Here is a 72,089-nt window from a genome sequence, read left to right as displayed (position 1 = left end):
CTTCTAGCACATCTCTCTCTCTCTCTCCCTCGCTCTCTTTTCAGGTATTATAATGAGAAACTCTCCAGTGTCCTTTTCTGTACAAGGCTCTTGAGAGGGTCTTTGAGAGGATTCTATAGCTAGAAAGATCCCCACTGCGAGTGAGAGCCCCCTGCTAGGTTTTACAAAGTCAAATGTAACAAATAACTACATATCTCTCCAAAACTCTTGAGCGTGCCGTCTTTAGCCAACTCTCTTGCTATCTCTCTCAGAATGACCTTCTTGATCCAAACCAGTCAGGTTTCAAGACTGGTCATTCAACTGAGACTGCTCTTCTCTGTGTCACGGAGGCCCTCCGCACTGCTAAAGCTAACTCTCTCTCCTCTGCTCTTGTCCTTCTAGACCTGTCTGCTGCCTTTGATACTGTGAACCATCAGATCCTCCTCTCCACCCTCTCCGAGTTGGGCATCTCCGGCGCGGCTCACTCCTGGATTGCGTCCTACCTGACAGGTCGCTCCTACCAAGTGGCGTGGTGAGAATCTGTCTCCGCACCACGTGCTCTCACCACTGGTGTCCCCCAGGGCTCAGTTCTAGGCCCTCTCCTATTCTCGCTATACACCAAGTCACTTGGCTCTGTCATATCCTCACATGGCCTCTCCTATCATTGCTACGCAGACGACACACAATTAATCTTCTCCTTTCCCCCTTCTGATAACCAGGTGGCGAATCGCATCTCTGCATGTCTGGCAGACATATCAGTGTGGATGACGGATCACCACCTCAAGCTGAACCTCGGCAAGACGGAGCTGCTCTTCCTCCCGGGGAAGGACTGCCCATTCCATGATCTCGCCATCATGGTTGACAACTCTGTTGTGTCCTCCTCCCAGAGTGCAAAGAGCCTTGGCGTGACCCTGGACAACACCCTGTCGTTCTCCGCTAACATCAAGGCGGTGACCCGATCCTGTAGGTTCATGCTCTACAACATTCGGAGAGTACGACCCTGCCTTACACAGGAAGCGGCACAGGTCCTAATCCAGGCACTTGTCATCTACCGTCTGGCTCCCTGCCTGTGCCATTAAACCCCTACAACTCATCCAGAATGCCGCAGCCTGTCTGGTGTTCAACCTTCCCAAGTTCTCTCACGTCACCCCGCTCCTCTGCACACTCCACTGGCTTCCAGTTGAAGCTCGCATCTGCTACAAGACCATGGTGCTTGCCTACGGAGCTGTGAGGGGAACGGCACCTCTGTACCTTCAGGCTCTGATTAGTCCCTACACCCAAACGAGGGCATTGCGTTCATCCACCTCTGGCCTGCTGGCCCCCCTACCTCTGCGGAAGCACAGTTCCCGCTCAGCCCAGTCAAAACTGTTCGCTGCTCTGGCACCCCAATGGTGGAACAAGCTCCCTCACGACGCCAGGACAGCGGAGTCACTCACCACCTTCTGGAGACACTTGAAACCCCACCTCTTTAAGGAATACCTGGGATAGGATAAAGTAATCATTCTACCCCCCCTTACACCCCCCCCCCCCCCCCCCCCCCCAAAAAATTAATAAAAAAATAAAATATTGTAAAGTGGTTATCCCACTGGCTATAAGGTGAATGCACCAATTTGTAAGTCGCTCTGGATAAGAGCGTCTGCTAAATGACGTAAATGTAAATGTAAATGTAAAAAGTTGTACAAATGTTGCATTTGTGATGTCAATATAAACTATATATGAATTAAAACTGAGAACAGTAATATTTTACACACACAAAGGTACTCATAAGCAATCATTTCTGATAAAACATTCGTGTATATAGTGTTTTGTAAATAAACTTCACACACACTCATGACAACTAATTTGAATAATTTAATCTTGGGCCTCATGTTGTTTTTCTGGTTCCTTCAATAGATCATTGCCATGGCTCTCACCTCTAACATAATATTTCATAATATAATATTTGATGTTGTGAGGGGCTGTCATAATTGTCAGCCATCCCCTCTGTTCTCCAGGTTTACTATCCAAAATAAAGCACAGGCCCAGCCTTAAATCAATTGGAGGATATTAAATCTGTCTCATCAGAAAACATCAAAGACATAATTGAGGAAATTCTTCAGGCACTGTCAGCAACCAAGATGTTTTTCTCCCTTTGCACCTGGGTCGTTCCACGAAATGAGTGCCTTAAGTAGAAATTATGCACCAATATTGAATTTTAAAAGCCTGTTATATTAAAGTGCCCTTTAACGTAGACCACATGGATATTGGAATTCAGTCAGTCAGATTTTTCATATGAATAAAGACTTGCTAAAGTGCCAAAATTCTGCATTTTGACATGCCCCTCTGTGCACCCTTTGACTTCTTGGAAGATTTTAACCCACTTAACCCCAACATTTCTCCATGTTTTCACCATCATTGTAAAGCCCTAGTTATTTTGTTTCTTTGATAAATAATAAACGTCTGTCCCTCATTTTGAGTTCAACCCTGTTACGTGAACGGAACTCTGGATTTAATACAGTGAAACTATTCCTTTGTAAAATATTTTTTTCAAAAGAAACATTGAACATCTAATACTCATATCATAGTGAAAAAGCAGTAGAGCTGGTTCTACTCTTTTTCTGGTGTTTTGTGGTGGAAAACCGAGCAGGTCAAGCATAACACATCAACCCTGTTTGTGAAGCTTGCTTTCAATTGCCAATCCCCGTTGCGCACCACAAGCTTTCTGTCACAAGGGGATTTATGGCTGATTTAAAGATGAACTCATCAACCCTGTTATTTTATTCAAAATCAATCAAATCGTATTTTGCAGATGTTATTGCAGGTGTAGCGAAATGCTTATGTTTCTAGCTCCAACAATACCTAGCAATATATACAAATCCCTTTACTTAAATAAGTATTTGACCACTCTGCAAAACATTACTTAGTACTTGGTGGCAAAACCCTTGTTGGCAATCACAGAGGTCAGACGTTTCTTGTAGTTGGCCATCAGGTTTGCACACATCTCAGGAGGGATTTTGTCCCACTCCTCTTTGCAGATCTTCTCCAAGTCATTAAGGTTTCGAGGCTGACGTTTGGCAACTCGAACCTTCAGCTCCCTCCACAGATTTTCTATGGGATTAAGGTCTGGAGACTGGCTAGGCCACTCCAGGACCTTAATGTGCTTCTTCTTGAGCCACTCCTTTGTTGCCTTGGCTGTGTGTTTTGGGTCATTGCCAGGCTGGAATACCCATCCACGACCCATTTTCAATGCCCTGGCTGAGGGAAGGAAGTTCTCACCCAAGATTTGATGGTACATGGCCCCGTCCATCGTCCCTTTGATGCGGTAAAGTTGTCCTGTCCCCTTAGCAGAAAAACACCCCCAAAGCATAATGTTTCCACCTCCATGTTTGACGGTGGGGATGGTGTTCTTGGGGTCATAGGCAGCATTCCTCCTCCTCCAAACACGGCAAGTTGAGTTGATGCCAAAGAGCTCGATTTTGGTCTCATCTGACCACAACACTTTCACCCAGTTATCCTCTGAATCATTCAGATGTTCATTGGCAAACTTCAGACGGCCCTGTATATGTGCTTTCTTGAGCAGGGGGACCTTGCGAGTGCTGCAGGATTACAGTCCTTCACGGCGTAATGTGTTACCAATTGTTTTCTTGGTGACTATGGTCCCAGCTGCCTTGAGATCATTGACAAGATCCTCCCGTGTAGTTCTGGGCTGATTCCTCACCGTTCTTATGATCATTGCAACTCCACGATGTGAGATCTTGCATGGAGCCCCAGGCTGAGGGAGATTGACAGTTATTTTGTGTTTCTTCCATTTGCGAATAATCGCACCAACTGTTGTCACCTTCTCACCAAGCTGCTTGGCGATGGTCTTGTAGCCCATTCCTTTGTTGTTATTCTGTCTCTCACTGCTCAAATAAACCTACCATTAAAATTATAGATGGATCATTTCTTTGTCAGTGGGCAAATGTACAAAATCAGCAGGGGATCAAATACTTTTTTCCCTCACTGTAAATAGAATCACTGTAAATAGAAAAGGTGTGTACAGCAGTTGTTTATTTGGCACTTAATAGGCACTTACTGTAGCATTTTTTTATTTAACCTCTTGAGATAGGAAAACATGTTTTTTTATGAAGCTGAACATGTGCTCTTTATGACAGAATGTTAAATGTATTTGACCAAGTTACACTTCTCAAAAGGCACTGAAATTGGTGGAAAGACCCACCTATGGTAGTCGAAGAGAAATGCAGTGCTTCATTTCAAAGAGAGAAACAGCCGTATGAAACATCTAATTATATGGTATTCTGCCACTTATTTAATATACACAGAGTGCTTTTTCCATGACACAGACTGACCAGGGGGGTGGGGGGTGCAACTCAATATTAGGAAGGTGTTTTGTACACAATGTATAGCCAACATTGACTGACTAGGGAAGGTGTTGGTAAGTGTGCTATTCAGTAGCTATTTAATAACACAGATTGTCCTCTGCTTATGAATGACCCTAGCCATGTCAATTTGATTGACACTGCACAGGAAAATGGTACATAATGTCAGAAAACATCTGTATAATTCATTGGATGCGCTCCTGACTGGGGTAGGATGTATAGAAACCAATAACAATTCATGTACACTTTCTCATACTAAAAGACAACCTAGGGCTGTTGTCTGTCAAACCTGTCGTAACAATGTTTATTGTCTTTATTTGCACAACTACCAGCGATGCCTCTCCATGTCTTGAAGATCTACAGTGCCTTGCAAAAGTATTCAGACCCCTTGGATTTCTTCACATTTTATTGTGTTACAAAGTGGGATTAAAATATATTTAATTTTCTATTTTATGTCAACAATGTACAGAAATACTCTTATGTCAAAGTGGAAGACAAATTAGATTTTAGGTTTAAAGATTCATAAAAAATGTAATAACTAAAATAGTCGTTAAGTATTCACCCCCTCCTGAACTAAGCCTAAATTAGTTGAGTAAAAACACTTTTTAAATGATTAACCCTTCTTCTGTCTCACACACACACAAAAAACACACACACACACACACTGTCAAAAGTTTTAGAACACATACTCATTAAAGCATTTTTCTTAATTTTTACTATTTACTACATTGTAGAATAATAGTGAAGACATCAAAACTATGAAATAACACATATGGAATCATGTAGTAACCAAAATAGTGATTCTTCAAATAGCCACCCTTTTCCTTGATGACAGCTTTGCACACTCTTGGCAAAGGGTGGCTATTTGAAGAATCTCAAATATATTTTGATTTGTTTAACACTGTTTTGGTTACTACATGATTCCATATGTGTTATTTCATAGTTTTGATGTCGTCACTATTATTCTACAGAAAATAGTACAGATAAAGACACACCCTGGAATGAGTAGGTGTTCTAAAACTTACAACACCTGAAAGGTCCCTCAATCAAGCAACTACAAAGACCAGGGAGATTTTTGAAAGCCTCATAAAATAAGTGCATTGATTGGTAGATGGGTAACAATAACAAATAAGACATTGAATAGATCTTTAAGCATGGTCAAGTAAATAATTATGCTGTGCATTAGGTATTAAACCACCAACACACCTCAAAGACAGGAATGAAACTGCTCAGGGATGTTACCATGAGGACATGGGTGATTTTAAAACAGAGTTCAATGGCTGTGATGGGAGAGAATGGACCAACAACATTGTAGTGACTCCACAATAATGACCTAAATGAAAACATGAATATTGTATGCAACAAGGCACTAAAGTAATACTGAATGCAAGGCCCAATGTTGGGGAAAATTCAACACAACACTGAGTAACTGCCTCCTTATTTTAAAGCATGGAAAGGGGGATACCTTGTCAGTTGAACAACTGAAATGTGTCTTCCGCATTTAAACCAATGCCTCTGAATCTGAGATGTGCAGAGAGCTGCCTTATATCGACATCCACGGAACAGCGGGTTAACTGCCTTGCTCAGGGGCAGAACGACACATTTTTACCTAGTCAGCTCGGGGATTTGATCCAGCAATCTTTCGGTTACTGGCCCAACGCTCCTACCCACCAGGCTACCTGCCGCCCATGGTGGTGGCTGCATCATGGTATGGGTATGCTTGACGTCGGCATATTCTTGGGAGTTTTTCAGGATAAAAAATAAAACGGGATAGGGCTAAGCACAGGCAAAATCCTACACTCTTAGAAAAAAAGGGTTCCAAAAGGGTTCTTCGGCTGTCCCCATAGGATAACCCTTTTCAGTTCCAGGTATAACCCTTTTGGGGTCCATGTAGAACCCTCTGTGGAAAGGGTTCTACCTGGAACGAAAAATGGTTCTACAAAAGGGTTATCCAACGGGGACAGCCAAATAACCCTTTTGGGTTCTAGATAGCACCTTTTTTTCTAAGAGTGTAGAGCAAAACCTGCTTTAGTCTGCTTTCCACCAGACACTGGGAGATGAATTCACCTTTCAGCGGGACAGTAACCTATAACACAAGGCCATATCTACACTGTTCTTAAGTGGCTAATTTACAGTTTTGACTTAAATCAGCTTGAAATACTATGGCAAGACTTGAGAATTGCTGTCTAGCCATAATCCCCAACATCTTGACAGAGCTTGAGGAATTTTGAAAAGAATAATAGGCAAATATTGCACAATCCAGGTGTGGAAAGCTCTTAGAGACTTACCCAAGAAGACTCACAGCTGTAATTGCTGCCAAAGGTGTTTCTAACATGTATGGACTCAGGGAGCTGAATACTTATACAACGACTAGATTTTATTTGTATAGAAAAATACAAAAAATTACATGTTAGAATTTTTCTTCCACTTTGACAGAGTATTTTGTACAGATTGTTGATAAAAAATTACAGTTGAATCCATTTTAATCCAACTTTGTAACATGATAAAATGTGAAGAAATCCAAGGGGTCTGAATACTTTTGTAAGGCACTGTTTGTACCTGTCCGAGGGGTTTGTCTGCTATTACAGTACCCAAAAACATTCTATGGTTTTATTTGAATACAGGTAAAAGGGTATGTATTGCGACGTAAATACAGCACTGTGGAGTGAATTGAGTTCCTGGATTTCAGGAAGGGATCTCTTTTCAGTCCTCATCTTCACCCATTCCCTTGTGATAATCTCTCTTGCATAAATGCCACGGAGGTCCTGTGTCAATATTGATGTTTAATAAGAATGTGTCAAGAGATGATAATACTTGGAGAAGAGGTGACGAGGAGGCTGTCAGTGTGTCGTTATCGCCCTTTTAGGGAGGTCGTGTTGCTGACTTCAACCCTGACACTTATATACAGGTACAGAATAAATTACAGTTCATTTATAAAATGTCACAGAGGGAGAACGTGGAAGAGGTCACCAAAATAACTGCCAGTAAGGGTTCGCTCTCTAATGTTCTGTCCTTTCAAATGTTGTCGATATTTCTGGTGAATCTGGCGAATTAAACAGAACGGCAGGTAGCTTAGTGGTTAAGAGCGTTGTGCCAGTAACCGAAAGGTCGCTGGTTCTAATCCCCAATCCAACTAGGTAAAAAATCTGTCGATGTGCCCTTGAGCAAGGCACTTAACCCTAATTGCTCCTGTAAGTCGCTCTGGATAAGAGTGTCTGCTAAATGACTAAAATGTAAATGTAAATATATTACATTAACTAGATGGGGGTATATTATTAAGGATTGTCTGTAAGCAGAGGCACATTACATTTTATAGTGAACCTTGATTTTGCAAATCCCCTTCAAGAAGATGAGCAGAAATCGAAAGGTGGATTTTGTGATGTTATTTGTTGTGTTTAATGAAGCAATGACCCTTTCACCTTTGAGTTGCACAGATATTCATGAGCATGCAAACGGAATGTAGAAGCGATTGATAAATGAAAATGCAGGATACATGTTTAAATCTACCTTACACAAAACACACTAGATAATGAAGAGAGACTCAGCCCGAACAGTACTCCATGTCAACATACAACAATGGCCTTTTGGACGCTATTTCATCATTACAAATTAGACAATTATTCAGGGGAAATTAAGGTTGTATGAAAATAAGATCAACAGACAAATTGGAATGACAATGGTTGGCTGGAAGGTAACGCTGTACTGTAATACCTATTCATTAGTCATTAGCAGATTGTTAAATATCATCACCAATCACTGACAGTTTATTTCATGTATTTGTGTGTCATCGGAGCTGTACTACAGTGTATTTAACATCTTCTTACCAGCTAGTTTTCATGTAGGTTTTTGCAAACTTTTCCAATTTGTTGTTGCCAGCTGTTCATTCAAAAAATTTATTTCCCACGGAAAGACTCAGGATTGATGCATTTTAATTTCCCACGGTAAAAACTTAGAGATGATGAGATGAATGATATGATCTTAGATGTGTGATCATCCTTGTTTTTGCCTGTATCTCAATGTAATGAACCAACTGAGTAATATCAGAGACACACTCCTGGTTAGACTGAGGCATCTCCTGCTGAGACTGAGGCTGTCCTAAATTGGACACAGTACACCAGAAATACTGATGGCTGCGGTGTACTTGGCACCTCTACTAGAATGTTGTCAGTCCATCTTTTTTTGTGTTCACATAGCGTAACACATAGGCCATCAGCCGAGTTAAAATACTCTAGACCAGGAGGTAGAAGTAGTGTTGCATTCTTAAAAGGCCCAATCCAGCTGTTTTTATCTCAATATCAAATCATTTCTGGGTAACAATTAAGTACCTTACTGTAATAGTTTTCCATTAAAATGGCCAAAAACTAAAAAATAATATTTCTCAAGCAAGAGTTATGCAAGGACTGTCTGAGTGGGAAGGGAAAGGACACCAAAGCGGTGGAGGGGCCTAATGGGAGGGGAATGGAATCTGAAAACTAGCTCTTATTGTTATTGGTCTATTAACTTGTACCACCTGGTGATGTCACCAGGCAAGCCAAAACTCCACCCATGCAAAACCTGCTGATTAGAAGGTCCTGTGGAGATTGTATTTTCAACCAGAAACTATCCGGAAATAACACTGATCTAATGTTTTCACACTTTTACAGTGTTTGTTTAATCCAGGGTTGTACAATATGATTTAAAACACAGGAAAAACTATTGACTGCACTGGGCCTTTAAGCTTTGTTTCCATTGGCATTCCCAGGGCCACGTTGCTATAGCCAACGCGTGCATCTAGTGAATTCATTGTGATTTAGACAACTAATTCATTGTGATTAATAATAGTGTTACTACAGTGGCTAGATAGCTTATAGAGGAAGCATTAGTGTTGAGTATTGTGTCCAATGGCATCCCATATTATTAGCAATGGCATTCCATTTGTTTCATATGAAGTGTGACTGGTTCAGCTAGCAAACTTCTCTCAATGTCTCCTTAGGCCAATGCTACAAGTGTTAGGCCTACTGCTGCTAGGTAGCTCTCTCTCTGCTCTCCCCCTCCCCTCTGTCTGTTCTTGATTGCAGGAGTGAAGTCTGGTGTGCGGGAGTCAGGGTTCCAGCTGCAGCTCATTCACCATAATCACCTCAGCCTTAAAGACCCGGTCAAACTTGCCACTCATCGTCAGATCATAGTCAAGACGACCATGTTAGTCTCGCTGCTGATTCAACCTGCTTGTTTTCGCTCCTTGTGTTTTTGGCCTGTTCTATTTACATTTCTCCTGTGCCACAGATTATTGGAACCTGACTCCTGCCTCCGCTTCACTCCTGCCACCACCATCCCGTTTACCACTACTGGACTTCCCTTTTGGACTCACCCCGGACACTAGGACGTTACGGTACCACTCCTGCTCAGAACCTGGATCTGTTACCCTCCCTGTAGACCTGGACTTGCTCTTCCCCCCTATTTTTGGAAACCTGGACAATTTTACTTTGTAATAAACCTGTTAAACCTTCTCTGGCTCGGTGTAGTTGTCTGCATTTGGGTTCATATCCAGTTAAATCATGACAACAAGTTGAAATGGCGAGAGAAGCAGCCATTCGACGGCATCCAGCAGGTGTACCGTGGTACCTATTGTTTTAGCAAGCCAGCTGAGAGTCTGCTGGTGTGTTCAAGTGATATTAAAATCTTTCAATAAAAGTAGCATTTGCTTACATTACATTGGCTTTATATACACAGAACACAGACCTTATTGAGTGAGGCATTCTGAAAAGAGCCTTTTACTGCGGTCACATTCACCTTTCCGTCCAGCATTGCACATTATCAAGTAAAACCATAGTGAATAAATTATCCAGTAAAACCAGTCTATATGTGTTTATCAACTTTGGCAAAGACAATGTTTCTCCATGGATTTGCATCGCTTGGAAGGAGTGAAAAATAAGTGTGTCACTGAATATTGAAGCGTACAGAAAAAGGGGATGCAGTGTTGGTTCCGGCAAGCCCTGGATTTATTTGGCTCATAGAGCATGGATAGAGAATATGCCTGCCTCATAAAAAGTGAAATTGATCACATTCACTGTGGGGAACCACAAAGTCCCCTCTGACTTCAAAGAAACGCAAACTCTCAAACACAGTAAAAAAATGAAATAAAAATGGTGTTCTCTCTTACAAGGGTACACAAACCACACCACCCACACACAGGTTGTGGAAGAAAGGATTGAGGAGAAATTCATGGGCCAAGGATTCCATTGAAGAAAGAATGGAAGAGCAAGCTCATTTCAGTACATCATAGGCAAGTCAACTACAGCCTGGGAAGAAAAGCCACTATCCATATTCTCTGAAAAAGAAAAACAAAGCCAACACAATATCCCACAGATGTATCATTGGCAAAGACAACAACCCTATCTTGAAAGCATGCACCAATAGCTATTCGCAGTGCAACCTCACATAAGTTATTCCCATTGAGAATTATTACACTGTAGATTGGCCTGGGATATTCTTCCATTATGACCAGACCAGGGTTGCTGACATCTCATTGGTTCCCTAAAACAGTAGACATAAGAGTATATAGTCTTGTCAGAGGGTCTGGTGCCAAGTTTCTGAGCTCCTTAGCTAATATACTTATTTCTCATTTTCATCCAATTGGTGCTTCAAAACATTTCCCACCTATTTCCAGCAAAGTCTCCAAAATCTTAAAGCTGTATCTTTCTGTGATGTCTCATTCCTCTCTAGTTTGAAATTTCAATTTACTGCCTGCCTGCATTTACAAAAAAGACATTGAGCATTGAACGTTGAGCATTGAAAATAAAGGACGAGGACCGCTCTGGACTACGCGCTGGAGTTCCGGACGCTGGCAGCGGGGTCCGGGTGGAACGAGTGGGCCCTGATAGACCATTTCCGGTGCCACCTAAGGGAGGATGTCCGACGGGAGCTAGCCTGCCGGGATGCCATGCTATCGTTCTCCCAACTGGTGGACATGGCCATCCGGCTGGACAATCTGCTAGCAGCCAGAGGACGTCCTGGTAGGGGTCTGCCCGTTCCCAATCCGGACGACTCTGACCCCAAGCAGATGGAACTGGGGGGAGCCGCCGGTCGAGAGAGCGCAGGAGGACAGCAACAGTGCCACTGGTGGCACGAAGGGACAATCTACCTCACATCGCAGTCAACGTTCTTTTGGGTCTGGAGGCGGTAGGCAGGGTACTCACGCCAGGTAACGAACACCCAAACGTGTTCAGAGCCCTTTGCGGCGCACTGTACTTTATCTATCTTCTTTCCCGATCACTTGGTAGGTTCCCAGTGTAAGGTGCTAGTCGATTCAGGCGCAGCTGCAAATTTTATGGACAGGGCATTTTAAAACTGACAAGGCATTTCATTGGTTCCCCTAACCATTCCACTCCCCATCAGAACACTTCATAGTCGACCATTAGGGTCCGGGTTGGTTAAGGAAGTTACGGTACCAGTCACCATGATTACGCAGGAGACAAATGTTGAGCAGATCACCTTTATGATTATTGAGTCTCCTGCTTACCCTGTAGTCTTGGGTATCCTGTGGTTAGCCCTTCACAACCCCAATTTCTCATTGCCGCAGAGGGTTCTTACGGGGTGGTCGCGTGTGTGTCCGGGTATGTGTCTAGGTGTTTCTGTGGTGTGACCACGGTGGAAAGTCCAGACGGTGCCCCCACCGTGCGCATTCCCCCCGAATACCATGATCTGGCGCTCGCGTTTTCCAAGACGCAAGCAACTAAATTACCACCTCATCTGGAGGGGGATAGCGCGATAAACCTTTGGGTAGACGCTGTACCTCCCAGGAGTCATGTGTATCCCCTGTCGCAGGCTGAAACGAAGGCTATGGAAATATACGTCACCGAGTCCCTGCGCCAGGGTTATATACGTTCCTCCACTTCACCTGCCTCCTCGAGTTTCTTCTTTGTGAAGAAGAAAGATGGCGGTTTACACCCGTGCATTGATTATCGACCACTGAATAATGTGACGGTACGATTTAGTTATCCTCTTCCCCTCATTCCTTCAGTGATTGAGTCAATGCATGAGGCCTGTTTTTTCACTAAATTAGACTTCAGAAGTGCCGACAACCTGGTGCGTATTCGGGAAGGGGATGAGTGGAAAACAGCATTCAGCACAACCTCGGGGCATTATGAATACCTGGTGATGCCCTACGGTTTGATGAATGCTCCATCCGTTTAACAGTCCTTTGTGAACGAGGTGTTTCGGGACATGCTTGGTCACGGTGTGGTGGTTTACATCGATGACATCCTGGTGTATTCCGCTACGCGCGCCGAGCATGTGTCCCTGGTTCGCAAAGTACTGGACCGACTGCTGGAAAATGATCTTCATGCCAAGGCAGAGAAGTGTGAGTTTTACCAGCAGTCAATCTCCTTCCTCGGATATCGCATTACCACCACAGGTGTGGAGATGGAGGGAGACCGCATTGCAGCCGTGCGTAATTGGCCGACTCCAACCACAGTAAAGGAGATGTAGCGCTTCCTTGGCTTTGCCAACTACTATCGAAGGTTTATTCGGGGCTTTGGCAAGGTCGCAGCTCCCATTACCTTCTTGTTGAAGGGTGGCCCGTCCCGGCTCCACTGGTCTGCTGAGGCTGATTTGGCATTCAGTAGATTGCGTCCAGGCTGTGTAAGGGCTATTTTACCAAGAAGGAGAGTGATGTAGTGCTGCATCAGATGACCTGGCCTCCACAATCCCCCGACCTCAACCAAATTGAGATGCTTTGGGATGGGTCAAGCCGCAGAGTGAAGGAAAAGCAGCCAACAAGTGCTCAGCATATGTGGGAACTCCTTCAAGACGGTTGGACAATTATTCCAGGTGATGCTGGTTGAGAGAATGCCAAGAGTGTGCAAAGCTGTCATCAAGGCAAAGGGTGGCTATTTGAAGAATCCCAAATATAAAATATATTTGGATTTGTTAACACTTTTTGGGGTTTCTACATGATTCCACATGTGTTCTTTTATAGTTTTGATGTCTTCACTATTATTCTACAATGTAGAAAATAGTAAAAATCAAGAAAAACTCTTGATTGAGTAGGTGTTCTAAAACTTTTGACTGGTATTGTATGAGTAGATAGTCTTGTCAGAGGGTCTGGGGCCAAGTTTCTGAGCTCCTTAGCTAATATACTTTTTTCTCATTTTCATCCAATTGGTGCTTCAAAACATTTCCCACCTCCTATTTCCAGGAAAGCTTCAAAAACTATAAACCCTTCATTTTAGAGAGAATATTAAAGCTGTATATTTCTGTGAAATGCCTTTCTAGTTTGTTTGAAATTTCAATTTACTGCCTGCCTGCATTTACAACTTTGCGCATTGAACGTTGAGCATTGAAGATAAAGGACGAGATTAGATCAGACCTCATATTGCTACACCTCTGGGTTGTTTAAAACACTGGTCCTTCAGAACAGTGATGGGTCGTTGGCGAACGAACTGTTTTTTTTACACAGATCTTTTTGGTTAACCGAATCGTATCTGCGAAAACTACGTTCATTTGGCTCCCAGATTTGCATAATCTTACTACTTATTTTTGAGCTGCCAACAATGATTATCTTCAGATAAGTTATAAAAACATTCTCTGAAGATGGTAATTCCTCACTGCAGGAACAATTAATAGTGAGGAGAGAGTCTCATTCTGGTCCACACTCATTTTTGCAGTTAGTTCAATTTTGTTCTTCATTTCTTTTGCAGGCCGTCTAATAACTTGTTCAGGTAAAAATGTATTTTAACTCGCATGTCACAATCTGACATCATGGCAGGTAATCTTGTTTAAACTCCACGGGATCAGTGTCCCATATACGGGATGGTTGAGCTAACGTGCGCTAATGTGATTAGCATGACGTTGTAAGTAACAGCAAACTTTCCAGGACATAAACATGTCTTATATGGGCAGAAAGCTTAAATTCTTGTTAATCTAACTGCATTGTCCAATTTACAGTAGCTATTACAGTGAAAAAATATCATGCTATTGTTTGAGGAGAGTGCACAACAACAAAAAACGTATCACGGCAACTGGTTTTATACGTTCACCTCTGAAGGTAAATAATGTACTTACATTCAGTAATTTTGCTCTGATTTGTCATCCTAAGGGTCACATAGATAATAATATAATAATAATATGCCATTTAGCAGACGCTTTTATCCAAAGCGACTTACAGTCATGCGTACATACATTTTTGTGTATGGGTGGTCCCGGGGATCGAACCCACTACCTTGGCGTTAAAATGTACCATAGTTTTGTTTGATAAAATCCATTTTTATATTCAAAATGTAGGAACTGGGTTCTACAGTTTGAACCCCTGCTGTCTCTGGCTCCACACCCACCCTGCCCGGCCATCTAGATGTGTGAAAGTTAGTGTATAAGCCAAAGATCCATCATGTATGACATTACTGGGAGTGTGTAAACTTCAAATCAAATCAAATCAAATCAAATTTTATTGGTCACATGCGCCGAATACAACAGGTGCAGACATTACAGTGAAATGCTTACTTACAGCCCTTAACCAACAGTGCATTTATTTTAAACAAAAAAGTAAGAATAAAACAACAACAAAAAAGTGTTGAGAAAAAAAGAGCAGAAGTAAAATAAAGTGACAGTAGGGAGGCTATATATACAGTAAAATAAAGTGACAGTAGGGAGGCTATATATACAGGGGGGTACCGTTGCATAGTCAATGTGCGGGGGCACCGGCTAGTTGAGGTAGTTGAGGTAATATGTACATGTGGGTAGAGTTAAAGTGACTATGCATAAATACTTAACAGAGTAGCAGCAGCGTAAAAAGGATGGGGTGGGGGGGCAGTGCAAATAGTCCGGGTAGCCATGATTAGCTGTTCAGGAGTCTTATGGCTTGGGGGTAGAAGCTGTTGAGAAGTCTTTTGGACCTAGACTTGGCACTCCGGTACCGCTTGCCGTGCGGTAGCAGAGAGAACAGTCTATGACTAGGGTGGCTGGAGTCTTTGACAATTTTGAGGGCCTTCCTCTGACACCGCCTGGTATAGAGGTCCTGGATGGCAGGGAGCTTTGCCCCAGTGATGTACTGGGCCGTACGCACTACCCTCTGTAGTGCCTTGCGGTCAGAGGCCAAGCAGTTGCCATACCAGGCGGTGATGCAACCAGTCAGGATGCTCTCGATGGTGCAGCTGTAGAATTTTTTGAGGATCTGAGGACCCATGCCAAATCTTTTTAGTCTCCTGAGGGGGAATAGGCTTTGTCGTGCCCTCTTCACGACTGTCTTGGTGTGTTTGGACCATGATACTTACATTTTGTATTATCATATCATTTTTGTATGTTCTCTATGGTTATGTACTTGAAAATGTATCAATTGACCAATTCGGCACATTCGGCACATTTGGGCAGACTTGATACAGAATAGTATTGCAACGCTTCACTGGATCAATCTGAAACTTTGCACACACACTGCTGCCATCTAGTGGCCAAATTCTAAATTGCGCCTAAACTGCAATATCATATTGTGGCCTTTCTCTTGCATTTCAAAGACGATAAAAAAAAAACTTTTTTTTGTTTGTATTATCTTTTACCAGATCTAATGTGTTACATTCTCCTACATTAATTTCACATTTCCACAAACTTCAAAGTGTTTCTTTTCAAATGGTATCAATAATATGCATATCCTTGCTTCAGGTCCTGAGCTACAGGGAGTTAGATTTGGTTATGTCATTTTAGGCCATAAATTGAAAAAAAGGGTCTGGTCCTTAAGAGGTTAACCCAGAACTAAAATATTGCATAATTTGCTCAGATGATCGATTAATTCCTGGGGGAGATGTGTTTGAAATTGAGAAGTCTCCACCCTCACAAATGGAAACTCTCAGCCATACCCCCCCCCCCACCCCCCAACATGGAAGCATGTGAGGATGTTCAACACTCCTATTTCAAATCCCTTTGTTTAAGCCACTGCAACAGTTGTGCTTAATAATGTTGACTGGCAAAAGAGATGTTTTTGCATGCTTGCCAACTGGCAAAGGCAAAAGTCTGATATATCAAGGGTGGCCAGGTTCGTGCAATCTGCTTTTGCAGGAATAGCTTTGCAGCGTATACCCTCCCCCAGTTTATGCACCACCCTCATGCGTCCAATAACCAATTACAAAAAACGCAAGCACCGGAACTACTGCTGCTCGTTATGTAACGCGTCCCATAGTCGCTTGATAGAATCTACAGCACCATTTATGTTTCCATAGTCTGTCCATGAGAGATTAAATGGGAGGCAACTTTTTTGGATTTACATTAAAGATATTTGGTTTTAGGTACATTTTAAAGCACTATTGAACGAAGAGCTGTTTGGGAGCCAAAGGAACGTCTCTATTAGCTGAACGGAGCCAAATAATCCAGCTCACCATAAATACTCTGAATGCCCTACACTACTTCAGAAATTATCCACCCTCAACTGTCACCACTTTAAAGACAATCTCTACTAACCTGTCAGCCCAATGAGAAGCTTAAAGATTTTCTATTCTCCACAGTTGAGCTTAGATCTACTGGCAGGGTTTTACACCTGAGTCCTAGTGTCAGAGCCGCTCAGTCAAACAGCAGGTAACTGCTTCACAGTCACACCTCTGTCAAATGATAGAATGTCTACATCATGGCCAAGCTGCAGGCGTCTGCCAGTGTTTCACATCCCTTTTCTGTTGAGGCCTGCAACACTGCTAGTGTAGAATGTACCAACCTGCTTTTGGGATTGGATGACATCTTCTCCGTATTATCGGAGCACTGGCATTGAAGATGTAAAGTCCCCTACTTAGCGGACTTTGAGTGGTTCTGGACCGGTTCAGGCCACCACTTTTGTGTACAGAGCGCTCTGTAAACGGCGTGACATCAATTGCTGTACACTGACGTCGTCCCCACATACATACCCCAACCAGAAGCCATGAATTACAGGCAACATCCGCACGGAGCTAAAGGGTAGAGCTGCCGTTTTCAAGGAGCAGGACTCTAACCCGGAAGCTTATAAGAAATCCCGCTATGCCCTCCGACGAACCATCAAAGAGGCAAAGCAACAATACAGGATTAATATCAACTCATACTACACCGGATCCGACGCTCGTTGGATGTGGCAGGGCTTGCAAACTATTACAGACTTCAAAAGGGAAGCACAGCCGCGAGCTGCCCAGTGACATGAGCCTACCAGACGAGTTAAATTACTTCTATGCTCGCTTCGAGGCAAGTAACACTGAAACGTGCATGAGAGCATCAGCTGTTCCGGACGACTGTGTGATCACGCTCTCCGTAGTCGATGTGAGATAGACCTTTAAACAAGTCAACATTCACAAGGCCGCAGGGCCAGACGGATTACCAGGATGTGTACTCCGAGCAAGCGCTGACCAACTGGCAAGTGTCTTCACTAACATTTTCAATCTCTCCCTGTCTGAGTCTGTAATACCTACATGTTTCAAGCAGACCACCATAGTCCCTGTGCCCAAGAACACTAAGGTAACCTGCCTAAATGACTACCGACCCGTAGCACTCACGTCTGTAGCCATGAAGTGCTTTGAAAGGCTGGTCATGGCTCACATCAACACCATTATCCCAGAAACACTAGACCCACTCCAATTCACATACCGTCCCAACAGATCCACAGATTATACAATCTCTATTGCGCTCTACACTGCCCTTTCACAAAAGGAACACCTACAGTGCCTTGCAAAAGTATTCATCCCCCTTGGCGTTTTTCCTATTTTGTTGCATTACAACCTGTAATTTAAACATATTTTAATTTGGATTTCATGTAATTGACATACACAAAATAGTCCAAATTGGTGAAGTGAAATGACAAAAATAAATGTTTTCATAAAATTCTAAAAAATAAATAACAGAAAAGTGGTGCGTGCATATGTATTCAAACCCTTTGCTACGAAGCCCCTAAATAAGATCTGGTGCAACCAATTACCTTCAGAAGTCACAGAATTAGTTAAATAAAGTCCACCTGTGTGCAATCTAAGTGTCACATGATCTCAGTATTTATACACCTGTTCTGAAAGGCCCCAGAGTCTGCAACACCACTAAGCAAGGGGCACCACCAAGCAAGCGGCACCATGAAGACCAAGGAGCTCTCCAAACAGGTCAGGGACAAAGTTGTGGAGAAGTACAGATCAGGGTTGGGTTATAAAACAATTTCCAAAACTTTGAACATCACACGGAGCACCATTAAATCCATTATTTTAAAAATGTAAAGAATATGACACCACAACAAACCTGCCAAGAGAGGGCCACCCACCAAAATTCAAGGACCAGGCAAGGAGGGCATTAATCAGAGAGGCAACAAAGAGACCAAAGATAACCCTGAAGGAGCTGCAAAGCTCGACAGCGGAGATTGGAGTATCTGTCCATAGGACCACTATAACCCGTATACTCCACAGAGCTGGGCTTTACGGAAGAGTGGCCAGAAAAATGCCATTGCTTAAAGAAAAAAATAAGCAAATACGTTTGGTGTTCGCCAAAAGGCATGTGGGAGACTCCCCAAACATATGGAAGAAGATCAGATGAGACTAAAATTGATTTTTGGCCATCAAGGAAAATGCTATGTCTGGTGCAAACCCAACACCTCTCATCACCCTGAGAACACCATCTCCACAGTGAAGCATGGTGGGGGCAGCATCATGCTGTGAGGATGTTTTTCATCGGCAGAGACTGGGAAACTGACCATTCCTTCCAGTTCTCTGCTGCCAATGACTGGAACGAACTGCAAAAATCTCTGAAGCTGGAGACTCTTATCTCCCTCACTAACTTTAAGCGTCAGTTGTCAGAGCAGCTTACCGATCACTGCACCTGTACACAGCCATTCTGAAATTAGCCCACCCAACTACCTCATATTGTTATTTATTTTGCTAATTTGCACCCCAGTATCTCTATTTGCACATCATCTTTTGCACATCTATTATTCCAGTGTTAGTGCAAAATAGTTACAATTTCGTATTATGGCCTTTTATTGCCTTACCTCCATAACTTACTACATTCACACACACTGTATAGATATATTTTCTGTTTGTATTTTTGACTTTATGTTTTGTTTACCCCATATCTAACTCTGTGTTGTTGTTTTTATCGCACTGCTTTGCTTTATCTTGGCCAGGTCACAGTTGTAATTGAGAACTTGTTCTCAACTGGCTTACCTGGTTAAATAAAGGTTAAATAAAATAAAAAATAAAGAATTGAAGGATTGATGGATACAGGGAAATTCTTGAGGGAAATCTGTTTCAGTCTTCCATAGATTTGAGACTGGGACGGAGGTTCACCTTCCAGCAGGACAATGACCCTAAGCATACTACTAAAGCAACACTCGAGTGGTTTAAGGGGAAACATTTAAATGTTTTGGAAAGGCCTAGTCAAAGCCCAGACCTCAATCCAATTGAGAATCTGTAGTATGACTTAAAAATTGTTGTACACCAGCAGAACCCATCCAACTTGAGATGTAGCTCAGTTGGTAGAGCATGGCGTTTGCAACACCAGGGTTGTGGGTTCGATTCCCACGGGGGGCAAGTATGAAAAAATAAATAAAGGATAATGTATGCACTCACTAACTGTAAGTCTCTCTGGATAAGAGCGTCTGCTAAATGAAGTAAATGTAAATGTAACTTGAAGGAGCTGGAGCAGTTTTGCCTTGAAGAATGGGCAGAAATCCCAATGGCTAGATGTGCCAAGCTTATAGAGACATACCCCAAGAGACTTGCAGCTGTAATTGCTGCAAAAGGTGGCTCTACAAAGTATTGACTTTGGGGGAGGTGAATGATTACGCAAGCTCAAGTTCTGTTTTTTTGTCTTATTTCTTGTTAGTTTCACCCCAAAAAATATTTTGCATCTTCAAAGTGGTAGGCATGTTGTGTAAATCAAATGATACAAGCCCCAAAAAAATCTATTTTAATTCCAGGTTGTATGGTAACAACGTGATCAAGACAAAGTAGATGATTATGGACTACAGGGAAAAAGAAGAGGACCGAGCACGCCCCCATTGTTATCGACGGGGCTGTAGTGGAGCAGGTTGAGAGCTTCAGGTTCCTTGGTGTCCACATTACCAATAAACTAACATGGTCCAAGCACACCAAGACAGTCATGAAGAGGGCAAGACAAAACCTATTCCCCCTAAGGAGACTGAAAAGATTTGGCATGGGTCTTCAAATCCTCTAAAGGTTCTACAGCTGCACCATCGAGAGCATCCTGACTTGTTTCATCACTGCCTGGTATGGCAGCTGCTCAGCCTCCGACCGCAAGGCACTACAAAGGGTTGTGCGTACGGCACAGTACATCACTGGGGTCAAGCTTCCTGCCATCCAGGACCTCTATTCCAGGCGGTGTCAGAGGAAGGCCCTACAAATTGTCAAAAACTCCAGCCACCCTACTCATAGACTGTTCTCTCTGCTACCGCACTGCAAGCAGTACCGGAGCGCCAAGTCTAGGTCCAAGAGGCTTCTAAATAGCTTCTACCCCCAAGCCATAAGACTCCTGAACATCTAATCAAATGGCTACCCAGACTATTAAGCATTTCACTGTAAGGTCTACACCTGTTGTATTCGGCGCATGTGACAAATCAAATTTGATTTGACGCCGTGAAAGCGCTGTTTTCCTGCTTCAGATGCCACTTCCTGCTCCCAGTTGATATGGTCAGTGCTGTCTGGATCCTTGGAACGTCGCTACGCTAAACTCTAACCTTACCCTTACCATAACCCTTACCTAACCATAACCATTTAAAAATGTAAACTTTAAAAATGGGATAGGGACATCAAGGAACCCAGATAGCATGGGCCCAACTGAGATGCAGCCTGTAAAGTCTGACAACTCATTTGCATAGGGAGTGCCCATCACATTTTCTGACCTATCCAAACAAAGGATCGATTTTCTCTGGCTGCGAGAGTCACAGCTCCACCTGGTTTATATTTATTCAAAGGGCAGACTGGCTTGAGTCTCTTGATGTGTGTGATCTCACTGATGTTCTCAGACGGATTTAGAGCTCTCAACATGAACAAATACTAAAGAATTTCATAGAATTTAAGCAAGACCACTTTCTTTGTGCTTAAAGCTGAAGTTGTAACGAGTCAGCAGGCATTTGAATGGCATCTCTTCGTTGCTCAGAGGATGCTGGGCAGAATTATTCTCTGTCGTCAGTTATATGAAATGTTGCAAATTTTAAGTATGATCATATTTCTTTGGTGAAATCTTATAGTAAGTCAGTTATAATTTGATTGTTACTATATTTAGAAAGCATTTCAATCATTACAAGCCCTATTCCTCTACTTTAGTTAAATGGGAAAAATATGATTTTTTATATTTTCATCAAATTTCTACAGTGTACTTCAACTTACGTCCTCAAAAGTGACTACACCTCAGCAATTTATAATTATTTTTTACCAGAAAAGGTGAGATTTTAATCTTTCTGGCAGTAGAAGTATTGTTTATGGCCCTCTCACCCTATAAAGCACTGCAACATCTCATACAATACATCCTGTCTGCTCTGAGACACAAATTAATTTAAGCTCATCAGTGCTGCACAGGAGTCAGAGCAGATGACTACCCTGTCTGGCCACACCTCCTCCACCCACTCTGCAGCCAATAGTATGGCCAACAACTTCATTGTGTAAATAGATAAATGATCCATTGCTCTTTTTGTCACTGCCACCTTAAACTCAGGAACACTAAAAGATGCACCTGTCCTCCCTGTTTTAGGGTCCTTAGATCCATCTGTGAATATATTCAAGAAAGCATAGTATTGTGTTCTTAAATGTTCACTTACAACTGAATCTACTCCTTCCTCAACATCTCTTACCCTCTCAAGCAACCCTAGATCTATCACTGGCTGAGGGAGAAACCAAGGTGGGATAGCAGGATGAACCACAGAGGGGCTAAACTCTCACCATGCCATTACCTATCCATCCAAAGCTTGTATTCAGATTTCGTTCATGTTCCCAGCACTCTAGGAGGATGTGTAACCTTATGTCCTTGTAGATTTACCCAATATGTCATGGCTAGCTGTTCTCTTCTTAACTTTAACGGATTCGCTCCCAACTCTACCTGCATCGCTGCCACCGGGGAGGTCCTGAGTGCTCCACAACATTCTTAGGGCTTGGGCCTGGATAACATCTAGCTTTTTTAAAGATGTCTGAGCTGTTGATCCATATGCTATACTTCCATAATCCAGTGATGACCTTAACAGCACTATACAGTGGGGAAAAAATGTATTTAGTCAGCCACCAATTATGCAAGTTCTCCCACTTAAAATGATGAGAGAGGCCTGTAATTTTCATCATAGGTACACGTCAACTGTGACAGACAAAATGAGAAAGAAAATCCAGAAAATCACATTGTAGGATTTTTTATGAATTTATTTGCAAATTATGGTGGAAAATAAGTATTTGGTCACCTACAAACAAGCAAGATTTCTGGCTCTCACAGACCTGTAACTTCGTCTTTAAGAGGCTCCTCTGTCCTCCACTCGTTACCTGTATTAATGGCACCTGTTTGAACTTGTTATCAGTATAAAAGACACCTGTCCACAACCTCAAACAGTCACACTCCAAACTCCACTATGGCCAAGACCAAAGAGCTGTCAAAGGACACCAGAAACAAAATGGTAGACCTGCACCAGGCTGGGAAGACTGAATCTGCAATAGGTAAGCAGCTTGGTTTGAAGAAATCAACTGTGGGAGCAATTATTAGGAAATGGAAGACATACAAGACCACTGATAATCTCCATCGATCTGGGGCTCCACGCAAGATCTCACCCCGTAGGGTCAAAATGATCACAAGAATGGTGAGCAAAAATCCCAGAACCACACAGGGGGACCTAGTGAATGACCTGCAGAGAGCTGGGACCAAAGTAACAAAGCCTACCATCAGTAACACACTACGCCGCCAGGGACTCAAATCCTGCAGTGCCAGACGTGTCCCCCTGCTTAAGCCAGTACATGTCCAGGCCCATCTGAAGTTTGCTAGAGTTCATTTGGATGATCCAGAAGAGGATTGGGAGAATGTCATATGGTCAGATGAAACCAAAATAGAACTTTTTGGTAAAAACTCAACTCGTCGTGTTTGGAGGACAAAGAATGCTGAGTTGCATCCAAAGAACACCATACCTACTGTGAAGCATGGGGGTGGAAACATCATGCTTTGGGGCTGTTTTTCTGCAAAGGGACCAGGACGACTGATCCGTGTAAAGGAAAGAATGAATGGGGCCATGTATCGTGAGATTTTGAGTGAAAACCTCCTTCCATCAGCAAGGGCATTGAAGATGAAACGTGGCTGGGTCTTTCAGCATGACAATGATCCCGAACACACCGCCCGGGCAACGAAGGAGTGGCTTCGTAAGAAGCATTTCAAGGTCCTGGAGTGGCCTAGCCAGTCTCCAGATCTCAACCCCATAGAAAATCTTTGGAGGGAGTTGAAAGTCTGTGTTGCCCAGCGACAGCCCCAAAACATCACTGCTCTAGAGGAGATATGCATGGAGGAATGGGCCAAAATACCAGCAACAGTGTGTGAAAACCTTGTGAAGACTTAGAGAAAACATTTGACCTGTGTCATTGCCAACAAAGGGTATATAACAAAGTATTGAGAAACTTTTGTTATTGACCAAATACTTATTTTCCACCATAATTTGCAAATAAATTCTACAATGTGATTTTCTGGATTTTTTTTCCTCATTTTGTCTGTCATAGTTGACGTGTACCTATGATGAAAATTACAGGCCTCTCTCATCTTTTTCAGTGGGAGAACTTGCACAATTGGTGGCTGAGTAAATACTTTTTTTCCCCACTGTATATATCATTTTCAACACCATTTAATCTGCCCCCCACTCCATTCCTGACAAGCAACACATCACATTCAATATTTTCTTTCCTTTGACAACTACTCTGTTAATATGCTCCGCCCATGTAATTTGAGTGTCAAACCAGACCCCCAGGAACCTAAACCATCCCATCCTCTCCAGATTCCTTCCATACAACTTTAAGTATATTTAGTCCCCAACCTTCCTTCTAGAAAAAAATACAGTCTGTGTTTTCTCAACTGAAAGCATTAAGCCCCACCTGAGGGACCACTGCTCAACTTCACTGATCGCTTCTTGAACTCTTCTGGCTGTATGGGGAATATTTCTCCCTCTCTTCCACAGTTCCCCATCATCCGCAAACAATGACCCCCAATATCACAGTACAGGATCCATCGTTCCGCTACCTTTCCTGAACCCACTTTGATTTGGTGACATTAGTCCTCTACTCTCCAGAAAGTAAGTCAGCCTTTCTGTTATCATCCTTTCCATAAGTTTACATACGTGAGATGTCAACGCTATCGGCCTATAGCTTGAAGGACTAGTAGGGTCTTTCCCTGGTTTCCGTATCGGCACCACTACAGCCTGCTTCCAACTTCCAGGCAGTTTCCCTTCCTGTCACACGTTATTGTAAAGGCCTAATACTTTCCCCATTGCAGTGTCACTGAGATGAGCCATCATGATGTAACATCTCATCCTTCCCAGGAGATGTTACCCCAGCTTTAGCTAATGCACTCTTCATCTCAGCCAACATAAAAGGGGCATTCAATGCATCCCCCACCATCTCTCTCTGATCCAGGACCCCTGGATGTTCTCCTCTGACCCTCTCTCTCCTATGCTGCCCCTCTTCCGTCAGATAATTTGAGCTGTGCACCTTTAAAAATGCCTGGGCTAACATTCCTGCCTTCTCCATATCTCTCACTGCAACAATCTCCCCACTTTTCAGCACAGGGAGATCCCAATCTCTCCCACAGGAGTGGTCCTGCCTATGTTTCCACAGAACTGGCGCTCTTAGTTGTCCTTAATGATCGTCCTTACTACTGCTTGTGCTTGTTTATACTGAATCAGGTGCTGGTAATTATGGGACATTTTCAACATTCTGAAAGCCCTGTTCCTACACTTTACTGCTTCTCTACACTCTTCAGTCCACCAGGGAACTGCGTTACTCTTTCTTCCCCCTGTATCCATAGGAATCACCTGGCTTGCAGTCCCTACTATTGCTTCTCTCTCATCATTCACTGTTTCTATATCTGAATTAAGATCAATCTGAGACAGCTCCTGTTCACGCAACTCCTGAAACTGACCTCACTCTGCTTTCCCAAATATCCATCTCCACAATCCATTTCCTACTGAATCTTCCACCTTCAACCCTACAATACATGTTAGGATAGTGATCACTACCCCCTGTAGATTCTTCCAAAACCTCCCAACAAAATCTGCCTGCCATTGAACTTGAGATCAAAGTAAGATCCAGAGCAGATTCATTTCCAGTTACTGGGTCAATCCTGGTTCCCCGGCCGTCATTAAGACTCACAAGCCCTTTCTCATCCAGTAGTACCTCCAACACTTGTCTGTTCACATCAGTCCATAACCCTCCCTAGAGCGTACTATGATCACTAAAATCGCCACACCACATTACCTGTCTCCTATCTTGACCTTACACATTCCCAAGGGCCATCAACTCTAGCCTCTAACACAGGTTGTAAAAGTACACTATTACCATATTCCCCCTCCCAAACACACCTCTACCACTACATACTCCTGTTCCACTCGCTCTCCCACACACCTATATGGGATCCCCTGCTTTTAAAGGTAGCACACCCTCCTCCCCCTGCCACCCTATCTCTACGGACTGCAACATAACCTTGTAATACAACATCTAGAGTAAGTTTAAGCCATGTCTCCTGGAGACATATCACATCACGTTTGGCTGGTAACTCTTCAAGAAACAGTTTGAACTCTTGTCCATTAGCCATCAAACGAATGGCATTCCATTGAAGGATTAACACCATTATGAAAATTAACCTATTTATTATCTTTATTTAACTAGGCAAGTCAGTTAAGAACAAATTATTATTTACAATGACGGCCTACACCGGCCAAACCCGGGCCAATTGTGCGCCGCCCTATCACGGCCGGTTGTGATACAGCCTGGAATCGAACCAGGGGGTCTGTAGTGACGCCTCAAGCACTGAGATGCAGTGCCTTAGACCGCTGCGCCACTCGGGAGCTGATCTCATTGACACTGCAATGGGGAAAGTATTGGGCCGTTACAATACATGACTCCTGGCTGGACTGATTCTCAATTTTATTGAGGTCATCCTGTACATTTTCTCATGTCAGTCCTGTGATCCCAAGATACCTCACTGCCTGCTCCACTATAATCTTCATCTTCTAATGTAATTTCTGTGCAATTGATTGCTGCTGTCACAAATGTAACAACCTTCATCATGTCTCCTACCAGTCATTGTGTTCTCCCCCATTCTGCTCCCTCCATCACGCCCAACCTGCATCCCGATCTGCCCTGGAATACCTGGTCTTCTAGGTGCCCCGATTGTTTCTGTGTGAACTACCTTCACTGCTTCTGCTTCGTTCACTCCTCACCTGCTGCACTTCCACCAGTCTTTTCATCACTGAACAGCCCCCATACACCACACTATGGGCGCCTCCACTGTTACAGCACTTTAACTGAACCATATCTCCACATTCCCCATATGTATGTTCTCCCCCACACTCCTTTTGCCTTTACACCCCGCCGCCACATGCCCAAACCTTTGACAGTTATAGCAACGCAATGGTTTCTGAACATATCCTCGCACATAGTAACTCATATACCTAATCCTAACTTTTTCTGGCAGTACCAGATCCTCAGAGTTTAGTAGCACTGACAAGCTATCCACCTTCTTCCCATCTAGTGTCATCTGGAGGCACTTTGCCTCAATAAGAGAGCCTCTCTTCAAGTCTTCCTTTATTTATTTAATGTTAACCATTTCTGGAACTCCTGTAATAACTTCCTTCACCCACTGCCGTCCAGTTTGATCCGGCATGCTACTATCAACCACACGTTTACCACAGGACATTGGTGGCAGCTTAATTGGGGAGAATGGGCTCGTGGTAATGACTGGAGCGGAATCAGTGGAATGGTATCAAACACAAACACATTGGTTTCCAGGTGTTTGATGGCATTCCATTTGCGCCGTTCCTTCCATTATTATGAGCTGTTCTCCCCTCAGCAGCCTCCACTGACATTTACATACAGTACCTGCTTGACTTTGAGCACCTTCTTATACTGTTTAGCATTAAAACACACCACCACCAAAGAACTTTAGCAGCAGACAGAACAAAGAACTTTAGCAGCAGACAGAACAAAGAACAAAAAACTTTAGCAGCCGACAGAACAAAGAACAAATAACTTTAGCAGCAGACACAACTTCACCTACTTCACTCTCTAAATCCCTACTCAACATGATCAGACTCACTTCCGTGACTCCACCTTGAACTCCACTTCCTGATGCCATCTTTACCCATAACCCCTTATATGCTGTCCTACAGGTAAACCCAAAAGGTGACCACCAGGTGTCACATAGCAAAGTAAGGGTTTCTAATATACATATTTAACATAATAACAGTTTCCATACAATTCTAAGCATTTCTATTCAATAATAAATCAACCAAATTATCTTCTATACATTTTGTTTTCTTATATACAAAATGGCTCTAACAGCCAGTATTGACATTATTTAAAACAGCTCAGACTTCACAGTTCAGCCTCAAGCAGTTGTCAAAGCTGAACCTTCTTCCACCTATAAAACCTACTGTGTGCACCAGAGGAGGCTGGTGGGACGAACTGTAGGAGGATGGGCTTATTGTAATGGCTGGAATGGAATTAATGGAATGGAGTGTTTGATGTGTTTGGTACCATTCCATTTATTCCATTCCAGCCATTACAATGACCCCTTCCTCCTATAGCTCCTCCCACCAGTCAACACTTGTGTGCACAAATCCCTAGGTTTCTGTCATCATGATAACCTTTGGATTTGCAAACTCATGTTTTTGGATATTGTGGCTTGAAAGCTAGAGTGGTGCAAGTTTAATTAGGCAACACTTTTATTGAATTTCCATCAGTCTGCTAGCATTTAGAAGTTCAAGTGTGACAGAATGGCTAGCTGTAGTGGTTGCTATTCAAAGATCAAATGCAATGCACTTGATCTTGCAATGCAAAACACTTGATCTTGCAATGCAACGCACTTGATCAGTAAAAGCTTTTATTTCTCTTCTCATTACAAGTTTTCCATGGATTCTGCCCTCTCAAAAGAGCCTCAGGTTGTAACTGTTGGTGATCTCCTCAGAACAGTAACGATGGGTCTGTTTATTATTCTGATCAGGCAGACATTGCCCATGAAGAAAAAGGAACGCAGCATAAGGAACAATAGAGGAGGAAGAGGAAAAACGAGACACCTGAAAATGAAGCAACAGTCTCCAGTCTCTTGGGCTCTCCACAGATCACTCAACACTGATCAAAGTTCAAACACAACTCAGCGGCCGTGTCCGAAATCTGGCTTGCATACTCCTTTTCATTTTTTGTATGTTTTATTTGTCTCACTTTAATCCCATTTTTTATTTATTATTTAATTGTCTACATCAATTCCAATCCCCCATATGTTATATATATATATATATATATATATATATATATATATATATATATATATATATATATATATATTGATGGGCACTTCTTACGTACCATACGGTCAAGCAGCTCCCACAACAGCTCAATAGGGTTGAGATCCGGTGACTGTGCTGGCCACTCCATTATAGACAGAATACCGGCTGACTCCTTCTTCCCTAAATAGTTCTTGCATAGTTTGGAGCTGTGCTTTGGGTCATTGTCCTGTTGTAGCAGGAAATTGTCTCCAATCAAGCACCGTCCACAGGGTATGGCATGGAGTTGCAAAATAGAGTGATAGCCTTCCTTCTTCAAGATCCCTTTTACCCTGTACAAATCTCCCACTTTACTACCAAAGCACCCCATCACATTGCCTCCACCATGCTTGACAGATGGCATCAAGCACTCCTCCAGCATCTTTTCATTTGGTCTGCGTCTCACAAATGTTCTTCTTTGTGATCCGAACACCTCAAACTTCGATTCGTCTGTTCATAACACTTTTTTCCAATATTCCTCTGTCCAGTGTCTGTGTTCTTTTGCCCATCATAATCTTTTATTTTTATTGGCCAGTCTGATATTTGGCTTTTTCTTTGCAACTCTGCCTAGAAGGCCAGCATTCCGGAGTCGCCTCTTCACTGTTGACGTTGAGACTGGTGTTTTGCGGGTACTAGTTAATGAAGCTGCCAGTTGAGGACCTGTGAGGCGTCTGTTTCTCAAACTAGACACTCAGTTGTGCACCGGGGCCTCCCACTCCTCTTTCTATTCTGGTTAGAGCCAGTTTGCGCTGTTCTGTGAAGGGAGTAGTACACAGCGTTGTACAAGATCTTCAGTTTGTTCACTTTTTTGTTGTTGTTGTTTTATTTTACTTTTTTATTAAAAAATAAATGCATTGTTGGTTAAGGGCTGGGCTGTAAGTAAGCATTTCACGGTAATGTCTACAACTGTTGTATTCGGCGCATGTGGCAAATAAAAATGGATTTGATTTGATTTGATTTACTCAGCACAACAGTTTTCAGCTGTGCTAACATAATTGCAAAAGGGATTTCAAATGATCAATTAGCCTTTTAAAATGATAAACTTGGATTAGCAAACACAATGTGCCATTGGAACACAGGATTGATGGTTGCTGATAATGGGCCTCTGTACGCCTATGTAGATATTCCATTAAAAATCAGCAGTTTCCAGCTACAATAGCCATTTACAACATTAGCAATGTCTACACTGTATTTCTGATCAATTTTATGTTATTTTAATATACAAAAAAATTGCCTATCTTTCGAAAACAAGGACATTTCTAAGTGACCCCAAACTTTTGAATGGTAGTGTACATATAAATACATATACATACATATATATATATATATATATATATACATATATTTCCCTTTATTACTTTCCAACCCCACCACCCCTCCCCTAATTGGAGTAAACTAGTGAACAACAACGCTTAGGTCTCTACTTCCAGCTTATACATACTATATACATTTTATGGACACAGTCAATTTTACAATAATTCTATTCTGTTTGTTTTTACTCCTGAACTTCCCCTACCCTCAACCTCTCAGATCATTGATGTCCATCCGGTTTGCTTCTATATGCCATATCTTTCCAACTGTGCTCTTTCACGAAAGCTCTCAACCTATAACCTATATACATATTATGGAGACAGTATGCTTTACATTAGTCATCCTGTTGTTATTAGTTGTTGTTAGTTGTTATTAGTCCCATCCTTCAGCTCCATTCAACACCTCCCATCTATCTCCCAACACCATCCATATTGGATTTCTATTTGCCATATAATTTATCTTTCAACTGTACTGTGATGTTTCACAAAAGTTCTGAACCCTTCTATTCTCATTGTTTCTACAGATTGTAAATTGAAAATAAACATTTTTGCTAAAAGTATTATTATATTATTGATCGGTTGACTATGACTTTTCAGATCACCCAGTAGTGCTATCTGCAGGGTTAGCTCCAGGTAAATATTGCAATCCTTCAGCCATTCCTGGACCTGTGACCAAAAACAAGCTACAAATGGACAGTACCAAAACAAATGATCTAATGATTCTCTCTTCGCAGCAAAATCTGCAGAGCTGGGAAGATTGTATCCCCCATATAAATAACATTATATTGGTAGCAAGAATTTGTATAATAATTTAAATTGAAAAATTCTAAGTTTTGAATCCATCGTCATTTTGCGTATCAGTTCATAAACAATTTGCCATGGAATCGTTACGTCAAAAATCTCTTCACAACTATTTTGCAATCTATATGGGACGGCTGTCAATCTTTTGGTCCTTAAATGAAACTGGTATACTTTTTTATTTATCCCAATATTCTTTAACCAATTATGGTCTTTAATGCAGGGCCAACAGACAAGTTCATTACTTTTTCCCCCTTCCACTTTCCTCTTACATATGCAGACATTTCCATATGAATGTGTGACATCACTCCACCAGTCCTACCTATGATATCATTTGTGAAGATTATTCCTTTTAAAAACATTTTTTTAAATCAATTAGTATATTTGAGTTTAACCACAATATTTGTTGCATTATTTGTTCTGTCATTTCTGGAGAATTAAATTGAAATTGCAACCAACATTCCATGACTTGTTTTAGAAATAGTGATATTTGGGAGATTATTTCCTTTTCAAATAACTGAAAGTGAGAGGTTGTAATCTGAATAAAGGGAAAAAGGCCATTCTTGAACATGGGGTGAGACAATCTTATTAATTTGCTAGAGAACCAGTTCGGATTTAAGTATAACTTTTGCATGACTGAAGCTTTTAGTGATAGGTCTAATGCTTTAATATTTAGTAATTTCTGTCCTCCGAATTCATATTAATTATATAAATAGGCCCATTTAATTTTGTCTGGCTTGCCGTTCCAAATAAAATTGAATATTTTTTTCTCATATAATTTAAAAAACTGTTCGCTAGGCGTAGGCAAGACCTTAAGCAAATAGGTAAACTGGGATAATAATAAAGAGTTAATCAGGGTGATTTTTCCACAAATAGACAGGTATTTACCTTTCCATGGTAGCATGATCTTATCTATTTTCACTAACTTTCTATAAAAATGTATTGGAGTGAGATCATTTATTTCATTTCATTTGGGATATGTATTCCGAGTATATCCTTTCAACTCCTCTAATTGTTACCTGAAGCAAGATAGCTCAGATAGCAGTGCATTTTTGAATGTTGAATGTAAAACACACCAACAGTATACAAAGGTTAATTACAAACAAGAAACTATTTAAAATGAGAAAACAGAAATACACTTTAGGTTTAACCCTTTGATGCGTACGATTACATATTTGTGATCATGGTTGAGTGGACCCTGCAGTGTACCATTGCAAATATGTGATTGGAACAGTAACAACAGAACTTATTTTATTTTTTATTTTTATTTCACCTTTATTTAACCAGGTAAGCCAGTTGAGAACAAGTTCTCATTTACAACTGCGACCTGGCCAAGATAAAGCAAAGCAATGCGATAAAAACAACAACACAGAGTTACATATGGGGTAAAACAAAACATAAAGTCAAAAATACAACAGAAAATATATATACATTGTGTGCAAATGTAGCAAGTTATGGAGGTAAGGCAATAAATAGGCCATAGTGCAAAATAATTACAATTAGTGTTAACACTGGAATGATAGATGTGCAAGAGATGATGTGCAAATAGAGATACTGGGGTGCAAATTAGCAAAATAAATAACAATATGGGGATGAGGTAGTTGGGTGGGCTAATTTCAGATGGGCTGTGTACAGGTGCAGTGATCGGTAAGGTGCTCTGACAACTGATGCTTAAAGTTAGTGAGGGAGATAAGAGTCTCCAGCTTCAGAGATTTTTGCAGTTCGTTCCAGTCATTGGCAGCAGAGAACTGGAAGGAATGGCGGCCAAAGGAGATGTTGGCTTTGGGGATGACCAGTGAGATATACCTGCTGGAGCGCATACTACGGTTGGGTGTTGCTATGGTGACCAATGAGCTAAGATAAGGCGGGGATTTGCCTAGCAGTGATTTATAGATGGCCTGGAGCCAGTGGGTTTGGCGACGAATATGTAGTGAGGTCCAGCCAACAAGAGCGTACAGGTCACAGTGGTGGGTAGTATATGGGGCTTTGGTGACAAAACGGATGGCACTGAGATAGACTACATCCAATTTGCTGAGTAGAGTGTTGGAGGCTATTTTGTAAATGACATCGCCGAAGTCAAGGATTGGTAGGATAGTCAGTTTTACGAGGGCATGTTTGGCAGCATGAGTGAAGGAGGTTTTGTTGCGAAATAGGAAGAAGATTCTAGATTTAACTTTGATTTGGAGATGCTTAATGTGAGTCTGGAAGGAGAGTTTACAGTCTAACCAGACACCTAGGTATTTGTAGTTGTCCACATACTCTACGTCAGACCCATCGAGAGTAGTGATTCTAGTCAGGTGGGCGGGTGCCAGCAGCGTTCGATTGAAGAGCATGCATTTAGTTTTACTTGTGTTTAAGAGCAGTTGGAGGCTACGGAAGGAGTGTTGTATGGCATTGAAGCTCGTTTGGAGGTTTGTTAACACAGTGTCCAATGAAGGGCCAGATGTATACAAAATGGTGTCGTCTGCGTAGAGGTGGATCTGAGAATCACCAGCAGCAAGAGCGACATCATTGATATACACAGAGAAAAGAGTCGGCCCAAGAATTTAACCCTGTGGCACCCCCATAGACTGCCATAGGTCCAGAAAACAGGCCCTCTGATTTGACACAATAAACTCTATCTGAGAAGTAGTTGGTGAACCAGGCGAGGCAGTCATTTGAGAAACCAAGGCTATTTAGTCTGCCAATAAGAATGCGGTGGTTGACAGAGTCGAAAGCCTTGGCCAGGTTGATGAAGACGGCTGCACAGTACTGTCTATTATCGATCGTGGTTATAATATCGTTTAGGACCTTGAGCGTGGCTGAGGTGCACCCATGACCAGCTCGGAAACCGGATTGCATAGCGGAGAAGTTACGGTGTGATTAGAAATGGTCGGTGATCTGTTTGTTAACTTGGCTTTCAAAAACGTTCGAAAGGCAGGGCAGGATGGATATAGGTCTGTAACAGTTTTGATCTAGAGTGTCACCCCCTTTGAAGAGGGGGATGACCGCAGCAGCATTCCAATCTCTGGGGATCTCAGACGTTACGAAAGAGAGGTTGAACAGGCTAGTAATAGGGGTTGCGACAATTTCGGCGGCTAATTTTTGAAAGAAAGGGTCCAGATTGTCTAGCCCAGATGATTTGTAGGTGTCCAGATTTTGCAGCTCTTTCAGAACATAAGCTGTCTGAATTTGTGTGAAGGAGAAGGGGGGGGGGTGGGGGTGGGGGGGGGGGGGTTCCTAACTTCCCTGAAAAGTTGTATATCTTGGGGGCTATTCGATGCTAATGCAGTACGCCACAGGATGTTTTTGTGCTGGTCAAGGGCAGTCAAGTCTGAGGAGAACCAGGGGCTATATCTGTTCTTTGTTCTGACTTTTTTGAATGGGGCATGCTTATTTAAGATTGAGAGGAAAGCACTTTTAAAGAACAACCAGGCATCCTCTACTGACGGAATGAGATCGATATCCATCCAGGATACCTGGGCCAGGTCAATTAGGAAGGCCTGCTCGCTAAAGTGTTTTAAGGAGCGTTTGACAGTGATGAGGGGTGGTCGTTTGACCACGGACCCGTTACAGACACAGGCAATAAGGCAGTGATCGCTGAGATCCTGGTTGAAGACAGCGGAGGTGTATTTAGAGGGTCAGTTAGTCAGGATGATATCTATAAGGGTGCCCATGTTTACGGATTCAGGGTTGTACCTGGTAGGTTCCTTGATAATTTGTGTGAGATTGAGGACATCTAGTTTGGATTGTAGGATGGCCGCGGTGTTAAGCATATCCCAGTTTAGGTCACCAAGCAGTACGAACTCTGAGGATAGATGGGGGGCATTCAATTCACATATGGTGTCCAGGGCACAGCTGGGGGCTGAGGGGGGTCTGTAGCAAGCGGCATCATTGAGAGACTTATTTCTGGAAATGTGGATTTTTAGAAGTAGGAGCTCAAACTGGTTGGGCACAGACCTGGATAGTATGATAGAGCTCTGCAGGCTATCTCTACAGTAGATTGCACCCCCCCCCCCCCCCCCCCCCCTTTGGCAGTTCTATCTTTGTGGAAAATGTTGTAGTTGGGGATTGTAATTTCTGGATTTTTGGTGGCCTTCCTAAGCCAGGATTCAGACACTGCTAGAACATCATTACAACTGATAGACTCTAATAGTTAGACTTGATATTGAAATGGAACAAGAAGGGCCCATGCATCCAAACCTTTTGAGTATCAGGCAATTGACTCCCTCAGGAGGTTGAAAAAGTTTGGCATGGACCCTCAAATCCTGAAAAGGTTCTACAGCTGTACCATTGATAGCATATTGACTGACTGCATCACTGCTTGGTATGGCAATAGCACCGCACTAGATCGCATGGCGCTACAGAGGGTTGTGCGGACAGCCCAGTACATTATTGGGGCCGAGCTCCGTGCCATCTGGGAACTCTATATCAGGCGGTGGGAAAATCGTCAAAGACTCCAACCACCCAAGCCAGAGACTATTTTCTCTGCTGCCGCACGTCAAGAGGTACTGGTGCATCAAGTCTGACACCAACAGGCTCTTGAACAGCTTCTATCCCCAAACAATATGACTGAAAAATAAATAACAAAATAGTTTATACGGACTCTACACACCCACTCACATAAAAGCTTCTGCTTCTCTGTTTATCTAATATCCTGTTGCCTAGTCACTGTATATAGTATGTTTACTTACTTACTTTATTGTGTATTTCATATTCTGTATTCTTATTTCTCCTGTAGTTTTTTTTTCTAGTAATACATTGTTGTTGATTACTGCATTGTTGGGTTTTTCACTGTACTTGTGCATGTGACATTAAAACTTGAAACTTGACATTCAGGCATTTAAAGTATACTTGTCACATACTATAAAACTGTTTTTTTTCTCACACTCAAATGGCCTACTATTTAGGGTATTTGGATATGGCCAGCTTTTCAGACTGAGTACACACATCAAGATTACAAATGCAGTAAAATGTGGAGCACTCTGGGAAGATTACTAGATCTCTTTAGTAGCTCCTGCAATGTACTTCAAACTTTGATAGGCATAAACACAATTAACCTTATGCCATCCACACCCCACATAAACACTGTTTTCCTTCAGCTCTCCTCATTAGGTCGTAATTGATGCTGAGAACAAAATAGCTTTTCCATGGATCCTCCTTTCGTTCTTAGCGTCAATTACAATCTAATGAAGAGAGCCGAAGGAAAACTGTGTTTTGGGGTGTGTGATGACAGAGAGTTAATTGTATTTACGACTTTTAGAGTCTAATCAATAAGATTGGTCCTCTGTAGCTCAATTGGTAGAGCTTGTAACACCAGGGTAGTGGGTTCGATCCCCGGGACCACCCATACGTAAAAATGTATGCACACATGACTGTAAGTCGCTTTGGATAAAAGCGTCTGCTAAATGGCATATTATATTATAAAATTAACCTTTAGTGTCATAGAAGATGTTCCATTCTATCTAGACACGTTTTGTCACACGCATTATGATCATTATAGATTGATGATGTATATGTAGCTAGAAACACTGTGCTTGAATGATCAATAACAATACAGGTTTATTATGAGTTTGCCGTAAACTATTTAATTGTTTATGTAAGTTAATGTTTTCATTGTTGTCATAAACTGCTATTAAACATAATGTTGAGCATTATATTATGTTCATAACCGCCATTACCCATTAGGACAGGTTGGAAGCCTCATTGGTTTACCATATTGTATGTGAATTCAAGTGTATCAGAATGACTTTACACTACAGCAGTTCTAATCACTTAATTAATATTCAGGGAGTCATGTTTTGCACACAATTCAGTCATTGTCCTTCATGTGCAGTCATTTTTTTCTGTAGTCCCTAAAGACTTGTTGTCCTTGCAATGACACTCAAATAAAGACATAAACAATATGGCAATGAAGTGTCTCTCATTACAACTGATAGACTCTAATAGTTAGACTTGATATTGAAATGGAACAAGAAGGGCCCATGCATCCAAACCTATTGAGTATCAGGCAATTGACTCAAAGGCTACAGTATATGTCCCTTAGCATCCAGCCAGTATATGCCAGTATATACAGTGGGGAAAAAAAGTATTTAGTCAGCCACCAATTGTGCAAGTTCTCCCACTTAAAAAGATGAGAGAGCCCTGTAATTTTCATCATAGGTACAAGTCAACTAGGACAGACAAAATGAGGAAAAAAAATCCAGAAAATCACATTGTAGGATTTTTTATGAATTTATTTGCAAATTATGGTGAAAAATAAGTATTTGGTCAATAACAAAAGTTTCTCAATAGTTTGTTATATACCCTTTGTTGGCAATGACACAGGTCAAATGTTTTCTGTAAGTCTTCACAAGGTTGTCACACACTGTTTTGGCCCATTCCTCCATGCAGATCTCCTCTAGAGCAGTGCTGTTTTGGGGCTGTCGCTGGGCAACACAGACTTTCAACTCCCTCCAAATATTTTCTATGGGGTTGAGATCTGGAGACTGGCTAGGCCAATCCAGGACCTTGAAATGCTTCGTACGAAGCCACTCCTTCGTTGCCCGGGCGGTGTGTTTGGGATCATTGTCATGCTGAAAGACCCAGCCACGTTTCATCTTCAATGCCCTTGCTGACGGAAGGAGGTTTTCACTCAAAATCTCACGATACATGGCCCCATTCATTCTTTCCTTTACACGGATCAGTCGTCCTGGTCCCTTTGCAGAAAAACAGCCCCAAAGCATGATGTTTCCACCCCCATGCTTCACAGTAGGTATGGTGTTCTTTGGATGCAACTCAGCATTCTTTGTCCTCCAAACACGACGAGTTGAGTTTTTACCAAAAAGTTCTATTTTGGTTTCATATGACATTCTCCCAATCCTCTTCTGGATCATCCAAATGCACTCTAGCAAACTTCAGACGGGCCTGGACATGTACTGGCTTAAGCAGGGGGACACGTCTTGCACTGCAGGATTTGAGGCCCTGGCGGCGTAGTGTGTTACTGATGGTAGGCTTTGTTACTTTGGTCCCAGCTCTCTGCAGGTCATTCACTAGGTCCCCCCGTGTGGTTCTGGGATTTTTGCTCACCGTTCTTGTGATCATTTTGACCCCACGGGGTGAGATCTTGCGTGGAGCCCCAGATCGAGGGAGATTATCAGTGGTCTTGTATGTCTTCCATTTCCTAATAATTGCTCCCACAGTTGATTTCTTCAAACCAAGCTGCTTACCTATTGCAGATTCAGTCTTCCCAGCCTGGTGCAGGTCTACAATTTTGTTTCTGGTGTCCTTTGACAGCTCTTTGGTCTTCGCCATAGTGGAGTTTGGAGTGTGACTGTTTGAGGTTGTGAACAGGTGTCTTTTATACTGATAACAAGTTCAAACAGGTGCCATTAATACAGGTAACAAGTGGAGGACAGAGGAGCCTCTTAAAGAAGAAGTTACAGGTCTGTGAGAGCCAGAAATCTTGCTTGTTTGTAGGTGACCAAATACTTATTTTCCACCATAATTTGCAAATAAATTCATTAAAAATCCTACAATGTGATTTTCTGGATTTTTTTTTCTCATTTTGTCTGTCATAGTTGACGTGTACCTATGATGAAAATTACAGGCCTCTCTCATCTTTTTAAGTGGGAGAACTTGCACAATTGGTGGCTGACTAAATACTTTTTTTCCCCACTGTATACTGTAGCGTGATGTTGAAGTGATGATTTTAAAGAGTCAATAAAGCAGAAATAAGCTATAATTGACCATACCATTATGAAATCTGCAGGACTCATCCATACCAGAAAGGGGGCCTCCGTTCCATTCTCTCCCTCTCATCACTCATGTGAAAAGATATTCTGAAGAGGTGGGCATGATGGGATAGCATTGTAATAGAATTCTGAGCACATAAAACATTGATTTAGCCCAGTCTTAATGTATATGATAATGGCTTGGGGGATGGGCTGTTCGGTGTAGGGCAGCATAACTCTGTACTAAGGTGTATGCACTCACTAACTGTAAGTCGCTCTGGATAAGAGCGTCTGCTAAATGACTAAAATGTTAAAATGTGAACGGAAGTCCAAGATGCATGCGTAATGGGCGTTTGATTAAAGCAGGCGCCTAATGCAGATAAGACAGTTTAGTGTAGTCAGCCAGAAGTGCTTAGGGGCACAACCTTCTCTGTCCTTGTGTGAAAAGGAAAAGCAAATCACTTGTTCGAAAGACTGTGGCAAACTTTTTGTTTTGTGGAGCGTCAAGTCTTTGGATGGGATGTGGTTGAAAAGATAACAATATGGCTACATGGAGTCAATAAGGATTTTATGACTCCAAAGTTGTATTGTCAGACAAGTCCAAATAACTATCCTTGAATCAACCAATCAATACTGTACTGTCAATGCAAACATTAGAAGTTCAATGGCATGTTTACTTTATAGCGCTATGGATACAACTACTGGAGTAAACAATGCTGTCATGTGTTTGATTGAACCATTTTGCATGTGGCAAAATGTGCATTGAAGGAGTCTTCAAGATAATGCCAAATGCTTTGTGTCATAGCCAACAGCATTGACTATCATTAAAACATGCTTAATAGTGTATTTTACCACAGGTCCTTGGTGTTTCTGAGAAATGCAAATATCTTTGTAAGAATTATTATGATTAAATATGCAAATATACAAACCATCATTTTTGTGGAGGGTTTTTCTCTCCAGTTTTACACTGCATCCACCTGAAATAGTCATCATGCAATCTGATTCTCTGCAATTTCCAAATATTTTAGACATAATGTGTCTCTAATTTCCCTCTCCGTCTGTGAACAGTTTAGCAATTCCAGGCACTGCCAACATTTCTGCCTTCTCAGTGTTTCAAAATGGATTGCAATGCAGTTGAAATGCTCTCATTTGTTTTTCTGTGGCGATCTAAGCTCTTATCTGCTCCTAAAGATGATTGGGATGGAGCTTAAAGTCATTCACTTGGCGTGGGCATTATAGTAGAACAAATAAGTGCTAGTCCTGACTTTGACAAAGACAATGTAAAAAGGGAAGTTTAATGAGAAGACTGACAGATAGTGTAATCCATCCTGCTCTTCCAGAGGAAAAGGTTAATAGCTTAAATGTTCTGAGCTCTTAACAGAAGAAAAAGCGACCTGCCACTCACTGTCTGGGGAAGCCTAGTGGCTAACTTCATTTACCATCTGCGAATCAGGACAGGATTGGTTCATCTTCCAGTGAAGTGGGCCATGAGAACAGCAACTGTCTGATTACACCCGTATATAGATGCCAGCATGTCATATCACTCATCATCATACATCCGCTCATGTCTTCCAATTACACTGAACAAAAATATAAACGCAACGTATATAAAGTGTTGGTCCCATGTTTCATGAGCTGAAATAAAAAATACCAGAAATGTTCCATACGCACAAAAAGCTTATGTCTCTCAAGTTTTGTGCAATAATTTTGTTTATATCCCTATTAATGAGCATTTTTACTTTGCCAATATAATCCATCCACCTGACAGGTGCACCTTGTGCTTGGGACAATAAAAGGCCACTTTTATGAGGAGCATTTCAATCTGTAATAAAGCCCTTTTGTGGGGAAAAACTCATTCTGATTGGTTTGGCATGGCTCCCCAGTGGGTGAGCCTAGCTGCCAAGGCCCACCCATGGCTGCACCTCTGCCCAGTCATGTGAAATCCATAGATTAGGGCCTAATGAATCTATTTAAATTGACTGATTTCCTTATATGAACTTTAACTCAGTACAATCTTTGAAATTGTTGCATGTTGTGTTTATATTTTTGTTCAGTATATAATTTTCATAAATAAACAGAATATGTCTGTGTGACATTTGTCCTCTGGTCCCCATCTGCACAGTCATGGATAGGCTTTCGAGGGGGGTACCCTTGTGAACAATACACTGGTGGGAACAGACAGACAGTGAAAGTGCTGATTTAGGGGCTCTGTGCACCAAGATGATTGCCCTACTGTCCTCTACTGTCCTCATAACCTTTTAATATGTTTATGTACTGCACAGTAGTAGTAGCACTTTGGAAAATAGAGTTTGTTGGCGTTGCCAACCGCCAACAATACTTTTAGGCAGTTTTTCCTCTCACTGTCCTCTTTGAATGTGTGTGTCTGTGTGTGTGTGTGTGTGTGTGTGGTTGTGTGTGTGTGTGTGTGTGTGTGTGTGTGTGTGTGTGTGTGTGCGTGTGCGTGTACATGTACACGTACAGTCTGCATCTGTGTGTGAGTGTATCTGTATCGCAGGGGTTATCGGGCGTCAGCATTCCTTTGTGTCAGAGGTTAACCTCAGCATCCATGATGACACAGCAAATGTCGTCTCATCCTGTCATGGCAGCCAGTGGCCATTTGACTCAACCCTGAGAGATGTGTCCCCCTAAAGCCACAGCAAGGACATTATAACAAAGATACCTCTGTGTTGAATAGAAATCGATACGGCATAATCAGAGCACTGCTCCCATCACCATGACAGTGTTATTTTCACAACAAAGCAAATTAATTACAGTATTGTATAACATACTTCACAACTCTATTCGTGGATTATAGATCATTAGCATTATCTACTGAAAAACCGAATCACAGAATACTATACGGCACAGGTAATTAAATGGTAAAAGGAAAAGCTACTTGTTAACCTAGTGTAATTTACAAACACCCCGGAGATCTTCATTTGAAAGACCTCTGTGAGAACATATTAATTGGGATAATGGTTGGGAATTTGTTGACACATCTGACGGTGAGGGGTATTTCACCAATAAACAATGTAAGGTCTCTAAGCTGTGTTTTAATGCTTCTCTCTAGAAGGTGCAGTTGTCTCTGATAGGATTATGCAAGAGGAGAGAGATGAGCTAGAGAGCAGATAGATGAGCAGAGAGACTAGCTATGATTTACAAGCCTGACAGGATCAATTAGGACATTTCGCTCAGCAGGCAATTACTCAACACAGCCAACGTGAAGCAGCATAGTTTAATTTACAGCCACCTAACCAACAGAGGAGATGAGCAAGCCAGGTCTGTGCTGTATGTGAAAGGGGGTGATCTCGGTGTGTCTGGCACAGTGGTGCTACAGCAGTCTGTTTAGGGTCGGTTCAAGGTCAGGTCCTTCCAAAATGAGTTTTTGTAGAAAGCTGTAATAGAGTCCATGCTCTTCAAGATCTGGGCATTCCTGCCTGGTGGACAGTGAAGATAGCTACTAAAGACTGATTTTACAAAATGGCTGCTGATAACTTTTCTGCCATTGTTATGTAGTGGTGTAGTTGGACATGGAATCTATGGGCTCATGCAACAGCTATAGGCATAGACCGCTTGTAGGCCATTCAGATCGAATGGACATGTACATAACATATGTGCTGCATCAGCAGCACTCTATACAGCACTCTATATGGAGAAGTGTGAGGGATCATACAATTGTGAGAACCACCATTACCATTGGTTACATGCTGCTGACATATGCCTTTGGGCCATAATACAGTTGGTGCCAGGCACTGATTTGCTATTCAGACTTGACACATACAGTCATAACATGAATGAATGACTGACAGCAGTATTGTCTGTTAAATACCACAGGCTAACACTGCATAATGTATCCTGACTGAGACATTTCTTAACCACTTGCCTGGCTACATGAGTTGCTGCTCACAAATTGTGATTACATCTTCAAGGTAATTTGTCTTAGTTGAAAGTAAAGCTTATGTGATCACAGTGAGTCTATGCAGTTCTTGCCCATTGAATTCCCTCATGTTCCCGTGGTTTTGGGGTTTTCCTGGCTCCAGAGGCACAATCCTATCCTGGGTTGGAGCCCGTTTTGCCATGCATATTGCCTGAAGTCGGTGCTGCCTGCCCCGGGACGTCTTCCTGCGGGCTTGGGAAAAGCCCCGGACCTCTCCGCCTTTCCCGCGGAGCACCAGGACCTCCGGGAGGTTTTCAGCAAGGCCCGTGCAACCTCGCTTCCTCCACATCGGCCCTATGACTGTGGCATCGACCTTCTCCCGGGCACTACACCGCCTCTGGGGTGGCTTTATTCCCTGTCAGCTCCGGAGACCAAGGCGATGGAGACGTACAGTTGAAGTCAGAAGTTTACAAACACCTTAGCCAAATACATTTAAACTCAGTTTTTCACAATTCCTGACATTTAATCCTAGTAAAAAATTCCCTGTCTTAGGTCAGTTAGGATCACCACTTTATTTTAACAATGTGAAATGTCAGAATAATAGTAGAGAGAATGATTTATTTCAGCTTTTATTTCTTTCATCACATTCTCAGTGGGTCAGAAGTTTACATACACTCAATTAGTGTTTGGTAGCATTGCCTTTAAATTGTTTAACTTGGGTCAAACGTTTCGGGTAGCCTTCCACAAGCTTCCCACAATAAGTTGGGTGAATTTTGGCCCATTCCTCCTGACAGAGCTGGTGTAACTGAGTCAGGTTTGTAGGCCAACTTGCTCGCACACGCTTTTTCAGTTCTGCCCACAAATGTTCTATAGGATTGAGGTCAGGGCTTTGTGATGGCCACTCCAATACCTTGACTTTGTTTTCCTTAAGCCATTTTGCCACAACTTTGGAAGTATGCTTGGGGTCATTGTCCATTTGGAAGACCCATTTGTGACCAAACTTTAACTTCCTGACTGATGTCTTGAGATTTTGCTTCAATATATCCACATAATTTTCATTCCTCATGATGCCATCTATTTTGTGAAATGCACCAGTACCTCCTGCAGCAAAGCACCCTTAAAGCATGATGCTGCCACCCCTGTGCTTTATGGTTGGGATGGTGTTCTTCGGCTTGCAAGCACCCCCTTTTTCCTCCAAACATAACAATGGTCAATATGGCCAAACAGTTCCATTTCTCAAAAAAGTACGATATTTGTCCCCATGTGCAGTAGCAAACCGTAGTCTGGCTTTTCTATGGTGGTTTTGGAGCAGTGGCTTCTTTCTTGCTGAGCGGCCTTTCAGGTTATGTCGATATAGGACTCGTTTTACTGTGGATATAGATACTTTTGTTCCTGTTTCCTCTAGCATCTTCACAAGGTCCTTTTCTGTTGTTCTGGGATTGATTTGCACTTTTCGCACCAAAGTACGTTCATCTTTAGGAGACAGAATGCGTCTCCTTCCTGAGCGGTATGGTGGCTGTGTGGTCCCATGGTGTTTATACTTGCGTACTATTGTTTGTACAGATGAACGTGGTACCTTCAGGTGTTTGGAAATTACTCCCAAGGATGAACCAGACTTGTGGAGGTCTACAATTTTTTTCTGAGGTCTTGGCTGATTTCATTTGATTTTCCCATGATGTCAAGCAAAGAGGCACTGAATTTGAAGGTAGGCCTTGAAATACATCCACAGGTACACCTCCAATTGACTCAAATGATGTCAATTAGCCTATCAGAAGATACTAAAGCCATGACATCATTTTCTGGAATTTTCCAAGCTGTTTAAAGGCACAGTCAACTTAGTGTATGTAAACTTCTGACCCACTGGAATTGTGATACAGTGAATTATAAGTGAAATAATCTGTCTGTAAACAATTGTTGGAAAAATTACTTGTGTCATGCACAAAGTAACCGACTTGCCAAAACTATAATTTGTTAACAATACATTTGTGGAGTGGTTGAAAAATGAGTTTTAATGACTCCAACCTAAGTGTATGTAAACTTCCAACTTCAACTGTATATTGAGGACTCCCTGGCTGCATTGGGTATCCGTCCTTCTGCCTCCCCCGCCGGCGCAGGGTTCTTCTTTGTGGAGAAGAAGGACAAAACCCTGCGTCCAGGGCCTGAATGACATCACGGTTAAAAAACGTTACACGCTTCCACTCATGACCTCGGCTATCGAGCCTCTCCAGGGGACTTCCACCTTCTCCAAGTTGGACCTCCGGAATGCCTACCATCTGGTACGGACTGACCATCGCTCCTGCTGTGTTCCAGGCCCTGGTAAACAATGTTTTCCCGGACATGTTGAACCGGTTCGTATTCGTCTACTTTGATGACATCCTCGTGTTTTCCCACTCAGCTCAAGAACATGTCCCCAATGTGAGACAAGTCCTCCAGCGTCTTCTGGAGAACCAGCTGTTCGTCAAAGCAGAAAAATGCAAATTCCATCGCTCCACCATCTCCTTCCTTGGATACATCATTGCTGCAGGCAACATACAGATGGATCCTGAAAAGGTGAGAGTGGTGGGGGATTGGCCGCAACCCACCTCCAGAGTACAGCTGCAAAGCTTGCTGGGGTTCGCCAATTTCTACCGCCGGTTCATCCGTGGCTACAGCACCAGGGCTTCCCCCCTGTCAGCACTCACCTCCCCCAAGGTCCCGTTTACGTGGTCTCCAGCTGCAGACCAGGCGTTCTCGGACCTCAAGCACGAATTCACTACCACCCCCATCCTAATCCATCCGGATCTGTCCCGGCAGTTCATGGTGGAGGTCGACGCCTCTGACGTCTGAGTGGGGGCTGTCCTGTCCCAACCTTCGGCTCAAGACCAAAAGCTGCATCCCTGCGCTTTCCTCTCCCATCGTCTCAACCCCACGGCAATCAATTACGTCGTGGGTAACCGGGAACTACTTGGGATGAAGATGGCGTTGGAGGAGTGGAGGCACTGGTTAAAGGGTGCGGAACACCCATTCATAGTATGGACAGATCACAAGAACCTGGAATATCTCTGCACCACCAAGTGCCTCAACTCCAGGCAAGCTCGATGTGCCCTGCTATTCACCCAATTCAACTTCACCATTTCCTACTGCCTGGGGTCCAAGAATGTGAAGCCGGGTGCGCTGTCACGCTTCTGTGGCCTTTGTGCAACAATGTTTTTGGTGGCACAGCTTGGTTCCTGACGTCTCCACTTTCATCGCCGCCTGCACTGTGTGTGCCCAGAATAAGACTTTTCGGCAAGCTCTGGCTGGCCTCCTTCAACCACGTCCTGTCCCTCATCGTACCTGGTCCCATATGTCCCTGGACTTCGTCACTGGTCTCCCCCCGTCTGATGGCAACACATTTATCCTTACGGTGGTGGACCGGTTTTCCAATGCCACCCATTTCATTCCTCTCGCCAAGCTACCCTCAGCCAAGGAGACGGCCCAGCTCATGGTGCAGCACGTTTTCCGGCTCCAGAGACTTCCAGTGGACATGGTCTCCAACCGGGGTCCTCAGTTCTCGTCCAGTTCTGGAAGGCGTTCCGCATGCTTATTCGGTCGTCGGCCAGCCTGTCCTCCGGGTTCCACCCCCAGTTTAACAGCCAGTCGGAGCGAGCCAATCAGGACCTGGAGATGACTCTTCGCTGCCTGGAGCCAGCAGCTCGTGTGGGTAGAGTACGCCCGCATAACCCTCCATTGCTCAGCCACTGGTCTCTCACCTTTTGAGTGCTCCATAGGATATCAGCCCCCGCTCTTTCCGGACCAAGAGGAAGAGGTCAGCAACCATTGGCCCAGATGTTCATCTTTTGCTGTCGCCGTACCTGGAAGAGAGCCCGGTCGGCTCTTCTCAAGACCACCTCCAGGTATCGACGACAGGCGGACCGCCATCGGACCCCGGCTCCCCGTTATCATCTAGGGCAGAGGGTATGGTTGTCCATTTGGGATCTGCCCCTCCGGCCCATTCCCCATCTCCAAGATTCTTAGCCCCTCTGCAGTTCGTTTTCTGTTGCCCCGCACCCTCCATATACATCCCACTTTTAATGTGTCTAGGATTAAACCTATGTCTCACAGCCCTTTGTATCCTGTTTCCAGGCCCACCCCTCTCCCCCTTCTCATCGACTGCCAACCGGCGTACACGGTGAGGCGCCTCCTGATGGTTAGGCCGCGGGGCAGTGGATTCCAGTACCTGGTTGACTGGGAGGGTAATGGCCCGGAGGAGAGATACTCGGTCCCCGCTCCGAACATCCTGGACCCAGCCCTCATCACTGAGTTTCAGCCCGGCACCCCTGTCAAGCAGGTATGCGCCCAGGTAGGACTCCAGGTGGCGTCCCTGGAGGGGTGGGTACTGTCACACCCTGATCTGTTTCACCTGTCTTTGTGCTTGTCTCCACCCCTTCCAGGTGTCACCCATCTTCCCCATTATCCCCTGTGTATTTATATCTGTGTTCTCTGTTTGTCTGTTGCCAGTTTGTCTTGTCTCATCAAGCCTACCAGCGGTTTTCCCGTACTCCTGTTTTGCTCTAGCTCCTATTTACCAGTTTTTCCCGGTTTTGACCATTCTGCCTGTCCTGACCCTGAGCCTGCCTGCCGTTCTGTACCTTGTGACACTGTTCTGGATTACTGACCTCTGCCTGCCCTTGACCTGTCGTTTGCCTGCCCCCTGTTTTTGTAAATAAACTTTTGCTATTTCGAACTGTCTGCATCTGGGTCTTATCCTGAGTCGTGATAGATTACAGTATCAAACAACACTGCACACGTTGTAAATGGCCAGCAGAACACAAAGTCCCTCAAGCATCAATGAGCTACAACACAGGTTAATCACGCTTTTACGGTTTAGGCTTCTAAACAGATCTATCAAAATGTATTGGTTTGCTTGAACATTACATTAGAATACTAAAGGGGCAGTATGTCAAGACATGTTTTGTGTGTGTGTGGGTACAAAGAGGACAAAAGTGAAGCTTTGATGGGATATCAAATGTTGCTAATTTTAGTTGTGCTATCCTGTTCAAAATATTATTTTCTTGCTGATATTCATCCTCATCTACCGGATCCCAGTTGAATAAGGGCCGAAACACAAACGTTTTTACCAGTGAAACCCTACTAATCCATGAGCCAGACCCCCACACTTGGGCCGCCAGGCTCACTTGGGGTGATGATGTCTCATAGTGATTTTCTTGAGGGTCTATTTCCCTAAAATAAAAGAATTTGTGATAGCATTGCAGCAATGACAGCTTTCTCTGTGTTATCACTCTTTCTTCCATCTCTCCATTCCATTCATTTTTCCAAATGGGTTTTAGCCTATGACAATGTCAGTATACAACAATTTAATGCTCACGTATACCCTTTAATCCTATACTGGAAACTGCCAAAATAAAGGAAACACCAACATAAAGTGTCTTAATAGGGCGTTGGGCCACCACGAGCCGTCAGAACAGCTTCAATGCACCTTGCCATAGATTCTACAAGTGTCTGGAACTCTATTGGAGGGATGCAACGCCATTCTTCCACGAGAAATTCCATAATTTAGTATTTTGTTGATGGTGATGGAAAACACTGTCTCAGGCCCTGCTCCAGAATCTCCCATAAGTGTTCAGTTGGGTTGAGATCTGGTGACTGAGACACACACACACCCTTAAATCCCCTCTGCTCCTTTGAGACCCCTCTTTCAAAGCCACTGAGATCTCTTCTTCTAGCCATGGAAGCCAAAATAATGGGCAACTTTTTATACATGACCCTAAGAATGATGGGATGTTAATTGATTAATTCACTCAGGAACCACACCTGTGTGGAAGCACCTACTTTCAATACATTTTTTATACCTAATTTACTAAAGTGTTTCCTTTATTATAGCAGTTACCTGTATCATTGGAAAGCTTAGATTCACAGCTATCCATCAGACATATTTTCGGAATGTTCAGGTCAACAGAACTTTGACCTTTGACCTCTAGGGTACATATCAGTATGTACCCTAGAGGTCAAAGGTCAAAGTTCTGTTGACCTGAACATTCCGAAAATATGTCTGACATACCTGTATAAATTGCTTTAAAAATAAAACCCTGATTCATTTAAAACTTTGCTTGACAAGTGGTTCTGAAAGGTCACGAAATTACCTTTCAAATTATATGTAATATAACCAACTATTGGCACCAGCTTCAACTATTGTTAAAAAATTGACCATATTGTTCAATAGACATTAGAATTTTGGAAGCTTAGCCATAAAGTTCCATGTAGTGGTGCAGCTATGTTTTTGGATTATAACTTTGGTGATGGAGGCACCATATTTCATACACGCAGCTAGAACAGGGTTTAAAAAATATTTGTAGATACAGGGCCATCACAGGATGCACACATCAACCCCACAGAAGCCTTTTTCCAATAAGCCGCCAAACAACTCAATGGGGTCTTATTGGATACATTTCACATGACCATACCTGTATGAAATATAATTGTATTATGCCCAATAATATCTTAAAATGGTCATAGTGATTGTTGAGACTTCTAGCTCACTAAGGAAAAGAAAAAAGTAAAGAAAAACATATATATATATAAATAGATAAAAGAGAAGCAAATGGGTCTGATGTGTTCAATTAAATGGGGAACGAGTGATTTCTTTAAGTTTCTTAGATGCTCAGATATGTTACGTTATGTGCGCATTCGCAGCTTCACTAGAGACTTAAATTATGGCAGCTGGTAATCATTTCACCGCAGTCAATCATCAGGAGCACACAGCCCGTTGGTATGTACAGTAACTGCGAACTACTCACAGTCTAGCATTAATGTTTAAGTCACTTATATGTTTGAGCACTGAACGTTTACCTCACTGTGTCGGTGTTAGTTGGCCGAGAGTAACTTGTAGCTCGCTGGGTGCGGTAGCTCAGCAACCCAGATGCTGTATAGCATTAGGCTATCATTATCAGCCATTTGCGTTGTGCTGATTGTTCGGAGCACTCTGCTGGTTTCTGGTGGCGGTGGTGATAGCGGTGATTTGGTTCGGTGATCCATGATGGAGTGCCGCGTTATGTTGCATTTGTGCGTGTGTAAATCCTTTGGACGAGGCATGTGGTGGCATGGGTTCTATGTCCTGTGACGGCGTCCATAGCAACCAGTGACGGCAGAGTCACTGTGCGCATGCTCCTCTGGCGCTAGGCATTCTGGGTGATGTAGTCAATGTTGTTTTAAGCCAGATTTGCCACATTTTTGATGGTGTTGCAGGCTTATTTGATTTTCATTATTTACATTATTATTACATTATATATTTGAATAATATATTGTCATTATTTGTTTGTTGTATTTCAGGTTTATGACCTGTGGTCATTTAATTTAAAAGAAAATTAAGGGCAAAACACGAGTCATGACATTGTGTGTATCCTGGTGAGCCTTTTCGGAGGGCTAAATAACGAAAAATCCGAACAGTCATAAACCACGGTTCTCCTTTTACATGGATAATGCAAAGACTAGAACATTCGTCATGAGACTAACTTCTGATAAGCTAACAGTTCACCCATAAAGCTGTCTGCTCATCTGCTGACTTACTAGGCAAATCATTAATGAGTGAAAACCAAGAAGAGGATAGAGTCTACAGTTAAAGGACTACTTAAAACCCAGTTGGCGGAAAACACTTGAACTTGAGTTAAACGCTAGAAAAGTTGGCAAGATGGCAGCATCAGAGGAGGAGCTGGAGAGGAAGCGGTCAGCAGCCCAGACTGCGTTCACTAGAAGAGCCAATTACCTCACCTCCAGAGCTAGTGCACTGGGGGAAAGTGAAATGAGAAGTGAGTGGAGGAACTTTAAAGTGGATCACTCCAGAGTCAGAGATGCAGGGTTTGAGTATGCCACGGCCCTGAGAGAAGTGGACGACGATGAAGTCAAAAAGAAGGCGGAAAACATTGACGGAAAAACAACAGAATGTGACTGTAAGTTTGATGAAACTGAACAAATCATCCTGATCAGCTTCTGGACAAGGTTCTCTGAGGCGGAAATTACCACCCTCACTGAAGAGGCTGGATCAGCCATGGACCAGGCCGAGGCAACCGATCACCACCATATGACCAGGAGGGAATGTGAATTGATTCATAGGAACCTGGAACGGGAAGTCTACAACTTCGAACAAGGATTGGATGAGTGGAAAGATTTGATCCCTCGGTCCAAGGCAACAGAGTCAAAGGACCAGATCCGGAAGTTGAAGAAAAGGCGTGAAAAACTGTGGGATGAGTGGGCATGGAAAGGCGGTTCTCAATCCGACGACGAAGAGAAACTGGGAAAAGTGAAAATTGTGGAGCAGGAGGAACAAGTTGGGGCTTACAACTACAGGCCCCAGATCAGCCTAGAACGTGCACGCTTGCCCATGTTTGCTGGTAATATGAGGGATTACTACAGCTGGAAAGCTGAATGGGAGGACTTGCAACGTCTGGGAAACCCTCATGGATTGGAAAATGTGAGGAAATTCCATCTCTTGGGAAGCCTAGATGAAAAAGTCAAGAGGGACCTCGTATTGTCCAGCTGTGGATCCGCCAACGACGTGTTCAGGCTCCTGGACAACAAGTACGGAAATAAGCCGAAAATAGTGCTGCTGATTTCACAAGAAGTGCAAGGACTTTTCCCCATCAAAGGAAACCATCCGAGGAACACAATCGAACTGATTCAAGCCATGGAGAGAGCTCTTCGTGACCTACAAGTCTTAGGGGAGGAAGATGCTGTAAAGAACCGAGTGGTTGTGCAGTCGATTGAAAGTAAACTTCTTAAGTGCTTGCGCCTTCATGGTGACGATGGCGGCTGCACACAAAAGTATCTATGCTCAAAGGATGACTGTCAGAAAGAGGGCTCTTCAGACCACAATTACTTGCTCTGTCCAAAGCCACAGATCAAGAAGAAAGAGGAAAAGAGCGGAGAGCAGAGCGATGCAAAATTGGGGAAAAGGGGGCTTGGACTAACCAACAAACAGGAGGAGCTCCTTGCCAAACTTTCTCCAGAGCTGCGAGCAGAGTTCAAAGAAGCCTTTTCAAATAAGATCACGACAAAAGTGTGTGCTAGCACTGGTTGTGAGCCAAAAGAGTGCCCATTCATAATGATGCTGTTGGATGTGATGACAAACTCTGGCCAGCTAGTCGGTACATTGATTGATCTCGCTTCAGATACTAATTATATCTCTAATAAAGCAGCAGAGCGTCTCAAGCTAAATGGTGAGAACATTAAGTTGATTGTCCAAGGTGTTGGAGGGATGGAGAAAACCATTACTACCAAGAAGTATACCCTGAGGCTGAGAGTAAAAACTCCCAAAGGTACAATAGCAGAGCACAAACTCCTTTGTTACGGCTTGGAAGATGTTGCGAAGGTGAACCAAGCTGTCACGCCACAGCAACTGCAGAAGTTCTTTCCAAATGTTCCACTCAAGGACTTGGTCCGGCCCAAAAAGATCGACCTGTTGATTAGCCACAGGGAGGGTCGCCTGGTCCCACCCCTTGGGAAGACTGTTGGTGGAACGCATCCTGACCTCTTTGAAGAGATAGACCTAGCAGTGCACAGGTCTGAAACACATTTCGCTAGGTCAATGAGAACAGCTTCAAGGGCGTACAAAGAGATTCTCGTGAAGACGGAAGGACCCAGTGGAGTTTCAGTGGAAGAAGAAGACGCAATCCTCCGAAACACTGCAACTACCAACAAATACATTGTGGGACAGTATTGGCGCCGCCTGTGATCCTCAGTGTGGTGGCTGCAGATGCGGTAGGTGCCCCCCTGGAGGCAAGGAAATGACCCTAGGAGAGGAAAGAGACTTGGAGAAAATAAAGGAATGTCTCACCTACGTGCAAGCTAACAAGCACAGCGAATCCCCTCACTGGGACGCAGCTTACCCGTGGAAAGGAGACCCCGCAACGCTGCCTGACAATCGACGTGCAGTGGAAGCGACCTTTTTAAACACTGAGAAACGACTGGAGAGGGAGCCGGAATGGAAGGCTGCGTACAGAGAGCAAATCCACGATATGGTCTCAAGAGGGGCTGCCGTTAAAGTCACCCAAGAGGAAATCGATAGCTGGAAGGGACCTAAGTGGTATATCAGTCATTTAGTTGCTCCTAATCCTCACTCAACCACTACCCCTGTAAGAATTGTCTGGAACAGTAGCCAAGAATTCATGGGAATAAGTTTAAATGACCTACTGTACAAGGGTCCTGACGTCCTAAATCAGAAAAGGGGCGTGCTTCTGAGATTCAGGACTGGGTTGTACGCCGCCCTGGGCGATGTGAATTTTTTTTACAACTCTGTCTGGCTAGAAGACAAAGAAGTACACCTCCATCGATTCCTCTGGAGAGACAATCCTGAGGAGGTGATCAAAGTCTTTGCTGTCGTCAACATTGGCAATAAACCTGCTGGTTGTATCGCCCAGGTGGCAATGAGAGAAACAGCCAACCTGCCCCAGTTTGCAGCCATGGTTGAGGAGCGCAGAGTTGTGGTAGAAGATAGTTATGTGGATGACATCTTGACGTCCCACAATGACTTGCGGATACTGGAGAAAATCACCAAAGGAGTGGAAAAGATCTTAAAGGCTGGAGGCTTCTCCCTTAAGCCATGGGTCTTATCAGGCCAAAGTGGGAGGTCCGCAACCACAACTGATGCCAGTATCAGTAAGACAACTGTGAGTGTGCCCAAAACGCTGGTATTACCCAACCAGATGCGGGACGAAGAAAGCAAAGCACTTGGAGTAGGCTATGAACCAGAGACTGACAAACTTCGTGTGATGACCTCCGTAAATTTCTCAAAGAAGAGAGGAAAGATGAGGACAGGAGTCGATTTGCGCGAAGAGGAAGTCAGAGGTAAAACTCCAAACCCATTGACCCGTCGGATGCTGCTAAGCCAGATCGCTGGATTCTACGACCCCATTGGTCTTGCCACACCCGCAAAGCAGAAAGGGGTGATGCTTGTGAGAGAAGCTTACCAAGAAGCGAGTATAAGCAGTCCAGTTAAGGACACTTGGGATGACCCACTCTCACCAAAACTACGGGAGGCTTCCATAAGACTCCTCGAAGAATATGTGAGACTTGCCAAGATCAGGTTCGAAAGAAGCCTCACACCAACTGGAGCCATAGGCCATCCAATGGGAGTCACGTTTTCAGATGGGAGTGAGGCTTCCTACGGCGTGGTGCTCTATCTCCGTTGGGAGACGCAGAATGGGGTCGCAGTGAGGCTGGTCAAAAGCAAAGCTTACCCCTCTCAACCAGAAAGGAGACGTGATTAAGGCAGAGGTATGTGGTGCTGTCTTTTCGATCCGTCTGAGAAAATACCTTGTAAAGCACTGCCGCATCAAGGTCGCACACTGGGTCCACTTCGTGGGTAGCCAAACAATCCTGGGAGCAATTCACAAGGATAGCTATGGCTACCAAACTTTCTTCGCTAACCGCATCGGAGAGATCCAGAAGGCTGGACCAGTGGAAGACTGGAGGTGGATTGAGGGCAACCTGAACATAGCAGACATCATCACAAGGGGAGCAACTCCTGAGGAACTCGATGAAGGGTCAGAGTGGCAACAAGGCCCAGAGTTCCTGAGTTGGCCTGAGGCTGAGTGGCCTGTGAAGATGGCCAGTGAGATAGTGACCAGCGTGGCTGATGACGTTAAAAGGTTGCAGAGAAGAACGTTCTCAGCTGTAGTCACCAGGTCTCAGGCAGAACAATTCTCAGGCCCCAGCAATACTGATGTTGGGGCAGACTTGCAAGACTCCGCACCGCGACCGCAGATGAAAGACCAAGGTCCAACTCCAGCAGTAGAGAGGCCAAAGAGGAAGCCCTGGGGTGTAGCTCTAGTGCGCCTTGTTGGGCCCGAACGATTCAGTAGCTTGTCTAAATTGTGTGGAACAATCGCCTGGGTTCGAAGAGCTGCAGAATCCTGGCTGAGGACAAGCTACCAAGCCTCAAGCTCAGCAAAGTGGGAGGTGAGGGGCCCCAGGCTGTCTGTGGGAGAGAGAACGGCGGCTTTCCAAGACCTAGCCCTTGCGGCCCAAGACGGCGTGAACTTTCAGGATACGACCTTAAACCGCCTTGTTGTAATTAAAGATGACAACAATGGACTCTTACTTTGTGGTGGTAGAGTCCAGTCTTGGAATGAAGACGGAACCGCTGTACCTTTAATCCCGTTCCGGTCATGGCTGGGGGCCTTGCTTGCGAGGGAAGCTCACGAAGTGAATCATGAAGGGGTGGCTGCCACACTGCTGCACACTAAAAGAAAGGCCTTGGTTGTGCAAGGTCGGAGGACAGTGAAGAAGGTGGTCAACAGGTGCATCACTTGCAAGAAGCAAAGAGCCCGGCTGTGCCAGCAAGTGATGAGCGCTCTTCCTCAGGAACGTACCAGTAGAGCGAACCCATTCGAGTATACTACACTAGACATCTTTGGACCCTTTGAAGTGAGGGACGCTGTTAAGAAAATAACCAAGTAAAAGGTCTGGGGAGTCGTGTATTGCTGCATGACTTCCAGAGCCGTCCATGCTGATCTCGTCGACGACCAGTCTTCTGAGAGCTTTCTTCAGGCCTACTCCCGGTTCACTGCTCTGAGGGGGCATCCCAAAAAGCTATGGTCAGACAGAGGCACAAACTTCTTGGGCGCCAGGCCTGCTCTGAGAGAGCTACACAAGCACCTGGCCTGTTTGCAGAAGGCATCCGTTGAAGACAAGGCTGCCAGAAATAGCACAGAGTGGCAATGGGACTTCATCCTGCAGACTCGCCACACAGGAATGGAGCAGCAGAGGCAGCTGTCAAGCTCCTTAAAAGAGCTCTTAACAGTCTTGGCGGAACAACTGGCTGCTACACCTGGGGGGAGTTCCAGACCCTTCTCTACTCTGCAGCCAACTTGACTAATGAGCGACCCATCGACGCCAGGGCACAGGAACAAGAGGACTCGGTGGAGTACTTGACCCCCAACTCCCTTATCCTGGGGCGCACCGGACAGGGAGGAGACATACACGGAATCGACGTGGAAACCCGCTCTTGGCGCAGACTGAGGGCTGTCCAGGCTGGAGTCGACAGGTTCTGGAAGAAATGGAATGAACTGGCAGGACCAAACTTGTTCATACGACACAAGTGGCACCGAGCAGAGAGAAGTATCAAGGTTGGAGACGTAGTCTGGATTGCGGACCAGAACGCTCTAAGGGGGCAGTTCCGGCTTGGCCGGGTTGCTACAACATATCTAGACGAGAAGGGGGTTGTCCGGGATGCGGACATAACAACCTGCATGGGTCTTCCTGCTCCCATGGTTCCCAGGGCCCGGAGAAAGGACTCTACCATGCACACGACAATCGTCATTCGCAGGGATGTGCGGAGGTTGGTGATCTTGATTCCTGCTGAAGACCAAGAGGAGGTAAGATAAGTCCTCGCCATGGGTACCCAAAGACTGTGACTCTGTGTTCTTTGCTTAGCTAGCGGGTAACCCTGGGAGGCAACTGAGTGCTTCAAGGGCAAACCTACACTCAGTAGGAGGAAAGGTGGTGGAGCCTACCTCCTTAGTTAATACATGTTTGTTTGTGAATGCCTACAAAGACTAAACTTAAGTTTGAAATTCTCACTGAGAGACTCAAGAGACTGTGCCCTCCTTGGATCTTCGATCAGCCGGCCAAGTGGGAGGTGTTGAGACTTCTAGCTCACTCAGGAAAAGAAAAAAAAGAAAAATAATAATAATAATAATATATATATATATATATATATATAGATAAAAGAGAAGCAAATGGGTCTGATGTGTTCAATTAAATGGGGAACGAGTGATTTCTTTAAGTTTCTTAGATGCTCAGATATGTTACGTTATGTGCGCATGCGCAGCTTCACTAGAGACTTAAATTATGGCAGCTGGTAATCATTTCACCGCAGACAATCATCAGGAGCACACAGCCCGTTGGTATGTAACTGCGAACTACTCACAGTCTAGCATTAATGTTTAAGTCACTTATATGTTTGAGCACTGAACGTTTACCTCACTGTGTCGGTGTTAGTTGGCCGAGAGTAACTTGTAGCTCGCTGGCTGCGGTAGCTCAGCAACCCAGATGCTGTATAGCATTAGGCTATCATTATCAGCCATTTGCGTTGTGCCTATTGTTCGGAGCACTCTGCTGGTTTCTGGTGGCGGTGGTGATAGCGGTGGTTTGGTTCGGTGATCCATGGTAGAGTGCCGCGTTATGTTGCGTTTGTGCGTGTGTAAATCCTTTGGACGAGGCATGTGGTGGCATGGGTTCTAAGTCCTGTAACGGCGTCCATAGCAACCAGTGACGGCAGAGTCACTGTACGCATGCTCCTCTGGCACTGGGCATTCTGGGTGATGTAGTCAATGTTGTTTTAAGCCAGATTTGCCACATTTTTGATGGTGTTGCAGGCTTATTTGATTTTCATTATTTACATTATTATTATATTATATTATTAGAATCATATATTTACATTATATATTTGAATAATATATTGTCATTATTTGTTTGTTGTATTTCAGGTTTATGACCTGTGGTCATTTAATTTAAAAGAAAATGAAGGACAAAACACGAGTCATGACATTGTGTGCTTCCTGGTGAGCCTTTTCGGAGGGCTAAATAACGAAAAATCCGAACAGTGATGTAAAATATACAACCTTTGAACTATTCACGTGTAGATCCATTTTATATCTTCAGAAATCAGTGATTTGCACAGAATTTAGGGCACATTCTTACCACAATTCTGTGAATAATTTAACATCTTTATACAGCATATATATATATATATATACAGTGGGGAGAACAAGTATTTGATACACTGCCGATTTTGCAGGTTTTCCTACTTACAAAGCATGGAGAGGTCTGTAATTTTTATCATAGGTACACTTCAACTGTGAGAGACGGAATCTAAAACAAAAATCCAGAAAATCACATTGTATGATTTTAAAGTAATTAATTTGCATTTTATTGCATGACTTAAGTATTTGATCACCTACCAACCAGTAAGAATTCCGGCTTTTCTTTAAGAAGCCCTCCTGTTCTCCACTCATTACCTGAATTAACTGCACCTGTTTGAACTCGTTACCTGTATAAAAGACACCTGTCCACACACTCAATCAAACAGACTCCAACCTCTCCACAATGGTCAAGACCAGAGAGCTGTGTAAGGACATAAGGAATAAAATTGTAGACCTGCACAAGGCTGGGATGGGCTACAGGACAATAGGCAAGCAGCTTGGTGAGTATGCAACAACTGTTGGCGCAATTATTAGAAAATGGAAGAAGTTCAAGATGACGGTCAATCACCCTCGGTCTGGGGCTCCATGCAAGATCTCACCTCGTGGGGCATCAATGATCATGAAGAAGGTGAGGGATCAGCCCAGAACTACACGGCAGAACCTGGTCAATGACCTGAAGAGAGCTGGGACCACAGTCTCAAAGAAAACCATTAGTAACACACTACGCCGTCATAGATTAAAATCCTGCAGCGCACGCAAGGTCCCCCTGCTCAAGCCAGCACATGTCCAGGCCCGTCTGAAGTTTGCCAATGACCATCTGGATGATCCAGAGGAGGAATGGGAGAAGGTCATGTGGTCTGATGAGACAAAAATAGAGCTTTTTGGTCTAATCTCCACTCGCTGTGTTTGGAGGAAGAAGAAGGATGAGTACAACCCCAAGAACACCATCCCAACCGTGAAGCATGGAGGTGGAAACATCATTCTTTGGGGATGCTTTTCTGCAAAGGGGACAGGACGACTGCACCGTATTGAGGGGAGGATGGATGGGGCCATGTATCGCGAGATCTTGGCCATCAACCTCCTTCCCTCAGTAAGAGCATTGAAGATGGGTCGTGGCTGGGTCTTCCAGCATGACAACGACCCGAAACACACAGCCAGGGCAACTAAGGAGTGGCTCCGTAAGAAGCATCTCAAGGTCCTGGAGTGGCCTAGCCAGTCTCCAGACCTGAACCCAATAGAAAATCTTTGGAGGGAGCTGAAAGTCCGTATTGCCCAGCGACAGCCCCGAAACCTGAAGGATCTGGAGAAGGTCTGTATGGAGGAGTGGGCCAAAATCCCTGCTGCAGTGTGTGCAAACCTGGTCAAGACCTACAGGAAACGTATGATCTCTGTAATTGCAAACAAAGGTTTCTGTACCAAATATTAAGTTCTGCTTTTCTGATGTATCAAATACTTATGTCATGCAATAAAATGCAAATTAATTACTTAAAAATCATACAATGTGATTCTCTGGATTTTTGTTTTAGATTCCTTCTCTCACAGTTGAAGTGTACCTATGATAAAAATTACAGACCTCTACATGCTTTGTAAGTAGGAAAACCTGCAAAATCGGCAGTGTATCAAATACTTGTTCTCCCCACTGTATATATATATATATATATATATATATATATATATCTACAGTACCAGTCAAAAGTTTGGACACACCTACCCATTCAATGGTTTTACTTTATTTTTACAATTTTCTACATTGTAGAATAATAGTGAAGACACCAAAACTATGAAATAACACATATGGAATCATGTTGTAACCAAAAAAGTGTTAAACAAATAATGTATTTTATATTTGAGATTCTTCAAAGTAGCCACCCTTTGCCTTGATGACAGCTTTGCATACTCTTGGCATTCTCTCAACCAGCTTCATGAGGAATGCTTTTCCAACAGTCTTGAAGGAGTTCCCACATATGCTGAGCACTTGTTGGGTAAGGATGTTAAGGAGAATATAGAATGAACCACAATAATTGTTTGCTAAAATAATAATTACTTGACAAAAATGTAATGTAATGCAATGGCAATCCTGGTTTTAGGTAACAATCCTTTGCATGAACTGCCGACATTACTACGCATCTTAATTGATAATGATGGAAATTAAGATATGCAAGATATTTGAAAATTTACAGTGAGGGAAAAAAGTATTTGATCCCCTGCTGATTTTGTACGTTTGCCCACTGACAAAGACATGATCAGTCTATCATTTTAATGGTAGGTTTATTTGAACAGTGAGATACAGAATAACAACTAAAAAATCCAGAAAACGCACGTCAAAAATGTTATAAATTGATTTGCATTTTAATGAGGGAAATATGTATTTGACCCCTCTGCAAAACATGACTTAGTACTTGGTGTCAAAACCCTTGTTGGCAATCACAGATCTTTCTTGAAGTTGGCCACCAGGTTTGCACACATCTCAGGAGGGATTTTGTCCCACTCCTCTTTGCAGATTTTCTCCAAGTCATTAAGGTTTTGAGCCTGACGTTTGGCAACTCGAACCTTCAGCTCCCTCCACAGATTTTCTATGGGATTAAGGTCTGGAGACTGGCTAGGCCACTCCAGGACCTTAATGTGCTTCTTCTTGAGCCACTCCGTTGTTGCCTTGGCCATGTGTTTTGGGTCATTGTCATGCTGGAATACCCATCCACGACCCATTTTCAATGCCCTGGCTGAGGGAAGGAGGTTCTCACCCAAGCCCCGTCCATCGTCCCTTTGATGCAGTGAAGTTGTCCTGTCTCCTTAGAAGAAAAACACCCCCAAAGCATAATGTTTCCACCTCCATGTTTGACGGTGGGGATGGTGTTCTTGGGGTCATAGGCAGCATTCCTCCTCCTCCAAACACGGCGAGTTGAGTTGATGCCAAAGAGCTCGATTTTGGTCTCATCTGACCACAACACTTGCACACAGTTCTCCTCTGAATCATTCAGATGTTCATTGGCAAACTTCAGACGGCCCTGTATATGTGCTTTCTTGAGCAGGGGGACCTTGTGGGCGCTGCAGGATTCTCACGGCGTAGTGTGTTACCAATTGTTTTCTTGGTGACTATGGTCCCAGCTGCCTTGAGATCATTGACAAGATCCTCCCATGTAGTTCTGGGCTGATTCCTCACCGTTCTCATGATCATTGCAACTCCACGAGGTGAGATCTTGCATGGAGCCCCTGGCCGAGGGAGATTGACAGTTATTTTATGTTTCTTCCATTTGCGAATAATCACACCAACTGTTGTCACCTTCTCACCAAGCTGCTTGGCGATGGTCTTGTAGCCCATTCCAGCCTTGTGTAGGTCTACAATCTTGTCCCTGACATCCTTGGAGAGCTCTTCAGTCTTGGCCATGGTGGAGAGTTTGGAATCTGATTGATTGATTGCTTCTGTGGACAGGTGTCTTTTATACAGGTAACAAGCTGAGATTAGGAGCACTCCCTTTAAGAGTGTGGTCCTAATCTCGGCTCGTTACCTGTATAAAAGATACCTGGGAGCCAGAAATCTTTCTGATTGAGAGGGGGTCAAATACTTATTTCCCTCATTAAAATGCAAATCAATTTATAACATTTTTGACATGCATTTTTCTGGATTTTTGTTTTGTTATTCTGTCTCTCACTGTTCAAATAAACCTACCATTAAAATTATAGACTGATCATTTCTTTGTCAGTGGGCAAACGTACAAAATCAGCAGGGGATCAAATACTTTTTTCCCTCACTGTATATCATTTTAATAGCTATATATATATAAAGCAAATTGAGGTGAGAGCATTGGAAATACTTTTAGCGGTTGACCTGCTTCTGTTCTGTGGGTGGCACTATGTGCTGTTTTCGAAGGATGGGTCCTGGCCTCTCGGGGGGCCTAGTAATCCGGGGGGACGGGGGTGGTCTGCCGATCACTGGGATGACAACCCAATTTGGGATGGGGAGGGCCTTTAACGGGGAGAATAGTGGAGTCCAATTGGAGGGTTACTTAATAGCAATGCAAATATCATGGTACAGCTATATGGACACTCAATCACCATGGTACTTTTTAATGGTACATTTGCAAACATATATAATGATGAATAGATTTGAAACTTGTATCTCATTATGGTAAATGGTGAAATAAGTATAGCCAGTTGTAATTGTAATGGCTTAGCAGATAATAAGAAAAGAAGAACAATATTTACATGGCTCAAAGAGAAGGAATATAATATCTATTGTTTACAGGAATATACTTCTCCCATGGGCAAAGAAACTCAAAAGGGGTGATGATATTAATTAACAGTTATTTTGATCCGAATATGCAAATTGTTCAAACAGATCCGCAAGGTAGATGGATGATTTTAAATATGTTATTGGACCATAAACAGATATGGCTCATTAACCTTTACGGACCAAATAATGATGATCCACACTTCTTTGAAAATATATATAATAAATTATCAACCCTGCAAGCAATACAAGACTGTATTATTATTGTGGGAGATTATAATACTGTTTTAAATACCTCAATGGACCGTAAAGGAAATCACACTGCAAACTAACACCCTCATGCTCTTAAGTAAATCATGAATGTCATGGATATATTAGAACTAGTGGATGTATGGAGGCTTAAATATCCTGACCTTTGAGATATACATGGCGGAGACTCAATCAAGCTAGTCGTCTTGACTTCTTTCTTTTATCATTCTCGTTGGCACCAAAAGTTTAAAAAGTGTTGATAGGGGACAGAATGCGGTCGGACCATCAGATAATTGGCATATACAGTGGGGAAAAAAAGTATTTAGTCAGCCACCAATTGTGCAAGTTCTCCCACTTAAAAAGATGAGAGAGGCCTGTAATTTTCATCATAGGTACACGTCAACTATGACAGACAAATTTAGAAAAAAAAATCCAGAAAATCACATTGTAGGATTTTTTATGAATTTATTTGCAAATTATGGTGGAAAATAAGTATTTGGTCACCTACAAACAAGCAAGATTTCTTGCTCTCACAGACCTGTAACTTCTTCTTTAAGAGGCTCCTCTGTCCTCCACTCGTTACCTGTATTAATGGCACCTGTTTGAACTTGTTATCAGTATAAAAGACACCTGTCCACAACCTCAAACAGTCACACTCCAAACTCCACTATGGCCAAGACCAAAGAGCTGTCAAAGGACACCAGAAACAAAATTGTAGACCTGCACCAGGCTGGGAAGACTGAATCTGCAATAGGTAAGCAGCTTGGTTTGAAGAAATCAACTGTGGGAGCAATTATTAGGAAATGGAAGACAAACAAGACCACTGATAATCTCCCTCGATATGGGCCTCCACACAAGATCAAACCCAGTGGGGTCAAAATGATCACAAGAACGGTGAGCAAAAATCCCAGAACCACACGGGGGACCTAGTGAATGACCTGCAGAGAGCTGGGACCAAAGTAACAAAGCCTACCATCAGTAACACACTACGCCGTCATGGACTCAAATCCTGCAGTGCCAGACGTGTCCCCCTGCTTAAGCCAGTACATGTCCAGGCCCGTCTGAAGTTTGCTAGAGTGCATTTGGATGATCCAGAAGAGGATTGGGAGAATGTCATATGGTCAGATGAAACCAAAATATAACTTTTTGGTAAAAACTCAACTCGTCGTGTTTGGAGGACAAAGAATGCTGAGTTGCATCCAAAGAACACCATACCTACTGTGAAGCATGGGCGTGGAAACATCATGCTTTGGGGCTGTTTTTCAGCAAAGGGACCAGGACAACTGATCCGTGTAAAGGAAAGAATGAATGGGGCCATGTATCATGAGATTTTGAGTGAAAACCTCCTTCCATCAGCAAGGGCATTGAAGATGAAACGTGGCTGGGTCTTTCAGCATGACAATGATCCCAAACACACCGCCCGGGCAACGAAGGAGTGGCTTCGTAAGAAGCATTTCAAGGTCCTAGAGTGGCCTAGCCAGTGTCCAGATCTCAACCCCATAGAAAATCTTTGGAGGGAGTTGAAAGTCTGTGTTGCCCAGCGACAGCCCCAAAACATCACTGCTCTAGAGGAGATCTGCATGGAGGAATGGGCCAAAATACCAGCAACAGTGTGTGAAAACCTTGTGAAGACTTACAGAAAACGTTTGACCTGTGTCATTGCCAACAAAGGGTATATAACAAAGTATTGAGAAACTTTTGTTATTGACCAAATACTTATTTTCCACCATAATTTGCAAATAAATTCATTAAAAATCCTACAATGTGATTTTCTGGAAAAAAAATTCTCATTTTGTCTGTCATAGTTGACGTGTACCTATGATGAAAATTACAGGACTCTCTCATCTTTTTAAGTGGGAGAACTTGCACAATTGGTGGCTGACTAAATACTTTTTTTCCCCACTGTACATTACTCTTACTGAATTTCCACATGGGCGAGGATATTGGGAATTTAATCAAAGCCTATTGGATGATAACTTGTTTTTAACTAGGACAGAGGAATTTATAACTGAATTTTTCCGACATAACATAGGTACAGCAAATCCTCTTATTGTGTGGGACACTTTTAAATGTGCCTTTAGAGGCCATGCAATTCAGTACTCATCTCGAAAACAAAAGCAATTTAGGTCACAAGAGTCTATACTAACAAAGGAAATAGAAGGTCTAACAGAACAGATAGATAGCAATAAAAAACTGTAACAGAGGAAGTTAGAGGAAAAACGGAAATAAATGGAGGAACTTATTCAAGAAAGATCAAGTGTAATGTATTATTTAAAAAAAAAAGCAAACTGAATTAAATATGGGGACAAATGCATTAGTATGTTTTAAACACACCTATGTACAGTGGGGAAAAAAAGTATTTAGTCAGCCACCAATTGTGCAAGTTCTCCCACTTAAAAAGATGAGAGATGCCTGTAATTTTCATCATAGGTACACGTCAACTATGACAGACAAAATGAGGAAAAAAAATCCAGAAAATCACATTGTAGGACTTTTAATGAATTTATTTGCAAATTATGGTGGAAAATAAGTATTTGGTCAATAACAAAAGTTTCTCAATACTTTGTTATATACCCTTTGTTGGCAATGACACAGGTCAAACGTTTTCTGTAAGTCTTCACAAGGTTTTCACACACTGTTGCTGGTATTTTGGCCCATTCCTCCATGCAGATCTCCTCTAGAGCAGTGATGTTTTGGGGCTGTCGCTGGGCAACATGGACTTTCAACACCATCCAAAGATTTTCTATGGGGTTGAGATCTGGAGACTGGCTAGGCCACTCCAAGCCACTCCTTCGTTGCCCGGGCGGTGTGTTTGGGATCATTGTCATGCTGAAAGACCCAGCCATGTTTCATCTTCAATGCCCTTGCTGATGGAAGGAGGTTTTCACTCAAAATCTCACGATACATGGCCCCATTCATTCTTTCCTTTACACGGATCAGTCGTCCTGGTCCCTTTGCAGAAAAACAGCCCCAAAGCATGATGTTTCCACCCCCATGCTTCACAGTAGGTATGGTGTTCTTTGGATGCAACTCAGCATTCTTTGTCCTCCAAACACGACGAGTTGAGATTTACCAAAAAGTTATATTTTGGTTTCATCTGACAATATGACATTCTCCCAATCCTCTTCTGGATCATCCAAATGCACTCTAGCAAACTTCAGATGGGCCTGGACATGTACTGGCTTAAGCAGGGGGACACGTCTGGCACTGCAGGATTTGAGTCCCTGGCGGCGTAGTGTGTTACTGATGGTAGGCTTTGTTACTTTGGTCCCAGCTCTCTGCAGGTCATTCACTAGGTCCCCCCGTGTGGTTCTGGGATTTTTGCTCAACGTTCTTGTGATCATTTTGACCCCACAGTGTGAGATCTTGCGTGGAGCCCCAGATCGAGGGAGATTATCAGTGGTCTTGTATGTCTTCCATTTCCTAATAATTGCTCCCACAGTTGATTTCTTCAAACCAAGCTGCTTACCTATTGCAGATTCAGTCTTCCCAGCCTGGTGCAGGTCTACAATTTTGTTTCTGGTGTCCTTTGACAGCTCTTTGGTCTTGGCCATGGTGGAGTTTGGAGTGTGACTGTTTGAGGTTGTGGACAGGTGTCTTTTATACTGATAACAAGTTCAAACAGGTGCCATTAATACAGGTAACAAGTTGAGGACAGAGGAGCCTCTTAAAGAAGAAGTTACAGGTCTGTGAGAGCCAGAAATCTTGCTTGTTTGTAGGTGACCAAATACTTATTTTCCACCATAATTTGCAAATAAATTCATTAAAAGTCCTACAATGTGATTTTCTGGATTTTCTTTCCTCAATTTGTCTGTCATAGTTGACGTGTACATATGATGAAAATTACAGGCCTCTCTCATCTTTTTAAGTGGGAGAACTTGCACAATTGGTGGCTGACTAAATACTTTTTTCCCCCACTGTATAGGCTATAGGTTAAGAACTTTTGTGAAAGAGCACAGTTTGATAGATATGGCATTTAGAAACAAACCAGACGGACATCATGAAAATGATTGGAGAGGTTGAGGATATAGGAAGTTCAGGAGTAAAAACAAACAAATAGAACCATTGTCCATAAAATGTATATAGTATGTATAAGCATGAAGTAGAGGCCTAAGCGTAGTTGTTCACTAGTTTACTCCAATTAGGGAAGGGGTGGTAGGGTTAGAAAGTAATACAGAAAAATATATTTAAAAAAAAGGATATGTACAGTATGTCTATGTATGTATGTATGTATGTATGTATGTATGTATGTATGTATGTATGTATGTATGTATGTATGTATGTATGTATGTATGTATGTATGTATGTATGTATGTATGTATGTATGTATGTATGTATGTATGTATGTATGTATGTATGTATGTATGTCTATATACACTACCACACACCTACTCATTCAAGGGTTTTTCTTTATTTTTATTATTTTCTACATTGTAGAATAATAGTGAAGACATCAAAACTATAAAACATTTTACATTTACATTTTACATTTTAGTCATTTAGCAAACACTCTTATCCAGAGCGACTGACAGTAAGTGAGTGCATACATTTTCATACTGATGTATACTGACGTATGTGACATAGGTATTCTTACTTATCTTAATACCCTGATTCAAACACCCATTAAGAGAACTCATCTCAGTAGAAGTGATGATACTTACCACTACTACTACTTACTATTTACTACTACTTGTTAAACAACACATATGGAATCATGTATTATCCAAAAAAGTGTGAAACAAATCAAAATATATTATATATTTGAGATTCTTCAAATAGCCACCCTTTGCCTTGACGACAGCTTTGCACCCTCTTGGCATTCTCTCAACCAGCTTCATGAGGTAGTCACCTGGAATGCATTTAAATTAACAGGTGTGCCTTCTTAAAAGATAATTTGTGGAATTTCTTTCCTTCTTAATGCGTTTGAGCGAATCAGTTGTATTGTGAATTGGTAGGGGGGTATACAGAAGATAGCCCTATTTGGTAAAATACCAAGTCCATATTATGACAAGAACAGCTCAAATAAGCAAAGAGAAACGACAGTCCATCATTACTTTAAGACATGAAGGTCAGTCAATACGGAAAAAGTGCAGTCGCAAAAACCATCAAGCACTATGATGAAACTGGCTCTCATGAGGACCGCCACAGGAATGGAAGACCCAGTTACCTCTGCTGCAGAGGATACGTTCATTAGAGTTATCAGCCTCAGAAATTGCAGGCCAAATAAATGCTTCTCAGAGTTCAAGTAACAGACACATCTCAGCATCAACTGTTCAGAGGGGACTGTGTGAATCAGGCGTTCATGGTCGAACTGCTGCAAAGAAACCACAACTAAAGGACACCAATAAGAAGTAGAGACCTGCTTGTGCCAAGAAACACGAGCAATGGACATTAGACCAGTGGAAGTTTGTCCTTTGGTCTGGAGTCCAAATTGGAGATTTTTGGTTTAAACCGCCGTGTCTTTGTGAGACGCGGTGTTGGTGAACATATGATCTATGCATGTGTAGTTCCCACTGTAAAGCATGAAGGAGGAGGTGTTATTGTGTGGGGGTGCTTTGCTGGTGACACTGTGTGTGATCTATTTAGAATTCAAGTTACACTTAACCAGCATGGCTACCACAGCATTCTGCAGCAATACGCCATCCCATCTGGTTTGGGCTTAGTGGGACTATCATTTGTTTTTCAACAGGACAATGACCCAACACACCTCCAGGCTGTGTAAGGGCTATTTGACCAAGAAGGACAGTGATGGAGTGCTGCATCAGATGACCTGGCCTCCACATTCCCCCGACCTCAACCCAATTGAGATGGTTTGGAATGAGTCGGACGGCAGAGTGAAGGAAAAGCAGCCAACAAGTGCTCAGCACATTTGAGAACTTCTTCAAGACTGTTGGAAAAGCATTCCAGGTGAAGCTGGTTAAGAGAATGCCAAGAGTGTGCAAAGCTGTCATCAAGGCAAAGGGTGACTATTTGAAGAATCTCAAATCTCAAATATATATATATATATTTAACACTTTTTCGGTTACTACATGATTCCATATGTGTTATTTCATAGTTTTGATGTCTTCACTATTATTCTACAATGTATAAAATAGTAAAAATAAAGAAAAACCTTTGAAAGAGTAGGTATGTCCAAACTTGTACTGTATATTTGCAAAAATAATATATGGGGGATTGGAAGTGATGCAGACAATTACAGTGGGGAGAACAAGTATTTGATATACTGCTGATTTTGCAGGTTTTCCTACTTACAAAGCATGTAGAGGTCTGTAATTTTTATCGTAGGTACCCTTCAACTGTGAGAGACGGAATGTAAAACAAAAATCCAGAAAATCACATTGTATGATTTTTAAGTAATTAATTTGCATTTTATTTTATGACATAAGTATTTGATACATCAGAAAAGCAGAACTTAATATTTGGTACAGAAACCTTTGTTTGCAATTAGAGAGATCAGGTTTGCACACACTGCAGCAGGGATTTTGGCCCACTCCTCCATACAGACCTTCTCCAGATCCTTCAGGTTTCGTGGCTGTCGCTGGGCAATACGGACTTTCAGCTCCCTCCAAAGATTTTCTATTGGGTTCAGGTCTGGAGACAGGCTAGGCCACTCCAGGAACTTGAGATGCTTCTTATGGAACCACTCCATAGTTGCCATGGCTGTGTGTTTCGGGTCGTTGTCATGCTGGAAGACCCAGCCACGACCCATCTTCAATGCTCTTACTGAGGGAAGGAGGTTGTTGGCCAAGATCTCACAATACATGGCCCCATCCATCCTCCCCTCAATACGGTGCAGTCGTCCTGTCCCCTTTGCAGAAAAGCATCCCCAAAGAATGATGTTTCCACCTCCATGCTTCACGGTTGGGATGGTGTTCTTGGGGTTGTACTCATCCTTCTTCCTCCAAACACGGCGAGTGGAGTTTAGACCAAAAAGCTCTATTTTTGTCTCATCAGACCACATGACCTTCTCCCATTCCTCCTCTGGATCATCCAGATGGTCATTGGCAAACTTCAGATGGGCCTGGACATGCGCTGGCTTGAGCAGGGGGACCTTGCGTGCGCTGCAGGATTTTATTCCATGACGGCGTAGTGTGTTACTAATGGTTTTCTTTGAGACTGTGGTCCCAGCTCTCTTCAGGTCATTGACCAGGTCCTGCCGTGTAGTTCTGGGCTAATCCCTCACCTTCCTTCCGCCAACAGTTGTTGCCTTCTCACCAAGCTGCTTGCCTATTGTCCTGTAGCCCATCCCAGCCTTGTGCAGGTCTACAATTTTATCCCTGATGTCCTTACACAGCTCTCTGATCTTGGCCATTGTGGAGAGGTTGGAGTCTGTTTGATTGAGTGTGTGGACAGGTGTCTTTTATACAGGTAACGAGTTCAAACAGGTGCAGTTAATACAGGTAATGAGTGGAGAACAGGAGGGCTTCTTAAAGAAAAACTAACAGGTCTGTGAGAGCCGGAATTCTTACTGGTTGGTAGGTGATCAAATACTTATGTCATGCAATAAAATGCAAATGAATTACTTAAAAATCATTCAATGTGATTTTCTGGATTTTTGTTTTAGATTCCGTCTCTCAAAGTTGAAGTGTACCTATGATAAAAATTACAGACCTCTACATGCTTTGTAAGTAGGAAAACCTGCAAAATCGGCAGTGTATCAAATAGAGTTGGGGAAAAAAGTATTTAGTCAGCCACCAATTGTGCAAGTTCTCCCACTTAAAAAGATGAGAAAGGCCTGTAATTTTCATCATAGGTACACGTTAACTATGACAGACAAATTGAGAGAAAAAAAATCCAGAAAATCACATTGTAGGATTTTTAATGAATTTAATTGCAAATTATGGTGGAAAATAAGTATTTGGTCACCTACAAACAAGCAAGATTTCTGGCTCTCACAGACCTGTAACTTCTTCTTTAAGAGGCTCCTCTGTCCTCCACTCGTTACCTGTATTAATGGCACCTGTTTGAACTTGTTATCAGTATAAAAGACACCTGTCCACAACCTCAAACAGTCACACTCCAAACTCCACTATGGCCAAGACCAAAGAGCTGTCAAAGGACACCAGAAACAAAATTGTAGACCTGCACCAGGCTGGGAAGACTGAATCTGCAATAGGTAAGCAGCTTGGTTTGAAGAAATCAACTGTGGGAGCAATTATTAGGAAATGGAAGACATACAACACCACTGATAATCTCCCTCGATCTGGGGCTCCACGCAAGATCTCACCCCGTGGGGTCAAAATGATCACAAGAACGGTGAGCAAAAATCCCAGAACCACACGGGGGGACCTAGTGAATGACCTGCAGAGAGCTGGGACCAAAGTAACAAAGCCTACCATCAGTAACACACTACGCCGCCAGGGACTCAAATCCTGCAGTGCCAGACGTGTCCCCCTGCTTAAGCCAGTACATGTCCAGGCCCGTCTGAAGTTTGCTAGAGTGCATTTGGATGATCCAGAAGAGGATTGGGAGAATGTCATATGGTCAGATGAAACCAAAATAGAACTTTTTGGTAAAAACTCAACTCGTCGTGTTTGGAAGACAAAGAATGCTGAGTTGCATCCAAAGAACACCATACCTACTGTGAAGCATGGGGGTGGAAACATCATGCTTTGGGGCTGTTTTTCTGCAAAGGGACCAGGACGACTGATCCGTGTAAAGGAAAGAATGAATGGGGCCATGTATTGTGAGATTTTGAGTGAAAACCTCCTTCCATCAGCAAGGGCATTGAAGATGAAACGTGGCTGGGTCTTTCAGCATGACAATGATCCCAAACACACCGCCCGGGCAACGAAGGAGTGGCTTCGTAAGAAGCATTTCAAGGTCCTGGAGTGGCCTAGCCAGTCTCCAGATCTCAACCCCATAGAAAATCTTTGGAGGGAGTTGAAAGTCCGTGTTGCCCAGCGACAGCCCCAAAACATCACTGCTCTAGAGGAGATCTGCATGGAGGAATGGGCCAAAATACCAGCAACAGTGTGTGAAAACCTTGTGAAGACTTACAGAAAACGTTTGACCTGTGTCATTGCCAACAAAGGGTATATAACAAAGTATTGAGAAACTTTTGTTATTGACCAAATACTTATTTTCCACCATAATTTGCAAATAAATTCATAAAAAATCCTACAATGTGATTTTCTGGATTTTTTTTTCTCATTTTGTCTGTCATAGTTGACGTGTACCTATGATAAATTACAGGCCTCTCTCATCTTTTTAAGTGGGAGAACTTGCACAATTGGTGGCTCACTAAATATTTTTTTCCCCACTGTACTTGTTCTCCCCACTGTACGTTGATGGAAGTTACAATCTATCTGCAATATTAAAGCTGATCTACCCCCTTAAAAAAATATATATAATAATAATAAAAAATACAAATAATTCTCAAGGACCAGTTTCATTGGCTTAGTAGCCTCAAAAGCAGAGAACTTGCCTATGAATTGACCCATCGAAACAACATCTCTGTCCCATTTAACTGGTCAAGAAATTGATGTGTAAGTAATATTGAACTGAGAGATCTACATCTGAACGTAGGCATACATTTTAGATATACAATATACCACATCCCCATTTCATTAATTTTACTTTGACCTACCAGCCACCACTGTCACAGGACACAATCACCCAGTTACCCAAGGCGGCTCAACTTACCCTGACCCTAAGCTCAACTTACCCCATACCCGGGGTAAGTTGTGCCAGAGACCACTTTTCTTGGATAAGCTATGTTTTCAAAACTGTTATGTTTAAGTGAAGTCTGATTATTTTCAGGGATATACAACATCTTGAAATATGTGTATAGGAGGGTATGGGATGGACCACGGGAATTATTTGCTAGGATAATAATTGCTTGTCAATGAATTAAATGTAATATAATGGCAATCCGGGTTATATGTTAGAATCCTATGCGTGAACTGCCAACATTATTACGCATATTAATTGATAATGATGGAAAATAGGATATGCATAATTTAAAAAAAATAGTTATATAGATATATATATATATAGAGGTGAAAGCATTGGAAATGATTTTGGCGGTTAATCTGCTTCTGTTTTGTGGGTGGCACTGTGTGTTGTTTTCGATGGATGGGTCCTGGCCTCTCGGGGCCTTAGGGATACGGAGGGACGTGGGTGGGATGCTGATCACTGGGATGACGGCTCAACTTGGGATGGGGAGGGGCTTTAGCGGGGGAATTAGTGGAGAACAATTGAAGGGTTACTCCGTAGCAATGCAAATATCACGGTACAGCTATATGGACACTCAATCATTACGCAACTCAAGACAATATTATTTTGGTGGGGGATTATAATACTGTTTTAAATAGCTCAATGGACCGTAAAGGAAATCACACCACAAACAATCACCCACATGCTCTTAAGGAAATTGTGAATGTCATGGATACATTAGAACTAGTAGATATATGAAGGCTTAAATATACTGATCTAGTGAGATATACATGGCGGAGACTGAATCAAGCT

Source organism: Coregonus lavaretus (genome assembly GCF_964263955.1).
Source record: "Coregonus lavaretus genome assembly, chromosome: 36".
Classification (NCBI taxonomy): domain Eukaryota; kingdom Metazoa; phylum Chordata; class Actinopteri; order Salmoniformes; family Salmonidae; genus Coregonus; species Coregonus lavaretus.
Note: the sequence above shows the minus strand (reverse complement) of the source record.